Below are 51520 nucleotides of genomic sequence, written 5' to 3'. Positions count from 1 at the left end.
TACATCTTTCCAACGCAGGTTATGCCTTTTACTGATATAGTGATATTCTGGCCATGGAATAGTAAATAGTTGTCATGATATTGTCTGATTAGAATAAGGTTGCAGTTACTTGATCTTGTCTCAACTTCAAGGCGATTCTATATATTCGATTATCTACAATAATTTAAAGCAGAAAGAATATATTCAACTGAGAAGCTAAAGTGATTAAGAAGTGTCATCACTAAGGGTGCAAGGAAAATCGCTTTTAATTTGCTTTCTTACTACAGAATCACTAATATATGGCTGGCAAACCTTACCCTGCTTTAATGGGTTTCAACACTTTTTAAGTACATATTATTGGTATGTTCCACCAAGGTTATTCTTTTCAAGTCAAAATTATTATGATATGAACGTCAAAAATTTTCTTTTGATCTTCATTTAATAAGACTATAGTTATGCATCGAGAGGATAAACAAATAAGGATCATGAGCAATTATATAAGGTATTCAATTTTCTTATTTTTATCTATTATGAAATTACATACTTCAAATTTCTATGACTTATTTTTTTATTTATAAAAATAAAGACAGATATAAAAGAGTTTATAATAATAACTCATATATGATGTTAAGTTAAGCTTATTGACTTATTAAATTAAAACAATTTTGTTCAAGAAGTTGATTCATGCTCTTTGTACATTACAAAAAGAAACTGTATTTTCTGGCGATTAATATTATAATTTGGGGCGGCTAAAAACAATTATTTTGAAGTCGATTCATGCTCTTTGTACGTAGTTCATGAATTGCAACACTTGTTCAGCATTGTTTACAATTTTCTCTTGCAGAGACCTGTAATGCTATACGTTGGCAAAAGTTAAATAAAAAAAATCAGCTAATTTTATTGCAGATATTTAGTTTGCTTGTGATTTTGCTTGATTGTGTTTTTATCTCTGATTTTTCAAAACTACTCATTATATAAATACTTTTAGGAGCTGATGTTTAGAGAAAAGAAAGGAAGGAAGAAGACATGAAGGCCATGTTTAGATTGACGGTAGATGCATGGTGGAATGAAAAGGTATAGAATAGAAGAAGTACTTTCATTGTTTGATATATAAAAATAGAAATAGAACATAATGGAAGAAGACAGATCGTGATTCATTTTATTTCATTGTTTATCTTTCTCCCAAATTTAGGATGCATTTGATATAACAACTTTTAGATTTTAAAATGACTATAATTTATCGTTGTAAATTTAACTTAATCATCATCCTCTTAAGAAAAATATATTTAAAATAAAAATAACGAGAATTAAAAAGTAATTAATAAATTATTTGTTCTATCTTTTTTTTCCTAAACTACAAATATCCTCCTCGCTAGTTGATCCACCCCATGCATTATTTGGTGGTGTTCTGTCATTTTTTTTTTCAAACAATAGAATAAAATCTGTTTCATTTCATTATAAAATACTCAAATAATAGAATGGCATTTTTATTTCATGCCATCACATCATATCATTATCATCATTTTTATTTCATTCTCTACCACAATCCAAACATAGCTTAAAAGTATAAGGGAAAACATACAAAATAGAAAATTGAAAATAAAAAGTCAAAACTGCCTGGATTTTTTTTTTTCTGAATGTCAAAACTGCCTAGATATTGTGGTCATACCCAATCTTAAAAACTGAAAAAAAATGTATTAGATTTGGAAGTAGTTTTCAAAAACTAATCTTAACAAACAAATCTTTTTGCTTTCCTGCTTTTAAAACCAGTAAGCAATTTTTAAAAATAAGAAACAAACATACAGTAATGTGGAATATAAAAAAAATATTGATTATGTAGCATGCATAGAGTTTAATTTTCATTCCATGTTGTGACTGAAAATTTATTCATCATCAATTAATTAAAAAATATTTTAAATATAACTTTCAAAATAATTATTAAAAAAAATATGACACATTATGATAGAAATTTATTTTAAGCATTTTAATTGAAGTCATGTATAAAACTAGAATAGCAATTAATTAGTACAAAGATATGATAGAAAATTATTCTCTCCAAAAAAGAGCTTTTCTTACCTGATGTCTTTCTTGCCACTCGGGGGAAAAAAGACATCATTTCCCAAAAGTTGAAATAGATGATCACTCATATCATCATTGGTAAAAATTAAGCACTTAAATTCTATAGCTGCATACAACCAGAACCTGATTAATATATAATGAGAATATATTAGCACATGAAACCATTTCTATACCGCACAAATTTCACACATTCCAAGTCCAACTTCATTAATATAATGTGATTCGAACAAATGTGCATTGCACAAGTTTCTTAATTTGAAATTGGCGAAAGTGTTTGACCCTTTTTCTCTCATTATGGCCAGGGATGACTTGGCAAAAATCTTAGTTTCAATAGGATCAAGGTCAATAGTGGCCAACTGCACTACACAGCATTTACACATTTCATGGTTTGTTTTACCCTCTCTTAGGTAGGTGAAAAAGAGATAAAATTGAGTGAAATCTGCATTAACAATAATAAAATGAAATAAAACTCATATTTTTATATTTTATTTTAATTTAAAAATTTTATCTTAATTTATTTTTTATTTTATTTTATTCACTCTGCCAAACACATTATATCTTAAAATCAAATCAACTAGTTCAAAAGTTACGTTGTCTAACCTGGACTCTAAAAAACAGGCCTAGAAAAAGCGATTTATCAAAATTAAATGTGTTATAAACTTATAATATACTAGTATATATACATGCAATTGTATCATTGTGCAGAATAAGAATAACTAATATACACTTTTACTCCTCCATAAGTCCAGAATCAACTATCTGTTAATAATTTAATTTCTAATTGTTGTATGAACACACCTTCCCATTTACCCATATCCAACACCAACAGACCAACAGTGAGGAACAGAAGTAATATATATAATATAGCAAACTCTAGATTCCTATACAAATGTAGACAAATCATAAGCAACCAATTTAACCACTGTTTAAAAACCTAGTTCCACAGGATAAAAAATGAGTTGAACCGGCCAGTTGAACAAAGCACCCTCCTTCCTAGTTCTTCCAGCTGGTTAATTTAACAAGTTTATAAACATAGATTCTTTCTGACAAAAAAAGAAAAAAAAACATTGGTGCTTTTTACTTAAATAAAAATTAATCAGACAGAAAAGCACTGGATTATACAGACAAACATAATAATGTCATGCAGTAGTACACTGCGATGCATTTTTTGGCCGTAACTTGGTCCTCAAACGTTAACTTCACCCCTACATACAGCGTAAAATTCTTCAAGAGGTCATTTTTTCGCAGCAAAATTCTTTTTCACATATCCATATGCCTTAACTAAGAAGGTGCATGCATATCCAAAGACATGACATGGGGCGGCGTTGATATGATATATAGCATCTGATTTGTTCATTTCTTCACCATCCCTTTTGATTTTTTTGAACACCTTGGAAGAGAAGGGTTGGGGACCAATCCATATTGTACATACAATGGCCCCCACTACCATCTAGATCTGTTAGAACATTTGTTTGGAAATTTATATAGTTTTATTATTATTATTATCAACTGTTAACTAATAATTAAAAATATTATTGTAAAAGTTAAAAAAATAGACAAAATCTAGATTCATTTTATTGGTATTTTAGTGTTGCTCTTTGAATAGAATAGTTTTATCCCACTAATTAATATAATAAAATTTTCCATTAAATATCAACATGAATTACTTAAGGAAGTAACATGGTGTAAGAAAAATTATGTTCGATCTATTTAAGCAAGATATCAGGGTGGAGTCTTGAATGAAAAAATAAATAATTAGAAGGATAAATATTATTAAAGATAATTAATCAAACAAAGATTAATATAAATACTCAACATCAATGTTATGATTAAAAAAATAGAAATAGAAAAAAAATACACTAAAAATACTTATATAAATTAATATCCACATCTAAGTTTTATCTTAAACAACTTACCTTAGATGATAATATAAAAAATTTTGTTTTACAATTTTCAAAGATGCTCTAAGTTTTTTTTTCTGTCTTAAACAATTTATCTTATATAGATGATATTTTAAAACCTTACATTGATATATTTATACGAGTAGTAGCATCAAAATCTATCTAATTAGATTTTGTTTAATAAATTATTTTAGTTAATCTTTAATTCTTTTTACTAGTTAAAAAATTGTTCAATAAATAAGATTTTTTTAGTAGCTTTAAATATTTTTTGAAATTCTATTTAAAGTAAATTTTTTGAAACAATAACTTTTAACTTTTAGCTTTTTATATTTTATTTTTATTTAATTTTCTTATTATCCTCTTTAAATATGTTATTTTATATTTTTCAACTAGTTTTATTAAATGTTATGATTTAAGAAATTAACTTAAAAAATTTTAGTTAATTTTTCAATTTTCAATTAATTTTTTAATTAATTTTACTAACTATAATCCTAATATGTGTCTTTAGATAAAAAAAACTAAATTAATTTTAGAATAAACAAACATTTTAAACTAAGTAACAATATCTTAAAATAAGAAATTCTTTAACCAAGAAAGATGGTCTGAGTTTTTGTTATTCTTAAACAACTTATTTATATATAGATGCAAGTATTTACTGAAGTTGATTTAGATAAATCCATGCATCTAAGAAGGTGCATGTTGGAGTGGTATCGAAACACATGGGTCGGTGCTGCTACATACATGATAGCATCTGATTTGCTCATTTGTTTACCATCCCTTTGGAATACGGAAGAGGAAGGGCAGGGGGGACCTGCGTGCAGTGTGGGCCCCACGACCAACACTGGACAACTCCCCTCTTGTTTGGACCTTTGCACAGAGGGGTCGCATGGACACTTGTCGAGTTGCATGTAGTTTTGGTCCCCCAACCAACCCTTGCAGAATCGTGTAGAATCACATTGTATTTTCTACTCAAAACAAAACACTCTTCATAATTTATAATTTATTAATCCAATTATCTTGTAGTAGATAACTTGTTGACTATTTAAAGACTAGACTAATTTGATGGAATACCGCTGTGGATGTTGATATTTTGTTGATAGATGATATGTGAATACATATTTTTTTAAAGTATTTTTCAAGTCTGAGAGACTTATATGTTCTTAATAAGTTTTCTCAACTCAATTTGCTTTATTTTTTATTTATAAAAACAATAGACTAATTTGATAGCATAATGTACAATAAACATGTAGTTTAATAAATGGGTACAGTGTGAATATATTATATATTGTATTGTATTTATCTAATTATAAATTGTTATGTATAATTAGATTATTTGCTTTTTAATAATTATTTTAAAAATTATATAGTGTAAAATTTTTCATGGTGAAAAGTATATGAAAATAAATTAACTTCCATTATGGATAGGAGTTCAGTTTTTTTTTCTTTTTAATTTTTTTTAAGTTATTGAAATTTGTTCAGTTATATATTAAGAAACTCTTTTTAAGAAGATTTCCTAATATTCAGGGGCTAATATATATTAAATAGTTGCTACTGAGAAAAATTATTTGTGCTTTTATACTTGTGTTGCATATAGGACTATGCAAATTTTGGATTTTTTTAAAAGTTTGAACTAATCTATTTTTGATCCATTTATAAAACTGATTTAATCATTATTTTATAAGGAGGATCAGTTCAATTTTTTTTTTCGGAGCAGTTCGGATACTTTCGGTTCGGTTCAATTATTTATTTTTACCCTTATAAAAAAAATGGATTGAACCAAACTTTTTTTTAAAAACAGTTTGATTAACCAAACCGTTTTTACAGAGCAGTCAACTTTGGTTTTTTCTTCAAAACAGATTGATTTTTTTTAAGAGGTTTGGTTCGATTCTGGATTAATTCTGTTCGTTTTTTTTTACACCCCAAGTTGCATATTACTAGAAATCCTTTTGTTGACAACGCATGCAACATGACACCCATCCTGTTTAATAAAAAAATAAAGTGTAGGTTAAAAGTTAAAAACAATGAGGCACTATCATATATTTCTCTATCACAGCTAGCTTTTTATTATATTATATGGTTTAAGGGCATAGCCATTAGCCACCAATCTCATCCAGACATCCAGTGTTTGAATCACAACATATTTTCACTTCTCAACCTTATTCTAGAACAACACACCACACACATGATAGACTTATATATATCCAACCTTCCCAACAACAACAACAACAACAACATGAACAACATAGAGTCCTACCCTCCGGTTCTCCGCCACCTAGACCAGCAGCAACCCCCACCAAACCCTGACCCGGATTATAAAGACCCGACCCAAGAAGATCCGGATACTATACCCATCATAGATCTCTCATGCTTAGACCATGACACCAACAAGTTGGAGGAAGCTTGCAAGGATTGGGGTTTGTTTCGTTTGGTCAACCATGGGGTTCCATTGACCCTTTTGAATGAGCTTCAAGAGATGGCCAAAGAACTCTTCTCTTTGTCCTTTGAGGTGAAAGAAGGTGCATGCAGTGGCTGCCCAGTGACATACTTTTGGGGCACCCCTGCCCTAACGCCATCTGGGAGGACACTAACAACGAGAAGCCCCCAAAACATCAATTGGGTTGAAGGCTTTGATGTAGCGTTGAGTCAACTCCCACACTTCAGCGTCCCTCAGCTTCCCACACTTGAGTCCATCAGGTAAGAACAAATTTGCCAACCAACACAAAACTTGCATTATTATTATTGTTCTTGCTTTGTCTTCTTCCACATTTTTCTATGCGTTTTGTTTCCCTATGGTTTATTGCGTTTTTTGTTTCTTTCTTTCATGGCAGGCCCTCGGGTCTATCTTTTTGGACTTTGTGTGTGCGCATATATTTGTGTTGAAAAATATTTTTTTAATTTTTTTTATAATGATATATGTATTATTTTTATATCTAAAAGAATTGAAGATAATATTAGAATATTTACCCCACACATTCATTCTGTTTAATTTATTTTATTTAATCAATTGATTCAGATGTATTAAATAATTATGTAAAATCAATCAATTACAAACATAATATATAATAAATTTATTAACTTTAATAATAATATTTTTAAACTTATAAAGAAATATTACAAGTACAATGATTTAAATAACAATTTGTATGATATTATTTTTTATGTTTATTTTTTTTATCATTATGACATCTCAAAATTCTATGGTTGACTATTTCTAATAGGTATAAAATATTAAAAAAATTATACTAAAAATGCATGGACATTAAATATAAAGAAAACACTAACAAATGAATGGTAATTTATATATTATTGGGACATTGGGAAATAGAGTAAATACTTTTATGTTTTTGAGATGTTGAATTGGTGTCCTGCATTAAATTAAATATCACTTATTAATTTTTTATAAAATAATAGGGAAATATTATTAAAATTTAACGCAGGTATGAAAATAGGGATCGTGGTCATTGCCTCATGGTTTCGGTTGTGGGGTACCCCGTACCCATTACCTTTTTGAGATAATGATACTTGATGGCACTGCATGAGCGGGGTATTTTGACAAATTAAATTGTGTAATTTAATGGAGAAAGAATATCTGATTTGATAGTCGTATTTAACGTATAATTTCTTTTATTGGATATGGAGGACCATCATAATTAGAAAATATTAACAAAATGAAGAGACTTATAATGAACCACTAGGGTCGATCTGGTGGTAGGGGATTTGAGATAATATCTATTAGATTCTAGATTTAAATTTTAAGATAATCATTATATATATATATATATATATACATATATATATATATATATATATATATATATATATACATATATATATAAAAGATGTATAATACTAGCAATCATATCTGTTCTTATATTTACTATTTAAAGCAATTAAAATTATGAAAGAGAAAAATAAACTTAGTTCCTTGCATGTTTTATGATGTTTTTTTTTAATTAGAATTGTAGCTTTTATTCAGTAGTTTATGTAATAAAATTTACATGTAGATTAAAAATAAACATATCAGTTACCAAAGTAAAATTTTAGTTTTAATTAAAAGCAACACAAAAAAAATATGAATATTTTTACATCTAAATTTTGTCCTTAAATAATTATTCATCTCATCACTTAAACTCTTGCTCACTTAGGCACAAATATATGCTACAGCATGTGTGGAGAGAGAATTATGTGATTGAAAAACTTTTTGAAATTATCTACAAGTGGTTGTCTAATCTAATTGGTCCCAAACCTATTAAATCATGAGAGGGAAAGGAAACAATTAAAGGAGAGAAAAATCTATCAATTGGGGGATTTACTTTTCTTATTAGTATATAAAAATTAATATGATAAGGGTTGAATCTTATTATATGTTTCTTCTCATAATCCATATAAATTAATTATACTTGAAGACCAACAAGCATAGGGTATCATAGTCATATATTTAAGGTAAATCAAATTTTAAACTCTAGGCACCACTTATATATTACAGAATTATTTATTTGAATATTGAAACTCCCTAAAATTGTTTTTAACTAAAACATATTAGGGACGTATTTAAGCAATGAGAACCCCGTCATCCACATTTGTTTTTCGAAAACATATAAATATATATATATATATATATATATATATATATATATATATATATATATATATATATATATAAATTAAGAGCTGTTGTATATGACACCATATTTGTAAATTATTTTAGAAAAATCACCAAGAGAGTACATAAGTATCTTTTTAATATTGTACTTTTTATTGGTTATGAGCCGAACTTATAACATTTTACTATCATAAATCCGGTTAATTTGCACTGGGATTACTATAATTTATATCATATAACTATTTATATTCAACTAGTGTAATAAGCCGAATTAATTCATGAGTGTGAAAATAAATACAATTTTATTGTACTTTTTAATTTTACAATTATATATATATATATATATATATATATATATATATATATGTAATATAATGTGAAAATTATTGTGACTATTTCTAAAACAAAGAAAATAATTGTGAATACTAAAATAGACCTAATAGTTTTATTTCACTTACATAAACTTGTTTTTTTATGATAATCTTATCTTTAAGTATATTTGTATTTGTATTGCGTTAGATTTATTAATAGATATTTAGTACAAAAATAAATTCGTAAAAGTTTATGAATCAACCCAATTGGTTAAAATTTTTACAAAATTGGTTTTGTAATTACATAAAATTATCTTTATATAGACTCACCATTTATTTTTTATTTTTTTACAAACATCATGTATGGTCATTTGTTCCTACTATTCATACTCAATCTTCATAAATATCCATTCATACTAAATAGCATTACAGTTATGTTAATGTATATTTAAATAGTAAATAAGTTGTTTTTAATTTGAGTGTGTTAGTTATTATAAATGTCTTAATAGTTGTTTTTTATTCCTAAGATCCAATAAAATTGGACCATTTCTCTTCCATTGAAAATTGGAATTTAATGAGAAAGTTATTTCTTGTCCTCTAAGGTTATCAACCTATAGTAAATTTAAGATAAGTTAATTATAGAAAAATATTAATTATGTTCATTTTTTAAAATTTAAATCATGTTATACTTTTATATTATATTTTTTATATATTGAGGAATTTTATTTAATTTTAAATTGCATTCTCAAATAGACAAAATTAGCAATTTAGTTTAGTAATGAAAATTCACCCAAAATTAGAAGTTAATGGTTTTTCAATTATATTAGGCGAAGATTTTGTTTAACTAAACTGATTAATTGCACTTAAATAGTTTATTTTATCATTTAAATTTTATTCCTATTATAGAAGACTAATAAAAGAAAAAAAGAACACTATAACAAATCGACAATTAAGTTTGTAGGATCTTTAACTTAATTTAAGTTTCATGCTAAACTTAAAAAACAATATAAAGATGATGTTATTTATTCTCTTTTTTTTTTTTTTGGTTTCCTTATGTTGGTAAGTAATTTTCTTTTTCACTTTTTCTATTTTTTAATATTTTTCTTGTGTGATAGATTAAAGGATTAGGCCCTGTTCAGTAACCCAATTTTGTCTTCATCGCTTTACTAAGAAAAAAAAAAACCTAATATATGATCTTTAATTAGCCATTAATCTATACTTAAACTTAAACCTGTATAGTTTTTTTTTTTTTACAAATCCTTTGTTGTTTATTATCACATTAATTTGATTATTTGATCATAGTAAAGTTGTTTATTATAATTAATGGTTGTTCAATTACTGATTAGTTGCTAATTAAATTAAATTGTTTCATTACACTTAACTTCCTTAATTAATATTTATTCGATCATCTTTTAGTTTTCCTAAGGCAACTTCTACGCTTCCGTAGTTCTCCTCCTTGGTTGAAATAATATTTTACTTTTAACCACATCTAAAGTATATTATATTGCACAAAAAATAAAATAAAAATATAAAATGTGTAACCGAAAAAAAATGTAGAAATGAAACATCTACAAACAAACAACTAATGAGATAGAAAAAATGGATATGCCTAATATATCATTATGTGGTGTAAGAATAGTGCATTAGTTTCCGATCCCCATCCTTCTTCTCTCACCTAGTTCATCATCATTTTATTGTTGTAAGAACTTTTCTTTTACCTATACCAAAGTGTCACTGTTGCAACTTACAAGTGCATAATGAGAGAACGAAAATGAGAAGTCTAAAAAAATAATCAGTAATCAAACTCATAAGATCAAAATTATAAAATATGTTTAAAAATATAAAATAAATTAAAATTTGATAAAAGAAAAACCATGAAATAATAAGCAATAAATAAAACAATGTAGAAGCAAGCGCAAAATATATCAACGTAAAAATTAAGGCAAGAAGGAATTAGTTACAATACATCTTTCATTTGATAATTTTATATAGAAACAACAAAAGGGATCCTTTTATTTATTTATCTTTTAAAAGGAAAGCAAAAACGTTATTTTAAAAGAATTTAATGTGGAATTGAATTCGATTGATAAATTATTCCCCTAAATAAATTCGTTAATTACTGTCTTAAATAAAATTAAAAACTCATGAAAATTATTACCTTAAATAAAATATATTTTGAATTCTATTATGATTATTTGTGTTTGCATTGTTTTAAATTAAATTAGTTCTAGAAATAAATTTAATATTACATTGTCGATTTTTTGTACAATTGTTCCTAATTAATAATAAAATATAGCTTATTTTCTCATACTTTTCAATTAAAATATACACCAAATATAAGAAATTAAATTCATATAAAAATATGTATAAAATTTTAATTACAAAATATTGTTTTTAATTACTTGAAAGATATATGATTTATTTCATTCTTATTATTTATCATTAGCTCAAAACTTATATCATCATTATAACATAATAGGGGAAGAGAGACACTCTGTGCCTCGTTATATATTTTAAATAAAAATAAAATAAAAGAAAGAAGAAAGATTTAGAAGTTTAAAAAAAGTAAGGAAATGAAGTATAATTAACTAAAAAGTAGTGGAATAGTTGTTAAAAAAAGAATAAATTGATGAAGGTAAAACTGTAAAAAAAAAAGTGTGTAGATCAAATGGGATAATTTTTATTATTGACAATTATAGATGATATATTGAAGTTTTCGTTAATGTGTGATTTTTAATTCTTTTAAATACTTTAAAGTCATTTCTAATGATTTAGCTGAGTTTTTACTTAACTTATAGGATTTCTTGTTAATATGCTTTTATACCACTGAAAAGTTACAAAATTTCAAATTGCACCATAAGACAAATTTATGGAAATTAAGAATGATTATTTGATTTTCTTATAATTTCGTATATATATAAATTTTGATGATTAAATTGTTAGTTTTTAATTTTTTTATTACAAATCAATGGACAAATTTTTATGATTGAAAATTAGAATTCTGTATTATTCAAATATATTATTACAATATTTTTATTTAAAGATACATATAATTTTTTTATTAAAAAATATGAATATGTAAGACATTCAAATATGTTCTCATTTATATTATAGATTTAAATTTTTGTAAAAGTTGTCATTACAATAAAGAATATACCTATACATGTATCCCTTAAAAAATTATATATTAAAATTATTTGGTTGACGGTTTATATTTGCAAATTCCATTTTGAGTAGTAAAACAATATATATTGAAAATCTAAATGAACAATTATAAAAGAAATACCTGGGACTCGCTTCAAAACACGATAGAACATTACTATTGTGAAAGTTATACCAGATAATTATAAATTTGCGAATGATTAAAGAACACACGATAAGAAATTTGAGAACAACAAAATAAATTCATTACCTATCTTTTTCATTATCGTAAAAAAATGCCCTAAACACAAAACTTGAACAACTTCATAAGTGAGATGAAACCAAAGAATAATAAAACATCAGTTTAATAATATCCACACAATAGACTGAGAACTCACCTATTTTAGTGTGGCAGATGATACCCTAAACAAATTAAAGAAAGATATAAGGGAAGATATTTTTTTTTGGATCGGCAAAATATGTATTATAACAAACATGGTATCAGAGATACCTTTAGTTTCATGTACAAAGAGTAAGCACCCCACGAAAATGACCGATTAGTCATTATTTACCTACCTATACATGCATAAATATTGACTAGCCACCCCACTTAGTGGAATCCCCTTACCCTTTACATAGTTTATACAGTCGATATTCCTGTAAACATCACCCAAAGCTGTAAAAACCATCACAATAACCAATATCCCTCCACACATATTGTCATACAAAACTGTAACAGAACCCCTCACCCAAAACTAAGATGAACAAATATGTATGGGGACCTTTAATTTTGATTTGTTATATAAACTTGGAAAAAACTCTCAATAAAAAAATGAAAAGAATCACCAATAAATTAGTCATAATCACAGTTACTGATTCTGCTCAATTCAAATTGATTTTGGATTGATTCTTGTTCCAAATAATAATAATATATTAATGAGACATAAATATATTAGTTTGAATTTGTTTTTGTTTTGTAACCGAACAAAAAAGTTATGAAACACTAATTACGTGTTATCAAAGCTTGAGAAACAATTTGATTTTGCCACATAGATTCCAAAGCTTATTTTAGATTCTTAAATTTATAATTATAGAAAGATGATATAGACATATAGATACATGTAATGTCAGAAATTTTATGAGTACATGATAAAATAATAAGACTCTATTATATTTAATTATTTAAAAATAGTCACATAATATCATAAAAAAATATATATTTTATTTCACTAAACAAATAACATAATTTTAGTAAACTTAAAAAAGATATAATATTTTTTATTAATTTACTCTTATATTATTATCTATTATTTAATTTATATCTTTTTAAAAAATTACATATACATAAATATTTATATATAAAATAGGTATAACAAAAGACAAATTTAAATACAGGTTTAACTCTTTTGATTCTCGTATCCTCAAAAGGTGAAAATGATTTTAAATGATACAATTCGTAGTCCCTCAAATTTTATCAAATTTGAATAAATTCGTATGGATATATATTTTTAAAATATTAATTATATATGATTTATATTATTGTTTATATTTGGTCCCACAAAAAAAATTCTAACTCTATTTTTATCATTTATCATTTTTTATCATTTATTATTGATAAAATATCATTTCATATTAAAGCTTACATATATTTTATTCTTTATAAAAATACTACATTTAGTTTTATTTTTTTATAATTTTAATTTTTATTTGTGTTTCTTCAAATATATCAGAATTAAAAATTCAATTAATATGAATTTATGATTGTAACACGCGCTAGGAAAATTAATTAAACAAGTGATACTTTTTAATCACATGTCACATTTTAATTTGAATAAAAAATGAGACATAAAATAAATAACAACTTTAATTTATTTATAAAAATAATATAGAATAATATGAAAAAAATTATTACAAAATTACATTTTTTTTTAAAAAAAAATTGGAGACATGAGATCAATTTATATATACCAACATAAAATTTATAATATTCTTATATGTATCGTTTAGAAAAAGTTTTATAGTCTTCCTGAATTAATATATATTAAATGATACAAAAATTACTTTCCCTTACATTAATATAAACTCATCATTTTTCGTTTGTGCGTATTCTTCATATGTATCTTTGACTCATTTCCCAAACTTTTTATTATGGTTTTTGTCATTCGTTGAGAGTGCTTTATCTCTATATTTATCACCTTTAAATTAAATTGTAGGCTAATGTTTACTGCTCATGTTTGGATCATAACATAAAACTACCCGGGGTCATATAATTTAATGAAAATTAAACGCCTAATAAGATAACATCTTTACGAAAAAGTGCTTTGACAATAAGGGCATGATCATTGCATATGTCCTCCATGATAATCACACACACTCACACAAAATATTGGATGGAATCATGGAATATCACTAAAATCTCACATAATAATAAAGGTCTTCACATCTAGCTAGGCTGAAAGGGTCCTCATAAAAATGCCTTGCGTGATTGAATATCCATAAATGGTGGAAGCCTGGGTTAATCGTTGGGATTTGGATGATTGAATCCTTAATTTTGTTTATATATAAGTAAAATATATATAAATAAGGTATAAATATTTTTTTAGTCCTTAATTTAATGTTTTTTATTTTTCTTTCTTGTAATTTTTTTTTATTTTTAGTCCTTATAAATTATGTGTGTTTTGTTTTTAGTTCTTAAATCACTATAGATAACATTTTAAAATTTGAAAAAAATATTATCTAAAATGTCATGAGAATGAAATACAAAATAAACATAATTTATAAAGATTAAAAGAAAAAATTTACAAAATATTAAGTTATAAAAACTAAAAAAATATTTAAGCCTATAAGTAATAAATGAGACTACATGCATGAGACTCATGAGAGTACATGGAGTCCTGGAACCAATTACAAGATCCATATATACTTATATAAATCTTTAAAAAAGCACACAAAGCTGGTTCTATAATTGAGAAAACAAAATAGAATTTCATTGCTTTGCTGAAATCCAAGCCCAGGATCTAGATTTTGTAACCAATAGTCATTAAAAATGGTTTCATATCTGTGAACTCATAAATGGATCAGGTTGTGGTTAATAAAAAAATTATTGTAGTAAATGAGTTATCATCCATAAGGCCATAACGTTTTTAACTCCCATTAGTACGAGAACAAAGCATTAAATCCCAGCTAAGAGTGAATATGAGACGTACCTGTGCAGAGACCAGAGAGTGTGCATGAGAAAAAAAAAGGTGATTGATGGATTCCTCGTGGACATCATATATATAGTGGACAGAGAGAAATATGAGGTTCAAAACTAATGATCTTCTGGTGGGAATTCTGTCAAGGAACATTAACCAAGTGAAAATCTGAAACTTGGGCCAATGCATATCTTCTTGAAAAATAGATGATTCATCCACTGTAATGGGAAGATCATCATCTGACTGATATTGTAGCAAGAACATGTAGGGCTGATTTTATAGAAAAGAGACCGTTTACACTGTCATAGACAATCCTCCAAAGTCACTTCCCCGTATAATTTTGTTTTTTCTGAACTAATATTGAGTTTTTAGTTTTATCTAGAAATGTCAATGGAAAATATTTGAACATGTGACCTCTCATTCTCTTATTCTCCTTTCATTTTAAAAGTCTTCTATTTTTAACTATGAGACCAACTTTATATCTTCTTATATGATAAAAAAAATAATAAATTTACTTAGAATTTTATAAAGATTGAATTTGATAAAACTCGTTATATACTTAGTACGAACAAAATACTTCAATTCAAATTGAGTTGAATTTGTGTATTTTTATTTATTTTTTGTTAAATTTGATAAGAACCAATACTGTCATATGAATTTCAAGTAAGGTGAATCAAGTCCAACAAAACTTATATGTCATCTTAAATTTTTTTAAAAAAATGTAAATAATAAATAATTAAATGCACAAAAAACATATATAAATAACAATTAGAAAAGAAAATATCACATTAATGGATATGATCATTGAGTACCCAAACAACATAAAAAAACCAAACCAATATGTTTGGATCGATATTCGACCAGTTCCGGTTTGCAAATACCTAAACTTATATACGAATTAATATCCTAAATATAATGTTTCTCACAAAATATTATTATTTGATCAAAAAGGTTAATGACAAGAATATATATCCTAAGTTTTGTTTTACTTGAAATGCAAAATAAAGCCATACAAAAAGTTAAAGGTCTTAGAATCATGGAAGTGAATTATATTTCTATTCGAAGCCAATCTATTAATTTGAGCTCAGAGTTAATTAACCAAATGCATGTATGTTTGCTTTGCAAGACTTCTGCTAAAGGACTATGAAAATCATCTGTCAAGAATTGCCACAACTTTGTTTGAAGCTATGGCGAATAACCTTGACCTGAATCTAAAACCCTCAAAGCCATACTTAGCAGAAAACACTGGAATGGTGCGTGTCTATCGCTATCCAAATTGCTCTGATGCAAATGTTGGTTGGGGCATGGAGGCTCATACAGATAGCTCAGTGTTGTCTATATTGAACCAAGATGATGAAGTCAGTGGACTTCAGGTGCTCAAAGATGATCAATGGCTAACTGTAAAACCCATTTCCAACACGTTGATTGTCAACCTTGGAGACATGATGCAGGTCCAAATTTTATTCATTTCTATGCTGCTATACTTTATATTAATAATAATATATCACATCTTTAAATATATTTTTTTATTTTACTTTAATTTTTATGTGCTATAAGTATAAAGATCTCATCTCATAAGATTACAAATCATCATAAATATAGCTTTTAAAATAATTAGATTTAGTTGCATTTTTTTATCTTTCTAATATCATGAAATTAAATTCAATCATTTTTTTGGCACAGATTAATTTTGTCTTCTTACTATTTAAAGTATAATTTGGACTTATCTATTAACTTAAGAGTTTAACGAAAATGTTAATGTAACACTCTTATAGATTACAATAAATTTTTAGTCCAATGTAATAGTGAGAATTCTTGTGGTGTATGCGCTGTCATGTTAATGCATCTATACTAATGTAATTCTCTATGTTGATACGTAAGTTAAATAGACAGTCAAGTTAATGGATAGACAAAAAAAATGCACAATTAAAATATTAGGAGAATTTCTTTCAAAAAAATAATAAAATAGGAGAATCAAATTCGAAAAAAGAGAAGACCAAAATCTTTAATCGTATTAGAGAGATCAAAGCGTAATTAATTCAAATAATTATTATGAAACTCAATAATTTTATTATGTACGACAATTTATGATAGGTTGGCTATAAAAAAGCTTTAGACAGTCAAATCGTTATAAGTATATTTTTTATCCCTAAAAATATTTTTGTTCTATCCCCCACTTATATTTTATTTATTTTTAATTCTTATATCTATTAAAAATAATACATTTTTAATCCTTTGCAAGGAATGCAAAATATATAACTTTTAAAGACTAAAACTAAATGAATAATTAATAGAAAAACTAATTTTAAAAAACGTCATCATATTTTTAAATATAGCAATTAAAATATATTTAATGAAATTATATTTTGAAGTTACTCTTTATAATGGCTGTTTTGGTTTTGGTTTAGGCAATAAGCGACGACAGATACAAGAGTGTGACACACAGAGTGAGTATAAACAAACACAAAGAGAGAATTTCAATATGCTACTTTGTTTTCCCCGGTGAAGACGTTGTGATTGAGAGTTCCAAGTACAAACCCTTTACTTACAATGAGTTCAGAGCACAAGTGCAACAAGATATCAAGGCCCTAGGCTATAAGGTTGGCCTTGCAAGATTTCAGCACAACGAGGACTCCTAAGCTTTATTGGTTTGACTCATAAATTTGAGCTCACTCTCTTGTTTGCCACATTAATTATCTTCATTCTTCAGCAAGTTTAGAATTGGATATTAATTGCTTAATTAGTTTGTAGAAAATCAAGACAAGTGAAAGTGGAACTCACCCTGTGGTTAGCGATTCCTGATTAGTGTGACAAAATTAAAAGAGTCTCATGCCGATATATAATTTCAAAAAGTTCTACCATTAAGTTTGTAAAAGTACTCTACTTTGATCAATCACCCGAATATATTAGCAATGTTGGTACTTCCAAAGCAAAGTGAAACAAATGAAATTTTTATATTTTTAGGTTTAAATATGTTTTCTTTATAGCTTTTATACTTAATTTTAATTTTTAAGATTCTTATTTATCTTTATAAATAAATAAAAATTCATATATATAATGACTATTTTGAAATATTATTGTGATTATATATAAGGAATATCCTGCTTTGTGTACACATTTCGTTGGATTATACTCCAAATCCCTTCCACCATCATGTCAATTAAAGGACAACATGAGGAAAAAAAAATATACACAACACGTTAAACAAATGAACTCATTTTAAAATACTTGCTTCTCCCAATTCCAAAATACTAGATATGGTGGTTGAATGATAAGAAATTGATTTTTTCTTCACGTGTTTTGCTGGAGATGGGAACCTTTCACCTATAATGTTTAACACGCACGGTAAAGAACAAGGAAATACATACTGTAACATTACTGAACAGTCACTGGTTTAAGAAAAGGAAAGTAGGAAAAAAGAGGAAAATTAACGATTTGCTAAGAATAATGAAACGACATCAGTTTGTGTGATTTTCAATCCCAGCTGCTGATTTGTTCTTAAAAGGAATGAAGGAGTGAGATATGTTAACATGATTTGGTCATGTTATTTTTCCATGGGAGAGGATCTGCACTCTCATTTGTCTGCATATGTAAACCCGGTGTCATCTTTGTCAAACTTGTGTAGATCATGTTAGGTGCCTAGAAAATAGAGCTGCAGATATATCAACAAGATATCTTGGAAATTGGTTCTGTGGAAAAGACTGTGAAACATTAAATCAAACTCCTTTATTTCTTCTCATTTTAGAAAAATTTAGTCATAGTGTACATGAATAATTGCTTGTTCCTATTTGTTAACCTTCAAGCTTTTTGTTTGGGATTTGATGAAAAGTGGGAGTCTCAATGACCATTTGTTTGGTTCTAATGGGGTGAAACTCAGTTGGCCAATCCATCAGCAGATTTGGCATTGTCAGGGGTTGGCTTATTTGCATTTTTAATTCAGGAGATTGGGTGAGTGCAAACAGAAGGGTTAGTTTTTGGTTTTCATTCAGGAACCATGTCTGTTAGCAGTGATAGGAGCAGCACTTCCATTTTCATCTTAGCTTGAGAACAATCTAGCATAAAGATGTGCTTTTTTTTTAAGTTAAAAAGTAACTTTTAAGCCACAAAAAAGCTGGGCCAAATGCACATTTATTTTGCTTACATTCATTGGAAGCATCCTTTAACATTTTTAATGCCTGTTCACTGAAGCAAAATTATGTTTGTTGTCAATACTTCTGCATGTGATTTTGGTCAACAATACTTAGGCAATTTCATAGAATTAGTGATGTTACTTGTTATGTTATGATTTGACAAGCAGATGAAATGTGCCAAAGAAACAATTGTAGGTTGTGTCTTCAGTGAAGGTCTTCTAGGACAACTGTTCTACTTTACATTATGGTGTCTATTTTTTGCAGATATATGAGGGCCTTCATAAATTATTAGGAGAGCCAGTTTCAGTGGGTGTGGACAATCTAACTTGGAACATTGGTGAACTTTATCAACCCCGACAGTTGTGAACTTGATAGTTGTAAAAGTGACTTGGCAGAAAGTTACAGCAAGCTCAATCTTGCTCTTTCGGTGATGCATGAATGTTTTGAGCCCCTAAAGGAATCCTTCATAAGCAAAGATCTCATGGAAGATGTTATATTCAGCTGATGGTCAGAAATTGTTATCCTTCAAGATATGGTGGTCATTATGTTTTATGTTGCTTGTTGTATTTGTGTTATATACATTGATAACATTTACTTATGGATTTGTTTACACTTTACATCTACTTTATTTACTTTGTCCATGATCATAATATCTGCCTCTAAATTGTGCCTACATTATTGTTACATCTATTGGCCTATACCTGATATTTGTTCTTTGGATCTTGGCAGGTCAGAGCTAAACCGATTGAATTTCCAGGGTTTCTATACTGTGCTACTTGAGAGAAATGAAGAACTCATTAGTGTGACGGCTGTTAGGTGAGTGTAGGATCTTTTACTATTATGCTTTGTTTGATTTTATGTCTGCATGCTTTATTTGAGTTGTTTTTTATGCTTTGTCATGTTATGGTCATATTTCATTTGCTATGTCAATTTTTTAGGGTCTATGGGAAGAAGGTTACTGAAGTACCTCCTGTTGGTACCAGATTAGAATATCGTCCACATGGAATGTGTCACATTTTAATGAAAAAGCTTGAAAAGGTAATCAACAAAACACACATTTGCCCTTTATATTGTCTTTTACTTTAATTGGAACTTGGAAGCCATGTTTTGCCAGGATTAAGTGGTATACTATAGTATAACTGCACTGCATCATTTTCAGCTGGAAGCACTCAAATAAATGGTATAGTATAATTGCACTGTGTAATACACCATAAAGCAAAAACACCTTAATTTGCAGAACGGCGAGTCAGTGTGTTGGACACTTTTCGCACACAACACTTGTTGGACACGCCTTGGATGCTTCGCTTGGTCACAATTAAATTAATAAATGATTTTTTTTTCTCAAACACCTCTTCAACATGACTTGGACACCTCTCTAACATGGATTGGAGCCTTGGACATGGGCTAAAAGAATGAGCCGACAGCAACTATCATAAAAAAAAAATATTTAAAGAAAGTCAACTTATAAATATTGCAAGACTCATAATATTTTTAATTTTCATAGGACTTAACTAGTTTTTTTTAATTTTAAGAGATATGATTCACCTCCTTGTCTTGAGATTTCATTTGTAAAAATTGCATTGTAAAATGACCCCTCTTAGTATTATATTGGTGAGGGTCATTATCATATGAAAATTGTAAAGTTTAACTTTGTTTTTAGGTGAACAAATTTTGCCGTGCTGATTATGTGTGTGTGTGGTGTCATGGTATCCTATGTTTTGGACATTAACTGTGTGACAGTGTTCGTGTCAGAGTCAGTGATTGTGTGGGGTGTCCTGGTATTGTATGTTTTGGATATTAACCGTGTCACAGTGTTTGTGTTTGGTGTCCATGCCTGAGTTGGTGATTCATAGGTATATACACAAACTTTTCATCTTTCTAACATACCAGTGATAACATTCAAGGCACAGTCTAATCTTAAGCAACCCAAAATCACACGAGGCACACCAAAATAATATATATCGTATTGATTTGAAAATTAACTATCCTCTACTAAACCTTTTTTTTAAGCAATAAGCATTGGTATATCTTTGTCATAATAATATCTTATGTATCATTTATTTATTGACTATAAAACTCATATTCTTACATATATCTTAATCAATTCATATGATGACTATATTATATTAGGATAAGAGTAATTACTGCTTGTACCATTTTGTTTCTCAATGAATGGCCCAAATTTTAGCTTTGGTTCCTAATTTAAGCTACATTTGACTTTATTGAACATTGATTATTTTATCAAACTTTACGTGTTTGGTATGGAAATGGATTAGTCAAGTTGTTTCTTATTGGTTTTCTATGGTCCTTTGTATCACACTCTCATTTATGGTACCTCATTTGGATGCTTTTAAAAGGTTTACTAAATTATCTAGTATGACGAGCTGTATAATCTGGCTATAGTAACAAATGATGATTTTTGAAATGGTGTGTATTCAGTTCTGATATTGAATTTGTGTGTAAGTGGTGAGGCTGAATAAAAATAGGGGGAATAATTAAAATATTATTTTTGAAGTTTTCACTTTCTAACTTGTACTTTTCTTTCTTCAGAAGCTCACGCAATTAGGGGTGGAAGGGCTTATTTTGCCTGCTGTTCCTAGTGTGCTAGAAACATGGACCCGCTCTTTTGGCATTGCAAAGATGACTAATCTTGAGAGATCTCAATTTCTGGACTACACTTTCCTAGATTTCCAGAGTGCCATCATGTGTCAAAAGCTATTGCCGAGTAATCAATCTCCAGATCCAGTCTTGTTAATGGGTATGCAATTTTTTTGTAATTCCTCTTTTTTGTTAAAGAGGAGACAAGTAAAATAAGCTTGTGCCACATAAAGGCGATCACAACTTTGATGTTTCCTTATGTAGAGTCACGAGCAAAATGTGATGTTTCTTCTAGAAGTTGCTGTGCTAACTTCAGTAAGCCTAGTCCAGTATGTGAATTATACCCAAGTAGAAGAGATTGACGAAGGAGGGATGATGGATCATTAAATGGAGGAGTAAGTCTTCTATCTATTTAATCCTCTAACCATACGAGAAATATTTTTGGTTTCTGCAAATGCTTTTGTAGGGTAGTGTTTTTTTTTTTTCAAACGTGATGCTTTCTTTTCTAATTTACCAAAGGTCCAAAGCATGTTTATATCCTTTCAGAGTTACCATACTTGTACACCAGCATTACACTCTATAATACCCTCCTTCCAACACATTCTTCATTACTAGGTGAAATTCATGTTGGTCCTACTAAATAATAAATGGGACTCATTAAAAGGTGATGCATTATTCATGAAATAAACAATTCAAAATAGACTTCCACTCTCATCATATGCAAGAGTCACACTTAATCAATCTCATAGTAAAACATTATCGATATTTTCGCCTTTTGTCAGCATAACTGTTCAGAGGTTTTATGTTGGAAAGTGATGACGGCTTTGTATCTTACAGATCATGATATTTTTTTTCCAATACTTGTGCAGGCAAAAATGATCATCAAGTTATTGGTGCTATTGATCCAGTCACCATTGTACTACTTTCTTCTCCTAACTTATTTCTTTTAGTGTGGGTTCTTGCTTCAGCTAAGACTCTGATAATTTTATTGGTTCTTAGGTGGAGCAACCGAGTCTGGGGGATCAACAGTGCCAGAATGGAACAACCAGCTCAGAGTGCTCCATTGATAAAAAAGTTGACAGGAATAATGACCTGTATAAGTGCGTCTACACGTGAAGGAAAGTGAGAAAGTGTGAAGGATTTAGCATGCCATCATGAGCTTGCTTGGATTACAGGGAATTGAATTAGTACCAGTACAAGGAAGATGATCAATTCTCCCATCTGTCCACACTAGCTCCAGAAGTAGAGTTTTTGCCCAGAGTACGGACAACCTTGCATAACTGCACTTTTGCATACCACGCATGGTGTTACAACCTTGCACCACTGCACTTTTGCCTTCATCTGAGTTTTGTATAGTAGAAATGGTAAATTTGAGTGAGGTCACTTGTATTAACGTTACTTTTCTTACTTTAAATGAGACAATAGTTACACATTGGATATTATCTAAGATTTGCATCTATTTAACGATTGTTGGTTAAAATCTTTGTATAATTCTTAATGTTATACATGGGGACCGTTAATATTCATCCTATTTGGTGTGCGTTAGCATTCAACACCAATTTTTTCTTATATCCAAAAATTCATTAGTTCTTTTGTTTCTCAAAATTTAATTTAAGACTATTATTGTATTTAATCATTTAATTTTTTTAAAAAAAATTTCTCTTCTATCTTTTTTCATATTTTTCTCTCTTATCTCATTTGTTGATTACAATTCCTCTCATATCACATTACTTTTCTTTCTTTTTAAGATTATCATTAATCCATTACCATAAGTTCCAAATAACATGATCGTCACTACTGTCACCAATGATCATGATTATGGTTGGAATGATCTTAGTGATTATGATGATGGATTAATTGAGATTTTTAAGAATTAATGATTGATATCTTTTATAAATTTGATTTCTATTTGATAAATCTTTTATATATTTAATGATTATATTATATTTTAATTTTAATTGAATATTGAAGATGATAAAATATGATAATATTCTTAATTAAATTTTGAAAAAACAAAAGAACTACCAGATTTGTAGTCTAAATTTTTTGGAGTTGAGTGTTAATGCATACCACAATTAGGGTGAATATTAACATTTCTCATTATATATATATATATATAGGATTATCTTACTATATAATTAGGTGTTGCCTTCATAAGATAAATATTTTCTTTTAAAAAATAACGTAAAACATTATAAAAGATAAAAGAAGAAATAAATTAGTATCAATTTTATAAAAATAAATAAATAAATAAATTAGCACTAAGTTTACTCACAGAACAAATAAATACGTTCTAATTTTATCTACTTTATTTTGTCAATTTAACCGTGATCAATTTTTCTAATTTTTCTAATACCGAATATGAAAATACGAAGAGGAAATTTTTAATTTGTAGAAATTTAGGCATTTTGGTTATTTTATTTCTCATGAGATTATGTCTTTGTAAAAACTTAATAATATTTTTCATCTGTAAAAATTTTATAAATTATTTTTTTGCCACTAAAGAAAATTTGTGGATATATGTCTATATTGCTTTAAATGACATATAATGAATGATTTTTTATTTGTTTCTACTATCGCCGATTAAACTATATTTAATATTCAATTACCTTCTTAGTTTATTGGAATATTTTATTTTGAAATGATTATTTTTCTTAACAGTTGTTCTTAACAATGAAATTTTAGGAGACTAAAAAAAAGACATTTTAAAGCCTGGCCATATTAAATATATTAATTTTAATTTCTTAAAAATTTCTCATACCAAAAAAAGACAAACAATTGACCAAAAATATTTAATAACTTCTTTAAGGGGACCAAATAGTTGACCAATATTTTGTGATTATGAAAATCAATGCACTTATCATTATAAATAATTCTCAAAAGCATAGCTTTTTTATATAAGAGAATAAAGTTGATTCTGAAATTCACTTTCAACACACAATGGCAAAAATTTCTCTATTATTATTTCCTTGCTTGATCGTCTTATTTCTCATAGCATCAAGAACGACGAGTATCTTTTCTCTATTTTTTTATTGTGTGTCTCTTAGATTCAATTATGTACAATTAGCATTAATATATATTAGATTGCATGTAATGCAAACATTTATCATAAGGGTGAACAAATTAATTTGACAGGTTTTGAGGGTGGATGTGAGCATGCATGGCAGGTGCTTTATTAGAGATGATGAGTGTTCTCCACCGCCACCTGAATTTTGCGGATGATGTGGTTATGTAACATGCAAATTAGAATGTTGTAAAATGGATATATGATGGAAAACAATCAACTTCTATAATTGTTTGATAAAGAAGAATCGATAATGAAATAAAGTCGAGACATTCAGAACCAAGATGCAAAACTTTCATGTCTATGTGGTGTGGAATTTACGTGTAATAAATTAGTTTAAATATACACTAAGTATTTTTCATAAAGTAAACAATACATAATCATAAATACTTAAATTGAATAGCCCGTGTAATGCAAGCAATAGACTAGTCTCTTTTCGAAAGATTAAAATTACAATGGGAGGTACTTGAGCTTGAGCACTTGGCTTTACACACAAGGATTTCAAACTTCTGGTGCAAGTTGGTTCGCCTCAATAAAACTTAGTTTATAGTTATAATTTGTATATATAAATTAGTTTTTGTTATTTTTTTAAACTATTCCGCTGCAGTTAGTATAATATGTTAATTTTTCACACACAAAAAAGTATAATATATGTTAATTAATGATAATGACAATGACGATTATGATTTAGGCTATCCCCTTAAATTTTCATAAAGAGTGAAGATGAACTAAGAAAAGCAAAGAACGTACATATGCTTTATCAAAATTCACATCGTTCATGGGAAGGGGCAAAGCATCCTTTTGGCCCGTGTATTATTCTCACGACTCCTTTTCCAAAATACTAGAGATACTATCCCATCACTACAATATGTCACCAAGTTCTAATTGGGAAGGGAAGCATCCACAAATCTTACCTTGTCAATCACCTACTTTCCTATGGTGAGAATAACTTCCAAGGTTTTGCTTCCCATTGTGTTTTCATCTAAGATTATTTTATAATAGTATACTCACATTATAAATGTTTTTTCTTACATTCATCTAATTATAGATTGATATGTAATTAGAAGTTGTTAACATATTTTGTAATAATCATTTCAAAAGGTATAAATATTTTTTTTATTGGTTGTCAATGTAAAAAAATGCATTGATAGTATAACAAAATTAAGCTCTTTTTTATCATTAAAATGACTATTTATCAAGTAAATTAACTATTTTAATAATTTTTTTTTTTAAATTTAGTATATTAAATAACATACAAATACATCCTCGTTCATCTTCACTAATTTTTATAGGCAAATATCATGACTAGACTTAGTTTTACTTAATGAATAATTTCTCTTTTTACCGATTACTTTTTGCAAATATTTGAGTCAATGTCCAACTCTTACAAAATACTATGTTTAATAAGTTGACACAAGTGATTCAGCAATTGGATTCATTAACTAAAATCTGAAAATACTATGTAATAAATTATGGGACGTAATACTATGATATATTTTAAAAAAATCAATACAACTAATAGTAATAAACTATGGGGAGAATTGATTAGGAAATTTTAAAATTATTTATGAATAACCACGTTCAATAATTGTCTGTAATAAACACAAGCTGTAGAGTGGAGACTATAGTTCCTTTCTTGTGTCCCCTCTATTCTATTATCTCTCCTAGTCCTTAAGAAATCTCCAATTACAACTTTGTGGGACCCAGCCCAAATTGCCTTTGCTTGACTGGTTTTGTTCATTAAAGAATCTTACATGTGACATAAAAAGCAAGTGGCTTTTTGAACAAAATAAAAAATAGAAACAACAATTACATACAGTGTTCATATTACATAGAGTTGTAGACAGATGCAAAACACTCCCTCTCTCCTACCCATGCTTGACAGAATGTTTGTTTCAGCCACCCAAAATATCAGATCCTGATTGCATGCATTTACATATATTCACCCAGCAATGAATTGGTAAAATTGGATGAGAATCACACAGTTCCAATTTTTAAACGTTTGTTTTAAATCTTATTTATTCAGATAATATATATATGAGAATTTTTTTTTATTTAACAATTCCAATTAATTAATTGTATAAAAATATGAGATTGGTTTGATTATTGGAAAGGACTCGAAGGTAAAGGAAAAAAAAGAAGAAGGAAGATGCTAGAGAATGTTAATATTTCTAATAAAATTAATAAACTATTATCATAAAATATAATAATTAGTTGTGTGAATGCATAAAAAAGTATAAATTCTTTCACCGTCATTTGAGATTTTTTTTTCCGATTCTCCTCTAAAGAGCACCTGATTGTAGAATGTAAAATAATAAATTTGAATTGATGATTATAAAATTAATGGTGAATATTAAGTATACACGCCTTTCAAAAAAATATATTAAGTATACTATATAATGAATTATAAAATTCATTGAAAAGAAAATTGTTAATAGCACATTACTTAACGGTTAACACATTTTTTTAAAAACTTTTTCTTTTTCGATTTTATATGTTTTAGTAAATTTAAATAAGTTGTGTTGAAAATAATGTTAATATTGAGATTACACGCCTCTTTGTTACATACAAAGATGAAAAAAAAAACACACAATAAATAAAAAGACAACATATAAGAAAATATGAAAAAATCATAATTTATTTGCATGTGATTCGGATCCTACTTTTTACATCTATGAAAGTTGTTTAATGTGACATTTAAAAAAGATTTAATTATAAACCCAACATCCTCGTCATAAATTAGGAAACAAATTTATAATTTACAAATATCATCTTTAAATCTAAAGAGAAGTACAGAGATAACATAAAAAATTTAAATCTAAACAATAATATATAAATTTAAAATAAAAACTTGAATTGTTTCCGATAACACTCCTTCTTTCTATATTGAAATATATGATTCATTTGCTCATCAACAACTAAAATCACATGCTCATACTTGTTTAAGAGTGGTTCATTTTTTTATTTATTCACCGCACTACCTTCTTCACATGTACACAACAAAACAAATCTCCCCACTATTATCCTAACATTATTTTCAGACACCAAAAACCTTCATCCTTTATATATTTACATCTTTTCAGAACAGTCCAAACATCCTTCTTTCCTCTCCCTCCATTTTCCCTGTCCCTTTTTGTCTACAACCTTTCCTTTCCCCTCTCTCTCTCCAATGGCACTTCTCCATTCCCTATTTGCTCTTCCCTTCCTTCTTCTTTCCCTTCAACTCCACACATCCTCATGTGCCCTCCTACTAAGCCTGAGGCACCACCACAACACTCTCCACCAGCAGAGGCCAATGATCCATGCCAACCAAACCAACTGTGCACTGTTTGTGGGAACCTGGGTCCAAGATGACTCTTACCCTCTCTACCAATCCTCCAACTGCCCCATCATAGATCCACAGTTCAACTGCAAATTGTTTGGCCGCCCTGATTCTGATTACCTCAGATACAGATGGAGACCCCTCAACTGTGACCTCCCAAGGTACCCCAAAAGCTCAAAACAAGGACTTTTCTCATAAAGATTACATTTTTGTTGTTTTCAAAGACATTGCAATTTTCTTCAGAAAATGGGGTGTGTGGTTTTGGTTTTCAGAAACTGTTTTTTTGTTTTTTGTTTTTTGTTTTTAAGAGACAACTAAAACAAGGTTTTTCAAATAGCTGATATAGGGTGATGTAAGACACTGAGAAAATATTTCCTAGTTGTCTATGTTTTTTGGTTTTGAAAACACTTGTTTTAGAAATAATATTTTTCAAAACTTATTTGATTTTGTATGAGAAATTGATTGTTGAATAGTTTGGAATTGTTTAAGAAACAGTTTTTAAAACTAATAGAATAGAAGTGAATGAAAAAAGGCCTCTGTATCCTATGTATGCCTCTAAATGGTTTTGTAGCATGTTCTTGGTAGGTTCAATGGGGTGGAGTTTCTGCTACAAATGAAGGGCAAAACTGTGATGTTTGTAGGGGATTCACTGGGGCGTAACCAATGGCAGTCATTGATTTGTATGATATATGCTGCAGTTCCTCAGACACAGACACAATTGGTCAGAGGGGAACCACTCTCAACCTTCAGATTCTTGGTCAGTGTGAACATATTAATTTCTTCTGAGCAATCATAATGTTTATTTTACCCACTTCACATTTTTTTAAACAATTCTAGATTTAGGCCATGATGTTGTCAATTAATTAACTTCTCCTATTTTTATTTTCTGGGCAAAGTTTTTCAATTTTTGGTTTAGGGAAAAGGAAAGTCAGCACAGTGGTTCTGCAGCAGCAGAACAGTATGTGTTGTGTGCCTCTTTGTTATAAGCTTCATTCAAAATCAGAGGGAGTAGGTTCAGGATATTTTCAATAGGACAAAGTATCTGTTTGCAAAAGGTGGTGTGAGGGGGACCCAAATGTACTATTAAGCCATTATGTTTTGGGCTAGTAGATGCAAACTGGAACACTAAATTATGCTCATGCTTTTGTTTGTATAAAGTAGACTTGTATAAAAGCAGAATTTTACAGCTGCAAAAAGATTAAGATGGTCCTTAATTGGGTTTTGATATGGTATGTGCAGGACTACGGTGTGACCATTTCATTTTACAGGGCTCCTTATTTGGTTGAGATTGATGTGGTCCAAGGAAAGAGAATTTTGAGGCTGGAGGAGGTTGATGGGAATGGTGACGCATGGAGAAGTGCAGATGTGCTGTCTTTCAACACTGGACATTGGTGGGATCATCAAGGCTCTCTTCAAGGGTATCTAACTATCTCTTCCCTTTTATAAGCTTATTTAACAAAATATTAAAGAATGAATAGTGTATGCAATGAAAGTATATAGAATTTTTACATATCTGGTCACAAACTGTCATGCTGTCATGTATTTGTTGATTTTTACGTTTAACAGTCTCAAAAGTCATATGGTGATGATTTTTTTATTAATTCATACTTCATAGTGCAATTTTTTTTTATACTAATAGTAAAAAGAAATAAAACTCAACTAAATATCTCCAAAAAAGGAAAAAACTACCCTTTTCCCTTTTTCCTCTTTTTAAATTATGTTGCTAACTTTGAAGTAATTTGGTATTTGGTATATTTTGTGCAGGTGGGATTATATGGAATTAGGAGGCAAATACTACCAAGATATGGATCGTTTAGCAGCTTTGGAAAGGGGTATAAAAACATGGGCTAATTGGGTGGACTCCAATATTGATAGTAGCAGAACCAAAGTGTTCTTCCTGGGAATTTCTCCTTCACATACCAAGTATGGACTGAGTCTTTCTTTCTCTCTCTTACATTATTGTACTATATAACATGTGTGGTATGTTTAGGCTTCATAATTTTGTCTGTTCAATTGGAATATCATATCCAAAACGTTTAAATCTTCCTCTATCTGAAGAGTTAAGGGCTTGGGACTAGGAGCCCCCTTCTTTTGACCCTTTACAATTTACAAGTAGAGTCTTGACTCTATAGTTTCCTATCTTAGAAGCTGAAATTCATGGGTTTGCGTTTGTCCTTTGTCCTATCTCTATCAGTCTAGCAGACACATTTGCATTTGGATAGTTTACCTTAGGGTGGTGGTGCCCCCTATGTTTAGACTAGTCATTCATAAGCTAACCAATAATTTTCCTATAGTTTTGAATAATGCAAATAGTACTTTTTTTTAGATAATAATGCAAATAGGACTATTAGTCACAGATTTGACTCTTCTAAAATAAAGTAATTTTATTTATTAATGAGAAAATTAATTATTAATATTTTAACACATTTATAGTTTGTTATTTATATATACGTAATATCAAACTATTGATTTGATCATCAACAACTGAAATTACTTATTTTATTCTTTAAAGTGAATTACTCGTTTTAATTTTAGTGGAGCTAGATCCGTAAAAGAATGCACTCTGTTGGCTAAAGATTTGTAGTGTGCTGGTCAATATCACGTACACGATGTAGTGAGTCACTGATTGTGTGATTAGTATTTGTTTTTTGACATAATGTGATTAGTATTGTCCAACTTTACTTTAGTGTGTTTATAAATATGATATGTATGCGCATTTTTTAAAATGGTAAAAATGAAAAATTGGAGCTATGCAATTTGTGCAAAGGCACCTTTTTGTGGCACTTTTATTGCCCTTCCACAATCCAATATTCCGATTCAATTTAGAGAAAGTTAGATCAAGGTGTGCGTGTCCTGAGAAAATTTCGATGTTTTACTTTCTAAATGTCGGTGAAAAAAATAAATGCATCATCTTATGTTAATCGCCTACTAAATACGTTTTGTACAAAAGAGCAAAGACTACATTTATTTGTGGGCCCATTTCATAGATTTTGTTCTTTATTTGAACTTCTCATTCAACATATGTTTAAATGTCATAGGATAGGGACTCGGTGGATGTGTTTTGCAGCACCTTTTTTTGTGTTAATGGCATCATTTCTTATTTTTTAAGTGTTATTTTCAAATTTCCCTTATTTAAATAAAATGAGTATGTCATTTTTTAAATTTTAATTTCAAATGTGTTAATTTCTTTAATCAAAATTTTCATTCCAAAAGTAATTTATAATTTCTCTTTCAAAAGTTTTAAAATAATAATTAAAAAATAAAGGATATTGGCATATTGCCATTAAAAGAAAAAGTGATGTAAAAAGTAAGAATCTAGAGACTTTATATATTTTAACTTGGCAAGGCCACATTTAGTCCATTAAGATGGTCTTGTTCTGTAGCCCAATACTATTACAGATTTTGTGCTTTTGGGGCTTAACTATCACAACTTTTTGGGACCCAAAAAAGAAAAAAAATCACTCAACTACTTGACCAATATGACTAGTATTGTCCTTACACAAGTTTTATCTAAAACTTCAAAAAATTTAAACACAATCCTTCCAATTATAACGTGGATACGCATCCTTTGAAGTAGTGGCATTATATGTGATACAAATTTTAAGAGTGATTAGTGTTTTACAAATGTACATTTTACATATTGTAAAATCTTCAGTGGTTTGGTTAACCTAGTTTGTCTTTTTTTCTACAAATTTCACTATAAAACTGTTGTAAAACTTGATGGCATTGTTATGCAGCCCAAATGAATGGAATTCTGGAGTGACAGCAGGACTGACTACAAAGAACTGCTATGGTGAAACTACTCCAATTATTAGCACTGGCACAGCATACCCTGGTGTATACCCTGAGCAAATGAGGGTTGTGGACATGGTTATTAGAGAAATGAGCAACCCTGCTTATCTTCTTGACATCACAATGCTATCAGCATTTAGGAAGGATGCACATCCCTCCATTTATAGTGGTGATTTGAATCCTCAACAAAGAGCTAACCCTACCTACTCAGCTGATTGCAGCCACTGGTGTCTTCCTGGATTGCCAGATACTTGGAATGAACTATTCTATACTACCTTGTTCTATTAAATTTTGTGGTTTGCTTACTAATTAACACACTTCCTCTTCACTGTTTTTATGAGTAATATTAGGTAATACATTTATTGAGAGGGTTGCATGATATAGCTGCAACTGATTCATATGTAAAGATATGCTAATGAGATGAAATATTTTTTTTTTATTTTAAAAAATTTAGGAAAGGAGGATTAGGATAGTTTCCAATTCAAGGAATGAGAAGTCTACCTTACCAAATGTAACCTATCAATTATGAAAGCTCTACTTGGGCAATCCCTAGAGATTAGAAAAGGAGTTTTCTTTGTTCTATTAATGTAAGCAGACAATTTTAGTATACATTTCCAAAGTAAAAGAAAAAGTTTAAGTACACTTGTGCATTTGTTTTGGAAATAAATTTCTTGGATCCGTACTTTAAAATGTTTGACTTGTGGACCACTGTTAAGCCTACTTTGGCCCACACAGCCAAATAATTAAGGGCAATTTTTATGCGTCCTATTCTTCGATTGATGTAGCTTATAAATTTTATATCCCCACATTACCCGTCAGGGTCTTGGCCCTCCGATTTGTCGCCTTTACATCTTATGTGCTTACACTAGCTCCCTCCACCTCCTCTTCGCTTTTGTTGTTGATAGCGCATTACAAAATTGTTGATTTGGAATGATACATAATAGAATCGTTGATTCATAATATAGTTATGTATTTCAGAATGCATATTTCGTAATACATGTTGATATATTATGGCACAAGCATTTTGGAATACATTTATAAAATATTTGTATCATTCTGAATCAATGAATTTGTAATACGCAAGTATTCTAAAAGGCCTATTTCGTAATATATGTTGATATATCATAGAATAGACATTTCATAATACATTTCCAGATTACTGGATCAATGAATTCGTAATATACTAGTATTCAAGAAATGTATTTCAAATTATCTGTTCTGTAATGATAGGAGAGAATAAATAGTAATTATGAGAAAATAAATAGAGATTCAGGGAGACAAATTAGGAATTGAATTGACAAATAAATAGGAAAAATTGGCTGAGGGTACATTCTTTCAAGAAGATCAAATAGGGATTGGATTGACAAATAAATAGGAAAAATTAGCTCAGAGTAAATTCTATTAGTACTCTACCCCTATATATAGGGGAAATAAGAGAAGGTTTTTTTCTATCATTCACTTACGTAATAATTCTCAATTCCTTGTACTCCAGTTTTTTAATAATAGAATTTCGGAATCCTTCCCTCATCTTAGGATTCCCTATTTCTCTTTAATTCATCAAATTCCTCATAATTCCTTGAATTACCATATCAATTGGTATCAGCTTGGACCTTCTCAGCAATCGACATCCATGGCAATCAGCACACGGAGTCACACGCAGATGGAGGAGTGCTTAGAGAATAAGATCATCGAACGCATGGAAGCAAAGTTGATGGAGATCGCAGGATCCATGCAAAAGATCCTAGAAGATTCGTTACAACAGAACATCCACAACTCCTTCAAGAAATTACCGAAGAACGAAGCCAATTCCGATAACAATAGTACCCCGGGTAGAATGGTGAAAGGAAATCCAGCCTAAGTGGTTGCCATTGGCAGAATGGTGGTACAATACTACCTACCATACTTCTATCCGCGCCACCTCATATGAAATAGTCTACAGGCAGCCACCACCAGCCTACTTACCTTATCTTCCTGGTGATTCGAAGATTGAGCTAGTTGATAGAAGTTTACTCAAGTGCGAGGAGATGTTAAAGCTGCTGAAGTTTCACCTCCGAAGAGCTCAAGACCAAATGAAGCAGTTCACGAATAAACATCGTAGTGATCGCCAGTTTCAGATAGGGGATTTTGTTTATGTTAAGCTTCATCCTTATCGTCAAGTCTCTGTTTCTCATTGGGTTAATACTAAATTGGCACCTAAGTTTTATGGCCCCTTCCAAGTGCTGGATCGCATAGGCCCTATGGCTTATCGACTTGAACTTCTTGCTGGATCATACATTCATAATGTTTTTCATGTTTCTCAACTCCAGAAGCATGTCGGCACTGTGGTTACTACTACAAATATTCCTACCAGCACTGACGTAAGCTTTGCTTCACGTGAACCAGAGTCTATTTTGGATAGAATGACTGTCAAACGGGGCAATCGGGCTATTACTAAAGTTCTAGTAAAGTGGAAACATCAACTTCTGGAGGATGCCACATGGGAGTTTTACTATGATCTTTTGCAACGCTATCCTTCCTTCAATCCTTGAGGTCAAGGATATTTTTGAGGGGCGGGTAATGATAGGAGAGAATAAATAACAATTATGAGAAAATAAATAGAGATTCAGGAGACAAATTAGGGATTGGATTGGCAAATAAATAGAGAATAAATAGGAGAAATTGGCTGAGAGTAAATTCTGCCAGGGAGACAAAATAGGGATTGGATTGACAAATAAATAGGAGAAATTGGCCGAGAGTAAATTTTGTTAGTACTCTACAACTATATATAGGAGAAATAAGAAAAGGCTTTTTCTATCATTCACTTACGTAATAATTTCCAATTCCTTATACTCTAGTTTCTGAATAATAGAATTTCGAAATCCTTTCTTCATCTTAGGATTCCCTATTTCTCTTTAATTCATCGAATTCCTCATAATTCCTTGAATTAACATATCACGTAATATATCAACATACATTACAAAATAGTTATTTCATAATACATTTTTGGAATACCTATATATTACATATCAACAATTTAGGAAAACACCAAAAATGGATGTTGGGAAAAAAATCACACATTGCTCTTTACCTTCAACTGTGAAGTAGCTTCAATGAAGACGATTGTGGTGCCTTCACAGGTGGTTGTGGGGTGGCTATTGTCATCGAATGGCTGATGGCAAAGGTGCGACGATTGCTATTGTGAATTAGGAGCAGCACAAGAGGAAGATAGTGGGGTGCAACGCAAGAGGAATGAAGACAAAGAATGGGGTGTTCAGGTAAAACTAATAAAAGGTATTTTAGTCCATTTGGGGTATTTATTATCTCCTATCAAGTGCACCAAGAAAAAAATGAAATGCATAAAGCATAAGACAAGCAAAGCAAATATATTGATCCAAAGAGTCCAAGGTCAAAAGTGTTGCTAGGTGCACCAGCTTTATTGTTTGTGCACCCAACATTTTTTGTTAATTCCAAAATTACCCTACGTCGAAGGTACACAAGTTCGTGATTAATCCGTATGTTTAAATTAAACTTACGGATTACATGATCCGTATAAAATATACGGATCATGTAATCCGTAAGTATAATTTAAACATACAGATCATGTTGATCCATATGGTTTGTACGGATGAACTTGATCCGTATGAATCATATGGATCAACGGATCAACTTGAGTGAAGGGCATTTTCGCTCATTCACTTAAAATGCAGGGTGCACCTAGCATCACCCCAAGGTCAATTATAAAAATCTTGCAACACTGCACAAGGGTTACGTAAGCTCTTTCTATTTACACCTCATTTTTCTAAGTACACCCATACCCTTTTTCTACCTCTCAATTACCCATTATACCCTTTTCTTAAAGAAGTACACCCCTTTTACTTTCCAGAAATGTATTTATGAAATTACATATATCTATTCTAGAAATTTGTCTCCAGAATTATGAATCATAGTTCTATAGAAATACTTTTGGAATAAATATATATTTTTCAATAAACTATCACTTTAGAATTAAGATGGTTGACTAGAAATTAAAAAAAAAATGGTAATACTACACTAGTGTTCTTTAAATCTTATCTAAAATCTTATTTTCATCTTATCTTTGTTATTCTTTAAACCCTAATTTTAAACCATCTTCATCATATAATACTACATTTCCATCATTATTATACAATATTTTGTGTTTTCCTTCATGTGGCAATACACTTCAAGGTACGTTCATTACTAACTTCACATGACACTGAATTGTTGACGTAAACCTGAATTAGAAAATGAATGAATGCACTTAATGGAAAGAAACCATCGTCAAAAGCTTTGTTTTGTAATTAAGGTGTATAATATATGGAGCTAGCGATGAATATACCTAGAAATACATTGTCGCATGAAAGAAAGTATAAAATATTGTATAATAACGATAAAACACAGTATTGTATAATGAATATATAGTGAACATAGTTTCAAATTAGGGTTTAAAAAATAATAAAGATAAGATGAAAATAAGATTTTAGATAGGATTTAAAGAACACTAATAATAAGATAAAAATAAGACTAACAAACATGAATATAAGATAAGTATTTATCATTTGTTTCATCAACCATCTTAATTCTTAAGTGGTATTTTATTAAAAAAAATATATACTTATTCTGAAAGTATATCTCTGAAATTATGGATCATAGTTCTGGAGATATATTTTTGAAATTGATATATGTAATTCTGGAAAGATATTTTTGAAAAGTAAAAGAGGTGAACTTCTTTAGTAGAAGGGAGCATGGGGTGTATTTAGGAAAAATAGAGGTGTAAATAGCAGGAACCAGTACATAATACTATTCCAGACCCAAAACATCGTAATGTAACCCCCAATACGTTAACAACGAGCTCCCACGAATTATGAAATTTGATACCAAGGCACCCCTCACAGACCATGTAGAAAGCACTAACCTAGTTGCAACACCATTACTCTCATATCCTATGTTTGGATAGATACTTTAAATTATGTCTATAATCATCGCTCTTGTATCCAACATTTGCACAAAGAAAAACAAATAAGAAGGAATAAAAAAAAAACTAAGCAAAGAAAGAAAAAATAATTAATAAAATAATTTTCAATTTTTTCTTCATTTGATTTTTATTCAAATTTTAAGTTTGTTTCTCATTTCATTTTCTTTTCCCTCGACCAAATAAAAGGTTAATATTTTTTCACGAAAAAAATATCACTATAAACAGTCTAATCAGAATTATAAATTTGAGAGATACACGTCAGAAGTGTTCCGTTCTATTGAGTGGGCTTGGTTAGTCTCTTTATCAATCAATCATTCCCTAATATCTGCCTATATTAAGGTCTATTTTGAACATACGTTCTTTGTGTTGGCCTTTTTTGTAGAAGTTCTACAATCATTTGTAGAAGTTAGCATATAAATCATAATACTTACTGTGTCACTTTCCTTTTTATTTTTTGAAATGTATGGCATGAATAATATTCTTTCAGTTCAGCTAGTTAAAATTTTTGGTAATACACAGGTAACGAAAATTTGAAATAGTGAACCATGCATTCAAATTTAACTGATAACATTTTCTTGGAACTCCAGTACATTATGATAGTGTTCAGGTGACATAAATAGAAAATAAAGACAATATGTGGATGGCACAACACTTAAGACAGCTAGATAGAGAGCCTTATCTATTTATATACCATTGCCTGGATAAAATACACAGCAGGCAAAATTTTCATTTTATGATGACTAGTATAATAATATTATATGCTGGTTCTAGGGCAACTACTAGTCCTTGCTATGGCTCATACAAGCTCTATATGGCAACTCCTAGTGGAGAAACTTCCATCTTGGGTATGATCTTCTCTGGTTCTACAGCTTTGACCTGGTTTCCATAAGCTGATGCATGCACTCCAAGTGCTGCTCTACCTGATGGATCAAGGTTGTTAGACCAAGCAGCATCCCACTCAACAGCTTTTGCTGTGCTACATGCAACACTTGGTCCTCCAGGAACAGTGAGCCTTGCTGAGTTCTACAAAACCAAATTAAGGGGCACAGAGATTTGGATCAACCCTTGTTAAATCGACATGAATTATTTTCATATCTAGGTATGATTGACTAAAATTACCTGAGGGAAGAACCTCTCAAATATCATTCTATAGTGGTATGCTTCTTTGGTGGTTGGAGTGTTGAAGGGGAAAATGTTGGCAGCATTGAGCATCATTCTGTCAGTTACCTAAAGGAAATTTTCATAAACCAATAATTAACAATATGAAATGTCATGCCTGACCATTGATAACAAGAGAAAAAAAAAAAAAAAAAGAGATTAGCGAGAAAAGGTTTCATTCAAGTTTTACATGTTTCTCAGCATGAGCTTTAAGGCCATCAATCCAACCATAGCCAACTCCATCACTGAATTGTTCTTTCTGCCTATATAAAATGTGCTGCATAAAAATTAAAGTCTAACATGTTAGTTTAACAAATTAATTTTGCAAAGTTCTACAATGCTTCAAATCACATAGTACCTTTGGCAGATAAGGATGTTCTTCATCATCAAAGGCCCTCCTCAGTGCCCATTTCTCAATTCGCCCTTCTTCCTTTTTTATCTGAACAGATTACGTAGTAAACCACTTTAATAAAATGTAACATTTTTTAAGTGATGGTGCATTGCAATATTCTGTATCCATACCATTTTACACTCAGGATCAATGTTCATTGCAACTCTGATAAACTCTTTGTCCAAAAATGGTACTCTGGCTTCTAGACCCCAGGCAAAGGTCGATTTATTGGCTCGCAAGCAATCATATTTGTGGAGTGCTTTAATCTATATTCAAGAGAAAAAAGAAAGCATCTATTAACCCTTTTCCTTAACAGTCCATTTACTTATATTGTTCTGATAAGAAACATGATAACTGTATGACCTTGCGGCATGTTTCTTGGTGAAACTCTTCTTTGTTGGGTGCCTTGTGGAAATATAGATACCCTCCAAAGATTTCATCAGATCCTTCTCCAGAGATAACCATTTTGACTCCCAATGACTTGATCTTACGAGACATAAGAAACATGGGAATGCTTGCTCTAATTGTTGTCACATCATATGTCTCAATGTGATAGATCACATCTTCAATGGCATCTATGCCATCCTGCATACACCATATATAAAAACATTTACTAATTATGATGTTGTACATCAAAAAGCCCCCAAATTTTTTAGCAGTAAAAATACTATCTCATGTAAATATACCTGAACAGTGTAGTGAAATTCATGATGGACAGTTCCTATGTACTCTGCTACTTCCTTTGCAGCCTTTAGGTCGGGTGCACCCTACTCAACATAAGATGATTAAAGATTAAGACAAATTTCATGGTGTTCTTCTTATATTAAACAAATCCACTGCAAATTCAAGAACAGTTACATACACACCTCAAGGCCTACACAGAAAGAGTGTAATTTAGTTCCCCATTGCTTCGCAGCTTTTGTGCCTGCCAGGTAGCGAGCCGTGACGGCTGCAACCAATGAAGAGTCCAAACCTCCAGAGAGCAAAACACCAAAGGGCACATCAGTCATCAACCTTTTTACCACAGCCTGCAATAACATTCACTTATATCAGCTATAGTGTAGTAAAGAGCAGGAGATATAAGGTGGGTTGGATGATTAAAGGAGAAGGAAAAAGGGGAAAGGTCACGGGTTCGATCCCATCTACTAACAAAACTAATGTTTGCCGATAAAAAAAAGAGTGTGGTAAAGTGCACGTTTGGATAAACAACTTAATTAATTACTTGTTCAATACGTGTTTATCACCTGAAAGCTTGTTAGAATAAGTTAAAATAGCTTATTTTGATAACTTCTTGATGAACCTTTTTGAAATAAGCTAAAATGAGTTTATAAGAAGGTTACAAGCTACTTTTGTAAGTCCAAGTAAGTTCTAAAGAAGCTTTTCCAAGGCTTCCAAAAGTAGGTGTTTTTGGATAAACGTTCAAATACAATGATGTGTTGTGTCATGTATGAATCTTACCTTCTCAAAGGCATGCCTCAAAGCAAGAGGATCATAAGGGGCAGATGGAATAGCCTCAGAGAACCATGGAGGATTGTACCATCTGCGGAACGCTCTCTCTTTGCTAGAATACAAGTGACCAGGTGGAAAAGACTCAAAATGTTCGCAATCATCATTCAACCCCTTCAATTCAGAGGAAATCCAGACAGAGCCTGAACAGAAGAATATGCCAAACTTTGTCACCATTTATTCAATTCAAATATGTTGTTTTAGTTCAAATAGAACACATGAATTCAATTCAAAAACAGGGCACATGTTAGAACATTACCATCTAAACCCCAACCAATGTACAAGGAAGTGACCCCAATTGCATCCCGTGCCACTATAAAACTGTTGTCACGAGTATCCAGCAGAACAAATGAAAATATACCATCAAGCATGTCCATAAAGTTTTCTCCGTGCTCCTCATACTAAAATAACACCATCAAGAAACAAGTGATAAGAACAGGAATTCCAATCATTTGTAACAGCCATATTCTATATGATTAAAAATTATGGAAATTTTGGTCAAAACTTAGAATAAGAATAACTGATGAATAAAACAAAGTTTCTAAAGTTTCTTCTGGTTTTTATGTATATATGATCAGGTTAAAATTTGTTGCAAAATATACATAAAGAAAACTAACCAGGTGAGCAATAACATCACAATCACTTCCTGTACGGAAGGTGTGATTAGGCAATTGTTTCCTGAGTTCTTCATGATTGTAGATCTCTCCATTCACCTGGTTTTCAGTGGATCATATTTAACATGAGTCATAATTTATCGCAGTGAAATTGGTGAGATTAGTAAATAAAAGCATAAAAAAGATCGAATATGTTACTATGGGATACATTCTAGTTTTATATATTACATGATATTATGATTAAATTTCATCTTAAAATCAATTGTTTTTAAACGAAGTTGTCCAACAAATATATAAGATTAAGACAGTTGATGTGGAATTTGGATATTTTTTAATAATTATCCTACACGAGTTTAATGGTTAAGAAGATAAAAATATTTACACTATCAACCAATAAAAAAGTTACTATTAATATAATTTTTAAGATATTTATTATAAAAATTCACAAATTTGATATAAAATATTATCTTATGATGGAATAACTCTATAAAACTAATTTTAATCATTGAATATCACAAGGCTCACCGTAACAACAACAGTTTTGTCTTCATTGAAGAGGGGTTGATCACCAGAAGCTGGATCAACTATGGCTAACCGTTGATGAGCCAAATAGTTATCACCATATTGGTGGAGCCCACTCCAGTCAGGACCACGGTGCTTCAATCTGTGACATCAACAAACACAAAACAATAAATGGTAAATTATTAACTACTTATTCAAACTGCACTTTCTTAACTGATGACCCTTGAAATTTTCCTTTAACACTTCAAAGACAAATTAACTCCTTTTTCATACTTGTTTCCAACTGTTTGTTCTTTTGTTGCACTTTTACACCACAAAGTTACCAATAATTTCACAGCAAGGTGGGCCCCCACATGCCACTTATTATTTATTCTAGAATCCACTTAACTTGTCAAAGTCCAAACATGTTTATCCTTAAATACTAGTAGTTACATCTAAAAGATGATGACCGGGCCCCAACATAAAGCAATAATTTTAATTTTAACTCTTACGTATGTTTCAGTCGTTCCTTTTAAAATATTGAATGGACTAGCCAGTTGAAAATGGATGTGATAATATATACACTCTTACCTAACCGTATATTTCATCTAACACTTCTTATTTTTATATAACTTTTTCTTTATCACGTCATATTATTAATTACACACATATATTCCTCTTTTTTTATGTCTTTCTCTCTATCTCTAGGTGTTAACTAAATATTAGTGTCCACCAATTTTCCCCCCTAGAAGATACCACCGCCATGACAGTTAAACACAAGGAAACAAATTATAAGCCCCACCCTTTTGATGGTTTTTTCTGTCTCCTTTTAGTGTATAAAATATAATAATAATTTTTCACAACTAGTTAGTATTTCAGTATATTAGTTACTGAAAATACTGTTACCATCATGCTGAATTTTCCACTTTCCATTTCCCATCAACACTCAATTCTCAATATTAGCATAGAAAACTTTAGCTGGGGAAGATTTTGGGCAGGGAAAACATGCATCAAAACAAGAAACTTTGAATACAAAACATCGAAGTTAAGTAAAGGGTATTTGAAAAGAAACCATCAAAATTCTTTTTCCTTCTTCCTTTGATATTGGTACGTGTGTGTATATATAAGAAGACAAAGAGAGAAACATTGCCTGCGAGAAAGCTCAAGGACGCGGACCCTTTTGGCTTGAGATGAATCAGAGCAACCAAGCACAGCAAGTATGCCACACATTGTGATATGATATCACTATGATATGTGATGATATAATATGTGAACTATGGTTAAGAAGAGAAAAGTAGCAAAACTTGAGAAAGAAAGAAAAAAATTGTATTGAGAAAAATGAGAAGATAAAGAAAGAAAGAAAGAAAGGAAGGAAGGAAATTACGTAGATGAAGGAGTGAGAGAGGGAATGGAGAACACGAAGAACGGTTCCAAGTTGAAAGAGTTAAGTGATCCACATAACAACGTACACGCATTTATATGCAAAGGGTGGAGGGGAAACGGTGTCGTTTTTTGTCTGATGTCGCTTTCTGCAATGCCGTGGGAATTGTTAACTGGATACCGGGTGGTCCCGGTCGCTCACACCGGGACCACCGACCGACTCTTTCGTCTTGCCAACCGCCACGTGGTGTGACGTGGTTTGCTATGGAATATTTTTCTCACTTCATTTAATAATTATTTTGTATTAAGGTTAGTTTTTATTTTATTATTTTCATTATTTGATTCCTTTTCTCGTTTGTGCTGAGCGATTTGCTGCTTCCCGTTTTGTCTTGTCTCCGAATACAGGAGAGAGAGAGATGTTTATCCGTTAATCCTTATTCCTTAAATACTTTTTTCTTTGGTTAAATTCTTTGAGAATTCATTAGAATCAATCAAGTGTTACGTCAAGTTGTGTTGTGTTTTTCAATGAAGTGATTCAATACTTTTTTTATTGGTATAAATTATGAAATATTGACTGCAAAAAATAATGATCTCTATTGAAAATTATAAACATAAATAATGTAAGTATTTTTTTCAATATGATTTATTATAATATTTAAGATTAAGATTTGAATCCTAAATTACTTAATTAAAAAATATAAAATCATTTTTGTTAATCAATAATTTTGATAGGGATTAAATAGTTGGAAACTGAAAAAAAAATATGCTTCTTTTATATATAATTAAGATTCTTATGAAATTACATGATTATGGAATCAAAATTTAGTTATGTAAATACTTTATTTTTTTATTATTGTAATCATTGTTTATAAATAAAAAGAGTAATTGTGGAAGTGACAAGTTAAATGAGATTAATTTTTAATAATAAGAGGATTAAATTAAACTTCAAAAATAAAATAAAAGATCAAAATAATAATTAAGCCTATAAAAATATATTAATCAAAATTTAAAATAAAATATTAGTTACAGCAAAAGATAATTAGATAGTTAGTCACATTAGGGAAAAGGATCAAATTTTAAAAGAAAAATGTCTCTTAATATAAAGTCTTCCGATATTAATTTAAAATTGTATATAAAACCACCCTTATTTTTAATTTCATACGTGCCTAATAACGTGTATACACGTGGGTTTGTAAATGCATTAATTGGTCAAAAATAGTTGCATGACATAACATTGCGGAATTGTAAATGTACTACAAAAAAAATTGATAAAAAAATGTTGCAACAAAGAAAGTACCACAAATTATATCTAACAGAGCAAGTTACTTAAAAAGAATAACTAATGAGCAAATTTCTCCAGGGTTCTCTTTGTTTTTGTGCAATGTTGAAGCTTTCTTCAACTTTGTGATATAAAAAAATCACGTATAACTACTGATAAAAAAAAAAAATCACGTACGACTTCAATTGTGAATGAGAAAATGCAAATTGATCATGGATGATAAAAAAAATAGTCAAAATGATTGGCTGCATATTTTCCAGAAATCATCGTGGCAGTAACTTCCGTGACACTCATATATACAAACCATTACGTATTATCGACGTGGCTTTGATTAGTGACTTCATTTTTGTCGCATTATATTAAATTGGAAGCTAACATAATTCCATTTCATGTGATCATAATTCATACGTTTGAAAATTTATGCCTGAGTTATTTACAATTATTCAAGTTTTTTTTTTTATTTTTGGACATGATATTAGGAATGAATATCTATCAATTTTATTGATGATTAATCTTCATCGAATAATCAAATTGATTACCTTTAATAAGGTTTCTCCTTTTAATAATATTTTTTTATTTGAGATCTTACTTAAAAACATCAATCTAATTTTAGTGAATCCAATAACATGTTGATTAGAATTATTTAAGTAAACCTTATAATTATCAATTTTATCAAATACAAACAACTAGTTATTTGTTCAATTTGAACTTAATAGATTGGTTCATTTACATGTTCAATCTAACGAAGCTTCAGTCATTGAATAATTGAGACTTTGATGAATAACTATTTGATTTTTTAGTTATTCTTTTCTTCTTCCTAGTCTATTAATAACAAAAATAAAATTTTTCCATGTATAAAAAAAATCCAATGGCTCTTACTACTATAACCTCCCCAACCACGATTTTTGTATATATTTTTTCTAAATATTCAACCTCAGTAGCTTCGTAGCATATGATGTCATTTACACTGAATACATGGTGAGAGTAACCACTTATAAACATTCTAACACTCAAATAAAGTTTGTATTCAATTGAAGAATGAAATGGTTAAAAAAATCAACCAAAAGTATTAATAGTGCTTTGGAGATGGAATAAGTAAGATTATACAACTGATATGAATCTTGTTAAAACTTATCACAATCAAAGAAGCAAGACCTTCATATGGTCTCTAGGTGAAGGGGTGTTCAATTCCTAAAATTGGTTGGGTTATATCTCAATGTGTCTGAAAAGTGTCTTTTGAACTATTAACCCTAAGTCAAAGTCTTGTGTTGATACGAGGTGGAATCAATATTTTAATGACTTTCTAATCACACCAATCTATAGATGTGGTAGTGCTTCAAACCTCACCAATCTAGGAGTTGGTGGTGTTTCTGATCTCATCAACTTAAAAAGGTGGTGGGACTTTTGATCTAATGTCTTGGAATCATGTGCCATATTTTGAACATCAATTTAGTTGGTATCTGGAGGATGGCAAGCAATGAGATTGTCTATATTCGAACATTATTTGTCCTTTAGCATGGTGGGCATCTTATGTCCTTTGGGAAGAGAAACATCGTGTGTCCCATGGAAAGGGAAATATCAAGTGTCCTCTGACATGTAAAACATTGAGTTGTCTACTCAAGGAGGTTGACCCATTTGGGGTAGTTCCCTCCATCCTAATCCATCAACAATGTATATCTACTTGTATAGTCTTTTAGCAAGGTTGTGTTGACTAAGGTATTATCCTTTTCCCACAAAATGCTATCTCTAGACTAATAGGTTAATGTGAGTGTAGGACTGTAGGTTGACTAAAGCCTCTTTGCCTTGGTGACTAGTATGAAATTCTTCTTATGAGTAGCCAAGAAGGACTCATCATGGTAAAGAACCTTAGCCTAACTTTGCAGCCTTCCAATATAGAAATGGAAGAAATTATTAGTATAATAGTATATACAAAAACATGTAACACATTGTAAAATATGTGTTAATTAATTAATTATTACATATCAAGTCTTATGCCTCATCATGAGCCTAACAAATCGAAGTGTGGACTACTTCGCCTTTGTTGGAGGCTCAGTTATTTTATTTTATTTTTTACACTAAAGGCTCTATTATTATTGTTTCTAGCAAAGATGGTCTTGAAGATTGACATATCCCAATAGGCCTAAAGATCACCCACACCAACTCCTCAATCCACATGGCCTTTTTCTCACCATTCCTTGCCTTTTTGTGCTTATTCGCAAGACATTGAAACATGTTCATCAAATGTCTTAAGAATTGCATTTTCATGGCAAGGTTCCCATGTGCATATATTCTACACAATAATTATGAAATAGTGATTATGTAAATAAAATAAATATTTTTACACTATCTATAGATGAATAAACATGCAATACAATTTACCTTTGAATTTACCAAAACAGTGGTCTCTAACACTAGGTGGGATTGTGCCGCCAGAATGGAATGCACTTTAGAATCAAGATCAAATAACATGGTGAATGCCCTTAGTAACATGATTTGTCAAAGTCTAGTTGCAAAAAATCAAAATTCAATATCAAAAATCAATTTTAATGCAAAACATATTCAAATTATAAAGATAAACAAAAGATTAATGTACCCTTTCCTTTTTGTATGATGTACCTCCCCTTACCATTTACATGATATTCCATCCTTTTACCCCATTCTGTATGAGGGGTATCATCCTCTTGATTTTGTTGAGGTACCTCATTGCAATACTAGGGTGCCTCCTTATGAACATATTCATCCTGCTAATGTCCATTTTCCTCCGAGTCAACAATGTCTATGCCTCCAAATATGTGTCAAAGAAAAGTCACTTAGCCTGAAGATGAGCATAAGTCTCTTTACATAATATATGACCTAGATTTGACCTCATGTTTATCCTTGTTGTAGGTGGTCCTTGTGTGAGGTCACAAGAAGGTGATGAGGAACCTCTCTAGCGACACAATGGTCACTCCATAATGTCTACTTGTCATTGGCTCTCTTTATTGACAATGGATTTACACTAAGACGATAAGGTGATTAAGTTGCACAAACATGGGTAGAGCTCTACCACCTCTAGATAACTCTAAATACATTAGCATCTTTGATGACTCTAATATATTTGGAGCCTTATTAATCATATTTAACTTATGAAGAAAAATCTATTTCATTTTCATAATTTGTTTTTTTGTATCTTTTATAATATTTTTATTAGTATTGTAATGATCAAAATTATCATTGTAATGTATGATAAACAGATAAAAATATAATTTTCCCTAAAAATTAATATAATATTTTAAAAAAAATTAATAATTAAATTTGATTACAACTTAAAACTGATTAAGATAATTCTTTTTTTTTATAAAATGACTTCTAAATTATTATTAATAAATATGATTTATTTTCATATAAGAAGTGCAAAGTATTTGGTAAGCATTGGCTTTATCAATGACTAATTTTTATTAAAAAACTTGACTTATCTTTAGTGGGATCTTTTTTCTCTAATTATATATATTTATATCGATAAAACTTGAACTCAAATCTCTACTTAAAGTATTTGATTCTAATTTCACTTAACCAACAAAGGAGTGTTAAAAAACTAGTTTGAAATGCATTAATTGAGAACTAAATTGAAGCAAACCATATAAACTACTTGTATATCACATCACGTGTTTCTGCAATGCAAGCCAACCGTATGGCCTCAATTGCTTGTGTATAACACTTTGTGTTGGCTGCTGTCACAAATCACAATAAAATGACAATAAAATGAGGTTGGCTCCCACCTCCACAAAAGGGAAAGGTTATAAGAGTTTCAAGGGGGACTTCACATTTGTCATACCATTTCAAGATTATTGCCAATTTTATTTGGTACTTAAAATAAGATAAAAAAATTAATCATTCCTTGATTTATATCAATGCTTGTGAAGATGTGGTACAAGTAACAATTGTATTATGTGGTACAGCTACCCCACTCCATATAAACTACTTGTATATCACATCACGTGTTTCTGCAATGCAAGCCAACAGTATCGCCTCAATTGCTTGTGTATAACACTTTGTGTTGGCTGCTGTCACAAATCACAATCAACAATAAAATGAGGTTGGCTCCCACATCCACAAAAGGGAAAGGTTATAAGAGTTTCAAGGGGGACTTTACATTTCTCATACCATTTCAAGATTATTGTCAATTTTCTTTGGTACTTAAAATAAGATAAAAAATTAATCATTCCTTGATTTATATCAATGCTTCATGTGAAGATGTGGTACAAGTAATAATTGTATTATGTGGTACAGTTGCCCCACTCCAATTTGCATTATGATGGTTACATTATATGCATACATGTTTTTTTATATTAAATAGGACAAACATTTATTAGGAAGAATTGTACCTTAGTACCAAGGCCAATTGTCTTGTTGTCAAAGGGAATTCATTTCTCGAGGAGCTGCAATTAACAACATAAGTGAGTTAAGGAGCTACAAGTAATAAAATGACTACAATTAAAAACACTGCACTCATAAATCATGCAGATTTTATCTTGTATAAACTGCCTCAATTACATTAGTGCCTCCTCAAACTAATATTTTAAATATAATAAAACTGCCCAATTTCATTATTATTTAACATATATGTTTTTCTTTAGACTTCGAAGGGTTTAATGAAACACGAATCAAAGAGACAAAACACCAAAATAGAAAATTGTACGTATTAGTAGAAAAAGAGTTAGCTAGGGGAATGGATATTTATCCGTAGTGGTGGATACAACAACACAAGACACCAAACAGAAGGAACAAAAAATGACAGCTGGTGATGTTAGAAACTAGCAAAGCACAACCCATGTCACTTCCATACACTTTTTCCAAATCAAGAAAGCTACTTCCACAATAGAAAATTAGTTTCCAACTTTTTGTCCAATTTTATGTTACAATGGTAGGAAATTGATTGATTAGCCAAAAGTATGTGCAACAACAAGTTTAAATTACAAATGACAATCATGTCAATATATTCATCATTCTTCTAAGGAGGGTAGCCATCATATTGTCTTGTTCAAACTCAATTTCATACTTGAGAAGAAAATGTTTTACGTAAACATAAGTACGATTAAAAATCAAGATAGGCAGAGCTAAATTACAAATATCAATTTTGTTTTCAAAAGTTGTTGTAGTTCAAATTTTTTTTGGGGTAAACTATAACAATTCAATTAAGTTTTGTAACATAAAAATAGTTAACTGAACTTATAAACAATACATATCAGTATCAAAATTAAATAGTTTACTTTGTTTCTTTAGAACTATATTTTTTTAATTCAATTTAGTTCAACTTTCTCTTTTGAATAGAACTATGAACAATCCTACCTAACATAATGTTGGTAATATTATTCTAATTTAGTTAGGATTTTTAAATAATTGTTTTCATATTCTATTTTGGCTATATATTTCAAATTGTCATTATAACATATGGATGATAATTTAACTATCATGTTTATTCATCTCCTATCTTTGCACATTAAGCATTCGAGAGACAACAAGACTTATATATTACCTTCAATCTTGTCCTATCATTTTTATCAATCTTCATATTTCTCCCCAAGTGCATTATATATGTTATGATTGTACCTTTGAAGTCATCTATTTTCAAATAATAAACCAATATTCCATTTGTATAGCCATGCTAGATTGAGGAACAAATGGTGGGAACTTCTCTTTCTCAATTACATTACCCTCCTCATCTGACTCAGGCTCACTTTCCAATTCTTTAGAGTGATACTCAACATCATTGTCATCATTCTCTTCAATAGTGTTGGTTGCATAATCACTAGAGTGTCTCCTTCTTTTCTTTCTTGCACAACTTATTCTATTTGCTTCTTCAAGGTTTACAAATTCCCCATCAAATTCCTCTACGTCATTTGTTTCTTCTTTTGGATCATTAAAAACAATGTTGTTGAAATCATCTAAATTTTCTCCAATTGGTTGATCAACATTTGAAGTCAGATTTACTTCAATATATGCACATAAAGCCTATACACATTCTTTTGACTTAGCCTGTACTCCTAAAGTTTGCTTCACCTTTTGAAATATTGGATTGGTTGGAGTAGTCTTTGGATGATCCATTTTCTTCTTTGGCTCATAAGCTAGAAAATTTTCAGATTGTGGAGTTTGTATTGGAGGTTGTTGACTTGGTATCTCAAATGTTGAACTTATTTTAGGTTATGGAGTTGATACTGCACACTCTAAACTTAACATTTGAGGTTGTTTCATTGGTATTTCAAATTCTAAAATTGGAACTTCAGGTGTATAACTTTTTTCAAATTGTTGGTGCACTTGAACATTATGTTTTGTACTATCCTAATTACCTTCATTGTGATCACCGACTGGATCATGAAGATATTCAAAAACAAGTATCATAACCCCACCAAAGAAAACAACAACCATGATTAAAACCAAATACAAACAATTATAATTAATGCCAAAAAAATAAACATATTACAATAATTTATAGAAGTATACAAGAATGTTTACCAATAGCTACAACTTGTACATCATTAAAAAACAACTTGGAACACAATTGATAATTTCAACCTCTGCCTTAGGATGCTCAACATAAAGATGAACAATTCCAATTATAGCCATAATTTCCACCATCTCTAGAGCATCTTTATCATCAATAATTTAACATATATGTTTTTCTTTAGACTTCAGAGGGTTTAATGAAACACAAACCAAAGGGGAAAAAACACCAAAATAGAAAATTGTACGTATTAGTAGAAATAGAGTTAGTTAGGGGAATGAATATTTATCCGTAGTGGTGGATACAACAACACAAGACACCAAACAAAAGGAACAAGAAATGACAGCTGGTGATGCTAGAAACTAGCAAAGCACAACTCATGTCACTTCCATACACTTTCTCCAAATCAAGAAAGCTACTTCCATAGTAGCAAATTAGTTTCCAACTTTTTGTCCAATTTTATGTTACAATGATAGGAAATTGATTGATTAGCCAAAAGTATGTGCAACAACAAGTTTAAATTACAAATGACAATCATGTCAATATATTCATCATTCTTCTAAGGAGGGTAGCCATCATATTGTCTTGTTCAAACTCAATTTCATACTTGAGAAGAAAATGTTTTACGTAAACATAAGTACGATTAAAAATCAAGATAGGCAGAGCTAAATTACAAATATCAATTTTGTTTTCAAAAGTTGTTGTAGTTCAAATTTTTTTTTGGGTAAACTATAACAATTCAATTAAGTTTTGTAATATAAAAATAGTTAACTGAACTTATAAACAATACATATCAGTATCAAAATTAAATAGTTTACTTTGTTTCTTTAGAACTATATTTTTTCAATTCAATTTAGTTCAACTTTCTCTTTTGAATAGAACTATGAACAATCCTAACTAACATAATGTTGGTAATATTATTCTAATTTAGTTAGGATTTTTAAATAATTTTTGTCAGATTCTATTTTGGCTATATATTTCAAATTGTCATTATAACATGTGGATGATAATTTAACTATAATGTTTATTCATCTACTACCTTTGCACATTAAGCATTCGAGAGACAACAAGGCTTATATATTACCTTCAATCTTGTCCTATCATTTTTATCAATCTTCATATTT

General features: G+C 29.8%; 3 protein-coding genes and 1 long non-coding RNA gene across 6 annotated transcripts; 3 read left to right on the top strand and 1 right to left on the bottom strand.

Moving 5' to 3' along the window:
• Nucleotides 1-6029: 6029 nt before the first annotated feature.
• Nucleotides 6030-18165, top strand: LOC114395204 (gibberellin 2-beta-dioxygenase 8-like). The gene is made up of 3 exons (XM_028356920.1): nucleotides 6030-6653; nucleotides 16335-16659; nucleotides 17617-18165. The coding sequence occupies exons 1-3, from the start codon at nucleotides 6142-6144 to the stop codon at nucleotides 17845-17847; spliced, it is 1068 nt and encodes a 355-aa protein (XP_028212721.1). The 5' UTR covers nucleotides 6030-6141; the 3' UTR covers nucleotides 17848-18165.
• Nucleotides 18166-18309: 144 nt separating this feature from the next.
• LOC114396107 lies at nucleotides 18310-23410 on the top strand. The gene is made up of 7 exons (XR_003663230.1): nucleotides 18310-19845; nucleotides 20068-20154; nucleotides 20277-20376; nucleotides 21889-22096; nucleotides 22201-22331; nucleotides 22806-22852; nucleotides 22936-23410. It is a non-coding gene; the product is annotated as an uncharacterized LOC114396107 (long non-coding RNA).
• A 4632-nt stretch (nucleotides 23411-28042) lies between these two features.
• On the top strand, nucleotides 28043-32756 carry LOC114394738 (protein PMR5-like). Its single transcript, XM_028356416.1, has 5 exons — nucleotides 28043-28483; nucleotides 28908-29079; nucleotides 29562-29740; nucleotides 30087-30245; nucleotides 32060-32756. The coding sequence occupies exons 1-5, from the start codon at nucleotides 28170-28172 to the stop codon at nucleotides 32400-32402; spliced, it is 1167 nt and encodes a 388-aa protein (XP_028212217.1). The 5' UTR covers nucleotides 28043-28169; the 3' UTR covers nucleotides 32403-32756.
• A 4855-nt stretch (nucleotides 32757-37611) lies between these two features.
• LOC114396085 (asparagine synthetase [glutamine-hydrolyzing] 2-like) lies at nucleotides 37612-42709 on the bottom strand. 3 transcript variants are annotated; one of them, XM_028357975.1, is made up of 14 exons: nucleotides 42641-42709; nucleotides 42407-42530; nucleotides 41281-41419; nucleotides 40759-40854; nucleotides 40401-40542; nucleotides 40094-40284; nucleotides 39502-39663; nucleotides 39322-39402; nucleotides 38999-39220; nucleotides 38767-38901; nucleotides 38603-38683; nucleotides 38435-38521; nucleotides 38206-38313; nucleotides 37612-38109 (listed from the first exon to the last, which is right to left on the bottom strand). In XM_028357975.1, the coding sequence occupies exons 2-14, from the start codon at nucleotides 42484-42486 to the stop codon at nucleotides 37894-37896; spliced, it is 1740 nt and encodes a 579-aa protein (XP_028213776.1). In that variant the 5' UTR covers nucleotides 42487-42530; nucleotides 42641-42709; the 3' UTR covers nucleotides 37612-37893. The 3 variants fall into 3 exon arrangements, with proteins under 3 accessions (XP_028213776.1, XP_028213777.1, XP_028213775.1); XM_028357976.1 differs by having other exon boundaries at nucleotides 42407-42501; nucleotides 42641-42706; XM_028357974.1 differs by having other exon boundaries at nucleotides 42407-42706.
• Nucleotides 42710-51520: the final 8811 nt, after the last annotated feature.

This window comes from Glycine soja, chromosome 18 (assembly GCF_004193775.1).
Source record: "Glycine soja cultivar W05 chromosome 18, ASM419377v2, whole genome shotgun sequence".
In the NCBI taxonomy this organism is placed as follows: domain Eukaryota; kingdom Viridiplantae; phylum Streptophyta; class Magnoliopsida; order Fabales; family Fabaceae; genus Glycine; species Glycine soja.
The sequence above is the reverse complement of the archived record's forward strand: the minus strand, read 5'-3'. Positions and strand labels throughout refer to the sequence as shown.

What these genes read in the sequence shown, in the direction of transcription:
- LOC114395204 (XM_028356920.1), top strand. Translation starts at nt 6,142, where the DNA reads ATGATAGACTTATATATATCCAACCTTCCCAACAACAACAACAACAAC. An exon ending in CCCACACTTGAGTCCATCAG is followed by an intron (nt 6,654 to 16,334) that starts GTAAGAACAAAT and finishes TTGCTTTGCAAG; the next exon opens with ACTTCTGCTAAAGGACTATG. An exon ending in ACCTTGGAGACATGATGCAG is followed by an intron (nt 16,660 to 17,616) that starts GTCCAAATTTTA and finishes GTTTTGGTTTAG; the next exon opens with GCAATAAGCGACGACAGATA.
- LOC114394738 (XM_028356416.1), top strand. Translation starts at nt 28,170, where the DNA reads ATGGCACTTCTCCATTCCCTATTTGCTCTTCCCTTCCTTCTTCTTTCC. An exon ending in TCTCAACCTTCAGATTCTTG is followed by an intron (nt 29,080 to 29,561) that starts GTCAGTGTGAAC and finishes TGGTATGTGCAG; the next exon opens with GACTACGGTGTGACCATTTC. An exon ending in ATTTCTCCTTCACATACCAA is followed by an intron (nt 30,246 to 32,059) that starts GTATGGACTGAG and finishes ATTGTTATGCAG; the next exon opens with CCCAAATGAATGGAATTCTG.
- LOC114396085 (XM_028357975.1), bottom strand. Translation starts at nt 42,486, where the DNA reads ATGTGTGGCATACTTGCTGTGCTTGGTTGCTCTGATTCATCTCAAGCC. An exon ending in ACAAAACTGTTGTTGTTACG is followed by an intron (nt 40,855 to 41,280) that starts GTGAGCCTTGTG and finishes ACTGAAAACCAG; the next exon opens with GTGAATGGAGAGATCTACAA. An exon ending in TGAGGCATGCCTTTGAGAAG is followed by an intron (nt 39,664 to 40,093) that starts GTAAGATTCATA and finishes ATGTTATTGCAG; the next exon opens with GCTGTGGTAAAAAGGTTGAT.